Source organism: Notolepis coatsorum, assembly GCF_963971535.1.
Source record: "Notolepis coatsorum genome assembly, chromosome: 2".
Taxonomy (NCBI): Eukaryota; Metazoa; Chordata; class Actinopteri; order Aulopiformes; family Paralepididae; genus Notolepis; species Notolepis coatsorum.
The window spans coordinates 224040030-224109102 of record NC_140166.1 but is presented as its reverse complement, the minus strand read 5'-3'; the positions used below and the strand labels follow the sequence as shown (position 1 = coordinate 224109102).

Genomic DNA, 69073 nt, shown 5'->3' with positions numbered 1-69073 from the left:
TTACCACACGGACGGTTGGTGGTGAGAGCAGGCCCGCCATTTTGGATAAGTACAGCGGCGCTTCGAGTGCTGAAACTTTATCTGTAGACATTTCCACTGTGTGGCGCAGGCTCTAAGGGCGAAGATAAACGGTGCTTTGAACTAACGCTGGCAGCAGTGTCTAGGGGCGCCCCGACCATTTATTGTTTTGGGGAAAAGCCGGCTTTAGATAGGACTTTTATTTGCTAACGTGGGCCCACTGTCAATTTCTTTTGAGTGTAATAATAACGTGTGGTTCTTTATAAAAATTCCCATTGAACTCCTTTACTCCTTACCCTGTTCCCCACCTACAGCGAAGCGGAGCAGTAGATAACCCTTAAAGGGAAGAGGTTCTTACTGTGTCTGTAATATAGAGTGAGAGCACTAGGTGCCCAGTGTGGAAGTATCCTTGATAGGTATGCGATAACGTGTAACATGCATAAGCCTTCAGTAAAGGAGACGTAAATGGGAGCACTGTGTGTGTGTCTTTAATGTGCATTCTGTCTAACCCTTTTCTCTCCGTGTAATGCTCATTATTGTTTAACCCTTTCCCCTACCCCCTGCCTATAGTTCATAGTGAAAGGTCTCCACTCATCATTAAGGAAGGGTACTGCTTTGGGGAGCGAATATATCATCCATCTTACTGCCATCGGGTGTGGGAGGGCTCAGGAAGTATTGGGGGAAGTGTGGGTGTGTGGAGAGCTACTGCTGATCGCCCTGGAGGGCAAGAAGGACCAGCGTACCATTCCTAGGTCAGTGAATCCCATCCACTCCTGCGGCTCAACCTCCACTTCAACATTCCTGGCCTACAGTCGGGGACCCAGCTGGACTCAGCTCTGCTGCGTTCTCACTACCAGGTGGCCGTGTACAACCACTCCCATAAAGCAGGGATAATCCACCCTGCTACACATCCTTAAAGGCACTGCACACCTGACACCAATCAGGTGGCAATCAAGCCCACACACATGGCAATTAACTGGTGTCTGGTGATTGACAGTTCACCAGAGAAAACCCAAAATCCATCTCCAAACCCACATAGACTGTGATCCATCAATAAAGGATCATCTTTTTTTTTTGATCCACTTTTTCTCCCATTTTTCTATATTTTTCTCCCATCCCAATTTCGTATCATCCAATTCAACCCTCCCCTGTCACGAACGCTGTTTCTTGCCTCCCACAAGCCGGCTGCAATGTGGACTAAGTCATACATAGCACAAGTCCCCTCCGGTACTTGAGGTAACAGCAGTCGCATCTTTTCACCTGCGCAGCTCGATCTCTCAGTGGCGAGGAGTAACGCGTGGGAGGCTCACGCTGCCCCCGACACTTCCTGATTCTACTGCGCAGGTGCACCAACCGACCTGTAGGAGTCGCTGTCCACAACGCCCGATCCCCACCCATCAGTTTCCCACCCCCTAATACGGCCAATGTGTATTAGTACGGACGACCAGCTAAACTGAAAGCAAATGTGGAGCGCTGGGCTCGAACAGGCGAGCCCAGCGTCTCCAGATTTCGTGGCGAGCGCCTTGCCCATTACGCCACGTAGCCGCCCCAATAAAGGATCATCTTATCATCTTATCTTATCACATATATAGTGTCTAACTGTAGGAGGGAGAGAGATTCATTCAAATGTATCGTCATTCGTCATTATACAGCATATAATGGAATTCTTGGGGGTGACAGTGGCTCAGGAGGTAGAGCAGTCGTCTGGTAATCCGGAGGTTCCCGGTTCGATTCCCGCTCCTGCCGGGCAGCGTGTCGAAGTGTCCTTGAGCAAGACACTTAACCCCTAATTGCTCCCAATGTGCAGGTTGGCACCTTGCATGGTTGCCTCTGCCATCGGTGTGTGAATGTGTGAGTGAATGGGTAAAATGTGAGAAACAAATTGTAAAGCGCTTTGGATAAAAGTGCTATTATAAATGCAGCCATTTACCATTTACAGCACAAGTACAGTACAATGAAAAGCAGTTGACATCTAACCAGAGTGCAAATCTAACAGTAAAGTACAATAGTAATATACAATGTACAGGAGATTAAACTGGATATAAAACATATAAAGAGTACTACTGAGTAATATTGCTAATCAGATGTACAGTGTGTACAGAGTTGTAGTATTATTATGTACAGTGATAAAGGTATAAAGACATATGGTAGTAAGTCATACTGGCCAGTGATATGACTAGTACGAGTAGGTAAGGGTTATGTACAGATATATATATATAGTATCTACAGATATGTAAAAAGGATTATATGCAGGTATATACAGACCCGAACAACTGCCTCTTTGAACTGCTGCGGTCAGGCAAGCGATACCGGAGTCTTAAGGCGAGCACAGAAAGACTCAGAAGAAGCTTCTATCCCCAGGCCATCAGGCTGCTAAACGAACAATAAACACTATGCAACAACCATCAAATGCACACAGCACACACACCCACACGCACACACTCACTTAAACCACACAAACACACTTTATATTTATTGATAAAGGATTTGCACTACAACTCGTACACCTACTGTAAATTGTACCTAAATTGCACCTCATCCCATTTCTGCCTTGCACTATATAGTATTGTATATTAGTACACTGCATAGTATTGTATATTATATGGTAACTCAGTTACGTCTATTCTGCATCGAACATTGTACATATGTCTATACTGAACAGTGAACACTGTGACCTCATTTTTTTTTTACTTCTAATTTACATGCTATACTATGTTATTTTATTTCATACTTATATTGTCTTGCACAGTCTCTGGAGTGTAACAGTAAGAAGCATTTTGTATAAAAGTATTCTGTACTTCTGTATGACAACTATTAAAGAAACTTGAAACCAGATGTGGATAAATATATATATACAGTAAACATAAATAGATGTATACGGTATATACAGCATTATTGTGCATGCTATCATACAGAGTTATATGCAGGTGTATAGTTATATAGAAAGATTATATGCAGGTATATTCAGACAGAGTTGAAAATATATATTTATATATATATTATGATACATATATGTTAAGTTGTAGAGGAGAGGAAGAGAAAGGTTCACTAGTGGCTTATAATGTCGAGATGTAGGAGAGAGAGAGGATTTTACTAGTAGATCCCAAATCAACACGTGGTATTTCTGATGCCAGGCGGTAGGTGGCGCTGGCTCCCGTTGGGAGCCACACAACAAGTTGCCGAAGGAGGGAAAAAGGCGGAAAGAGTTCGAGGATGAAGCAAGGAAACTATAAAAGAAGGAATGGTCATCACGTCAGAATACAGCGTTGGCACACTTTAGTGCCTGTATTAAAATTCTATCTCTAAGACACTCTGACGTCACGAGACCGCCGCCATCGTGGTATTGGGGAAACAAACGGATTTCTAGGATCAAAATGTATGCGTTGAGCTCCGTTTTTATTACACATCTTATCACATTCGTGTTCATTTCATAACATTTTCATATAATTTGTTTTGAAAATATTGAGGCCAACATGGCATTTCACTATTTCGAAAGCCTTTCTGGTGATTCTAAGTGCATGGATGTTTCCCCCCCAAGCCATAGACATGATGCACTTAGACAGAAAGTTAAAAAGACAGGAAGTTGACTTCGAGACCGCGCCCACGCGCTCCACGCGGTGACGCGATGACCCTTCCTTCTCTCCGGTGTCCTCGGGGTGAAGTAGGAAGCAGCAGCACGCGGGTCCAACAGGCTGCAGCACATTGTCGAGTGAAGAAGAAGATGGCGGACACAGAAGGTAAGTCAGTGCGTCGCAACAACCCGGCCCTTCGTCTTTTCTATTTGCACACAAATTATCCAACGGACTATCTCGCTAATGCAAACGTACGTATTGTATTCCAAACTGCAGCGAATAATAACGACGTAGGGAAACTATTAAAGTTATTAGTAGTAGTTGCTGCTAATGTTCCTCCACGTCTGCTGCAAGGCCCCGCAGACACGAGCGGTTGGGATCTTTCTAATAACCCGGATAATAATAATAATAATCAGTTTTTAACATTCAATGTCCTCTGTGCTACTTTTTGTAACGTTTTCGAAATATTAACCCCAACCCCAAAAAAAAGTACGCTGTAAAGTCACATAGCTTCTAAAAAAACGTGGCCGTCTTGTCATGCACGCATGGCCTCCAGCTATTAATCTGTATTGACGTTAATAATATCACTCGTTTTGAAATGTGGATTGATTGCTAATAAACACCGGTTCACTCTTCTACATCATCACCTTGTTCAGGCTTCGTCCTCCTAATAATGTGACCGTTGAGCTAAATCAACGTTGCAGCCACGTGTGGCGCAGGAGGAGGAGACACGTGGTTTCTTTCCTCCATTTGGTTGAACCTTAGACGAGGTGACACTGTTCAGTGTTTCCCCTATATATGCATTCGCCGCCGCTGCTATGAACTAGACTATTTAAAAAAAAATGTATAAAATATATATATGTTATCATTTCATTTGGGCTGTGGGGGTGTGCTTAATGTAAAAGACTGGCCTGAGGAAAAGGCTGCAGGGAGAAAGCACTGCAGTCTAGTCGATTTTGTGTTTTGAGCACAAAGTTCATCATAGATCTAGATCAGTGATGGCTGTCATGTTTGTTTTAAATATTTAACACTTATTTAAACAAAATGTATACTTGCAGCACATTTTAACTTTATTTTATATGATTTAATAACTGTATATTAACTTATCGTTTTGATCTCCCTCCAGTATCGGCGAAGAAGCAGAAGAAGAGGGACAAGAATAGGGTCGCTGACGATGAAGTCGGGGTAAGTTGTCGGGACACAACGTTTTAACAATTGTCAAGTTTGTCCAGTCAAAGTCTGCTATTCTGTTATGATCAGAGATGTCCCCAAGCAGGCCTACATGGTTCAGCTTCCTAATGTCTAATGGAGATGACCTAATCTGTCTTTCATTCTAGTCAAGTCAAGAGTTTTATTTTTCACGGCATACAGTGAAATGCGGGTGGTCATGCCCGCAGCGATTGTGCAATAATACAAGTAATAAGAATAAAACATAACGGGTATAATGTAGTACATAAAGTTTAAAATGCATGGTAAAAGACATGTTAAGGTCCTGCGATAGTGCAATACAGTGATAAGTTCTAGTACTTATCCTGCATTATTTGGCTCATTAATAATAGCTGTGGTCATATTCAAACCTTTCCCCATAGAATCCACATTTTCTGAATACATTTTCTTGCCATTCGGCAGATTTATTGAGTGATTTTTAGGGGGCAAAATTATCTTTCTTTTACACTGCTACACCATAAGCCTATAGTGTTATTTTAACCATTGTCTATTTTTCGATGGACTTTGAGGCCTTTGGCTCCATTTTACGACGCTTACACAAAGTAACTTGGGGCCCCGTGGAAGCTGTCCTGGACGAGGCTCTAGATCCAGACGCTGTACCGTTCTGAAGGATAACATGTGATTTTGGTTTCCCGCTGTAGGACATTCAAGAGAGTGGGGATTTCCTCATCAAGCCGGAGTCCAGAGTGGCCAGTCTGGACACGTCTCAGTGGCCACTGCTGCTGAAGGTGAGGAGGAGCGACGAGCCCTTTATTAAAAACACGTTCATGTGAATTAATGAAGTCAATGAAGGATTTGTCTGGGTGACCATGTTGCAGATACATTCGACAAGTTATCAGTTACAACAGCCGTGCATGATGGTGGTACACTGGCAACTATGGCATGTTGTCATGGCGATTATTCTCCCATAACAAGTAATTGCAATTAACTATTAAAATGGTCTAATTCGGCTTAAATTTAAAGTGTTCCCAGAGCAGTGAAGTCACGTGTGTCTGCGACAGATCCACGTCGTTGCTGCACTGCAGTAATGTCGTCGAGGCAGCGAGGGAAACAAACTTAAGGGGTTTTTGCACAAACTGGACAGAAGAGACGTTTTGACAGATTTGCAACATATATATTTTTTTATTTGAGATGGGAAATGACAAAAAAACAGGGGTGGCAGTGGAAACCCAAACCTCGCTATGTCCTGTGATCTGAAGTAGTTCCAGATTAGCCTGTTTCTTAAAGACTAAACGTGAGCAGCGTGTGACGTGATGAACCTGTTTATCCATTCTCTGAGTGCCGGTGGGCCCTGGTCCTGCAGCCCCCCGTCTCCGTTCTGGTCCCGGGGGGTCCGGCGGGCCCCTCTTCCTGGCCGTCCCAGTGTTCTACTCGGGCGACCGGCGGGGGGGTGGTCTGCCGGGGCACGGGCCGAGGGCCCGGCCACAACAAGGACGATTTAAACATTCTGATCACATGCACACGGGTCGCTCTCTCCACTCTGTTCCAATGGAGACGTTTTGTTTTCCTGCGATTTCTACTCAAAGAAAATTATTAATCTAATCGTTAAAAACTAAACTAGTTGTAGTATCTTACCTCGTGCATTTTATATTTCATTGTTTTCCACAACGTAACATGTGGATGTCGGAACATGACAGCCTTTTATCAGTCCATCCAGTTTCATATTATTGCTGCTCAATTCATATTGGATATGAATATAACTGATCTATATGTTGGCTTCTGTTTTCCTCACAGAATTTTGACAAACTGAACATCAGGACGGCTCACTACACTCCACTGGCCAACGGCTCCAACCCGCTGAAGAGAACCATCCAGGACTATGTCAGGTAGGACTGAACAGAACCATCCAGATCATCTGAACTTGTGTGTCAGAACTGTCTGAGCCACATGATGAGTTAATTAGATCTCATTAGCACAACGTGCGAAGATGACCTCTCATCTATCACCCAAGTCTGATGGCTCAGTCGCTCACGTCGAGGAGATTAGCTGGACGTTTTCACTTTTTTTTAATTTTTTTTTAATTTTTATAAATAACGTTTTTCTTCTGTACTCCTCTCTGCCCTTCTATTTCACTCTACTCTTCTACACTCCACCGTTGCCTCTCGCTCGCAGGTGTGGCTTCATCAACCTGGACAAGCCGGCCAACCCGTCGTCTCACGAGGTGGTGGCCTGGATCAGACGCATCCTGCGCGTGGAGAAGACGGGCCACAGCGGCACTCTGGACCCCAAGGTATGACTTGTATCCCGTCGGTTATGGTACCTCGTGTATACGGTGTACTTTACTTACTCATGGTATATATTCAGATTCTAGTGTTTATTCTAACTATATTTATTGTAATGTATAATATAACTGATGAGGGCATACAGACCCTCATCTGCACCTTTGATCACTGCCTACTCGCTAGTCAGTTAATTATATTGTTTACACTGCCTATTTTTACTTTTCTACTGTACTATAATTTGTATTGCCTGTATTTATGCATTTTCTACTATTACCATGCCCATACCTGTACCCCCCCCCCACCCCATGATGCCATGTTGCCGATACAAACTGGGCAGAAGAGTTTTTTTTTGACAGATTTGCAACATAGAATATTTTTATTTGAAAGTTGAGATGGGGAAAGGACAAAAAAGGGAGGGAGGGGGGGTGGAAACCCAAACACCTCGCTATGTCCTGTGAACTGAAGTAGTTCCAGGTGTTTCTTAAGACTAAACGTGAGCAGCGTGTGACGTGATGAACCTGTTTATCCATTCTCTGAGTGCCGGTGGGCCCTGGTCCTGCAGCCCCCCGTCTCCGTTCTGGTCCCGGGGGGTCCGGCCGGCCCCTCCTCCTGGCCGTCCCAGTGTTCTACTCGGGCGACCGGCGGGGGGGTGGTCTGCCGGGGCACGGACCGAGGGCCCGGCCACAACAAGGACGATTTAAACATTCTGATCACATGCACACGGGTCGCTCTCTCCACTCTGTTCCAATGGAGACGTTTGTTTTCCTGCGAGTTCTACTCAAAGAAAATCCCAAGGCGTTCAATAAAGGAATCTCTCGTATCTCTTCAGGTGACGGGCTGTCTGATCGTCTGTGTGGACAGAGCCACGAGGCTGGTCAAGTCCCAGCAGAGCGCCGGTAGGTCACAGGGCTTTATTTTCTTCATTTTGCGTTAAGAGTTTGAGATGCATACGAGTCAGCACTAGTGGGAAAATCCCATTCCTCTACGGCCCCCCCCATGCCATGTGCGGGCGGATGATCTCCTTCTACGACATGTGTAGCAGAGATCGACTGTTCTCATGTGTATACTGCCACCTAGAGGCTCCTGATTTATTCTGTAAAGAGGTTGGATTTCAATCACTTCCCACAGCAGTAATGTGTAAAGGTGCTATAGATGACTGTTTTATGTAGAGTAATCGTTTATATCGACATGTAGCCCTGTATTTTCTGTAATGGGTAGCGGTGGGAACACTTTGGCTGTGTGGTGTTGATGGGAAGTTCTCACTCGATGCATCTATATCATGATGTGCTGGGATCAGTTCACTGTGTTGAGGATGTGAATAATATGAATGTAGTAATATAATAATGTTTCTCTGAATAGGTTTGATGTGACAAACTTTGTAATGTCATTGTCAAGTGTCTTAGGATTGATACATTGAACTGATCCCAGACCTGTTTGAACCCATGGTTAGCCCTCTCTGTCTCTCTTGACTGATGTCAAAACAGTAAACCAGACGGCCCATCCTTACTACTCTACTGCTGTGTGTTGCAGGCAAAGAGTATGTGGGAATAGTTCGGCTGCACAATGCTATAGAGAATGAACACACGCTCGTTAGGGTAAGTGACTGTGTGATTAGGATCTTTGCTTTTAATGTTTTAAATTAGATTTACCTGGAAATGAGCAGTCGTATATTTTGTGAAGTGTAATGCATTGTGTTCCGTGTTTTGAATTTCTTAAACCAATCATCTCTAGGGCGGGGCTTAACTTGGAACGGCAGGAGACGGTGCCGTCGGATAGTAGCAGGGTAAGGGGGAATTGGGCTTCTGAGTGGTAGTCTGCCAATGGAAATCCAACCCACTTGGTGACATCCTCTCGGTCAGACTAGTCTCTAGTAAATTAACCCACTTGGTGACATCCTCTCGGTCAGACGAGTCTCTAGTAAATTAACCCACTTGGTGACATCCTCTCGGTCAGACGAGTCTCTAGTAAATGAACCCACTTGGTGACATCCTCTCAGTCAGACTAGTCTCACTCTCTAGTAAATGAACCCTGGGGCTTTTCTAAAGGCGCCTCTGGTTTGTGTAAGATGATGAAAGTGTTTATCCATTCTCTGAGTTCTAGCCGAGGCCCCCCTCTCTCTGTGGCGCTCCTGGCTGTTCTAGCCCCGAGTGGCCGCTGTGCTCCCGCCTCTGCCCTGCCGCCCCAGTGTTCTGCTGGGAGGGTGTCGGGCTGGAGACGGGGGCAGGGCTGGGGGGCCTCGGCGGAGACGAAGAAGATTGACAATTCCTGATTACACAACGAGACCAGGGTAGCTTGGAGCAGTTTCTCCAGTTGTGGAATAGTGCAGTGGAAAATGGATGTCGTAGAACTTTGTATGGAACTGGAAAATATGAAGGTAATTTTGTCTGGTCATAAGAAATAAACCCCCTGGTCCTTATGACCTGTCAATTTCATTTCAATATGTCAAGCTTTGGGCATAAAACCACCACCCCACTCTCTGCAGATCCTCATTTAAACTGGTGCATCACTAGCCGCATGCTGTCCAGTAGGGGTATCAGCTGCCATTGGCCGACTATTTCAGTTGGAATTCTCCTCCCCTTCCGCTAGGTCTAGGCACCGCCCAGGATGATTGTGATTGGTTTAAAGAAATACAAACCAGCCAGGCCATTTTTATCTATACCGGAATGATGGGTTCCAGCCAGACCTCTCGCTAACATGGTGTGGAGAGAGGTCTGGCTATGCGATACTAGCTGTCCAGTAACCCCCAAGTACCCCCCCCCCCCCCCCCCCAACAGGCTATAGAGACTCTGACTGGAGCCTTGTTCCAGAGACCTCCCCTCATAGCAGCTGTGAAGCGACAGCTGAGAGTTCGTACCATCTACGAGAGCAAACTGATCGAATACGACCCAGAGAGGAGGCTGGGTAAGGAACACACCAGGGTTTTGGTTTTTATATTTGAATACGTTTTTTTATTTATTTTATGTATTTTTTATATACTCTGTCGTGATTAATCTACCGGTATACTGGTTAACTTGTAAACAAAGGTGCATTTCATCAAATGTTTACCCGAATCCTGTGGTTCTCATGCATTAAAGCATTCCGTCTCCAGACGGATTTCCGTCAATTTGATTGGGGAGATCCGTCCATTTGATTCGCAGTCTGACGGAAGTATTTGCATGATTTGTAGATGCATACAGATTGAAACAAAATTGAGCCAATCAGAGGCGCCAAATATGGAAAAGGGCTTTTTTTCCCTATCGCGCCAAGCAGTCATCATCACTCAGCGACTCGAGAGACAGGTCGCCTTTTTTGCAGCCTCACGCGTCAACTGCTTGTTTACCAACGTCACAGCCACCACGCTGCTTGCACTCGCTGCTATATACCGATTAGCTAACGTTAGCTTAATAGCGTCTGTTAAATGGAAGGAGTAAGCCGGCCACTAAAAAGAGAACCCACCGCGGGGTTCTCAGATGAAAAGGATCAGCGGGACCACCTAACAAAAAGTTTCGAGAGGAGAGGACGTTTGAAGAGACTGGCTAGGCAGCGCTACTGGGGGCTGTAGTGGTGAGTTAACTTGTTCCGTGTGCCGCAACGATGTCAAAAAGAAAAACGGAAACAACACGTTTGTCATTGTCGTGTTACTTCACAGTACAATATGTGAGTCCCCTGCTGTGGTTGTGAGTATACGTTTATTAGCTTAACTCCGTAGCAACATCACACAGGTGTATCTGTAGATAGTCTCCTCCCCACCGTATATATTCTCTCTGTCAGGATCTATGGGTAACATTACTGTATATTTGCATATCGTATATGTCACAAATGTAACAGTACTATATACCTGTAGTATGTCCCTATGCCATAAATGTCATGATGTCATGCATGTCATAAATGTCACTGAATTGAAAATGGGGGACCCTGATGATGTAAACAAGACAAACGTCTTTCTCTGGTCTGCATCCCCTTAACAATTGTGTGTATTGAGCCATACTGTATTGTACCCATTCTGCAATCGGTTAAATATTGATTGATTGTTATAACGGATTGCAGAATGGGTACAATACAGTACAGCTCAATACACACAATTGTCAAGGGGTTGCAGACCAGAGAAAGACTTTCCTCTTTACATCAGGGTCCCCCATTTTCAATTCATCATAACATATATGACATACATGACATACAGATAGATAATACTGCTACATCTATACATTTATGACGTACCAGATTTACACAGTATTGTTTGTGATACAATAAGAGTCTAAAAAAGAGAGCATATACATTTGACGAAGAAACTGTACATTGGAGGAGGTTGGGTGGAGGGGGGGGGGACTGTACATTGGAGGTGGTTGGGGAGGGAAGGGTTGGGTAGGCGGGGTGGGGGGGTAACTGTACATTGGATTATCGACGAAACCGAAACAAGTAGGCTCCCTTAAAACGCCAACGCTATTAAAAAGAAATACAGTGGAGGTTAAAATAAGAATATGACTTGGCCTGAACAAAATTTCAGTCAGGAGATTTTTTTTTGCTTTAATCCCTGGGTTCTGTTGCGAGGAGGACAGCACTCAGCCATGTTTGGATTCAGGTTAAAATCAAGCTGCGACGTGGCCCTTTAATCCCTCTATAACTGATGCTGAAGCCACATGATGACTCTATAGATGACAGTAGCACTACGTGTGATGATGACCTCCTATCTATCACCCCTGTCTGATGGCTTCCAGACCTCCTTATTCAGTATTGGCCAATGTATTCAGGAGTAGTAAATGTTCAATAGTCTGGGTTTTTTGGTGAAGAAAAATAGTTTATTCATTGGATGAATAACTTTAATAATTGTCTTAGCAGTTCTAAGATGAATCAATAACTTAATAATTGTCTTGGCAGTTCTAAGATGAATCAATAACTTAATAATTGTCTTAGCAGTTCTAAGATGAATCAATAACTTAATAATTGTCTTGGCAGTTCTAAGATGAATCAATAACTTAAATAATTGTCTTGGCAGTTCTAAGATGAATCAATAACTTTAATAATTGTCTTAGCAATTATAAGATGAATCAATAACTTAAATAGATATCCGCTCTAAGATGAATCAATAACTTGAATACTTGTTGATATCCGCTCTAAGATGAATCAATAACTTGAATACTTGTTGTTGGCTGCTCCAGTCGTGACCCAGACAGACTGATTAACCCTGATCTCATGTCTGTCCTCTGCAGGCATCTTCTGGGTGAGCTGTGAGGCGGGGACCTACATCAGGACGCTATGTGTCCACCTGGGTCTGCTGCTGGGTGTGGGGGGACAGATGCAGGAGCTGAGACGAGTCCGCTCGGGAGTCCTGGGGGAGAAGGTGAGGCACAACATGGATACACGGATGGTCATCGTTTGCTGATGCTGGATACTAGGGCTGCACGATTAATAATAATAATAATAATAATAAAAAATAAAAAAACTCGATTCATAGACCTATGCGATCTAATTTCTAAATGATTACTTTTACAAAAAAGCATATAATTTTTTACTTGACTTTTTAAAATGATGTCGATTCTGACTTGAGTTATTTTGTATGTAACAAGAGACTTAAGTTTAAGTCAAGCACTTTCATATATGTTATGTTTAAGTCGAGCACTTTGATATAATGTTAATAGTGCAATACATTATTTTATTGATAAAAATAAATCGTGTGAGAATCGCGATCTCAATTCTTGGAGAGAAAATCGTGCAGCCCTACTGGATACATTACCAACCCAGTCGTTCACCGACCAGTGTAGACTTGTTCTATTAGTTTGGATTATTAAATATAAACTCTTTGTTCACCGGCTCCAACCTAATGTCTCTAGAACACATGTCTCTTTCATACATTTATCATATTTTAGTTGGGTATTGTTTCCAAACTGTGTTGGTTGCATCCGTCATCCTGCCTGTAGTACCTAATGTTTGGGGAAATGGCTTCCAAAGTGTTGAGTTCAGTTCTGGGCTCCTCCCCAGTCCTGGTAATTAACCTTTGGCACAGAAACCTGCCTGGAGTGACTCGTCTTCCATGGTGTTCACTGATGGACACTTGGTATATCTCCAGGCAACATGCGTGTGTGTGAGGTGTACAATCTAACCTGATGTGATTTGGAATGATGAGAAATCGACATTCTAATAATGATTATAAACAATGGAATTCTGAGGACTGTTTTGATGCCTCCAAAAAGGGTTTGTTCGAAGGTGTTTCACAAAATGTTGAATAAAGCTTTTGTGGATAAGGGCATTACTTTAATACCTTTTTTGAAATGTAATTGAGTGTAGTAGTAATTTTGAAGTGCAGTAATTCTGAAGTGTAGTAGTAATTTTGAAGCGTAGTAGTTGACCCGTGTCGTTTCTCTCCCTCAGGACAACATGGTCACTATGCATGACGTGATGGACGCCCAGTGGCAGTTTGACCACAACAAGGACGAGGCGTACCTCCGTAGAGTCATCTACCCCCTGGAGAAGCTGCTCATCTCCTTCAAGAGGCTGGTCATGAAGGACAGCGCGGTGAGTGTCTCACCAGACGGATGGACGTGTGCTGTGGTTGCATGGGAGGTGACGTGTGTCTGGCTGGAAGAAGGGTGGTCTGTTTGTAGGAGAGGCCAAACGGCATACATTTTAAACATTAATAAAAAAAAAAATCTATTGATGAATATTTCTTTGGGGAAAAGCAATGCTTTTTATTCTGCACTTAAAAAAAAAGAGGCTATATTGATGTATTATCACTCTACATAAACATGTTATCTATAGCACCTTTAATCATTGGGCTTCTGAGTGGTAGTCTGCCAATGGAAATCCTACCCACTTGGTGACATCCTCTCGGTCAGACTAGTCTCTAGTAAATGAACCCACTTGGTGACATCCTCTCGGTCAGACTAGTCTCTAGTAAATGAACCCACTTGGCGACATCCTCTCGGTCAGACTAGTCTCTAGTAAAATAACCCAGTTGGCGACATCCTCTCGGTCAGACTAGTCTCTAGTAAAATAACCCACTTGGCGACATCCTCTCGTCAGACTAGTCTCTAGTAAATGAACCCACTTGGTGACATCCTCTCGGTCAGACTAGTCTCTAGTAAATGAACCCTGGGGCTTTTTTTCTAAAGGCGCCTCTGGTTTGTGTAAGATGATGAAAGTGTTTATCCATTCTCTGAGTTCTAGCCGAGGTCTTCCCCTCTCTGTGGCGCTCCTGGCTGTTCTAGCCCCGAGTGGCCGCTGTGCTCCCGCCTCTGCCCTGCCGCCCCAGTGTTCTGCTGGGGGGGTGTCGGGCTGGAGACGGGGGCAGGGCTGGGGGGCCTCGGCGGAGACGAAGAAGATTGACAATTCCTGATTACACAACGAGGCCAGAGTAGCTTGCTCAATATTTCAAGCATTGGGCTTAAAACCACCACCAATACTTGTCTTTAGTGTTCCTCATTTAAACTGGTGCATCACTAGCTGCATGCTGTCCAGTAGTCTGGATCACAGGACTGAGACTGTGGGTATCAGCTGCCATTTCAGTTGGAATTCTCCTCCCCTTCCGCTATGTGCAACACTATTTTGCAAGGACGCCATCGCTGCATATAGGTCTAAGCAGCGCCCAGGAGGATTGAGATTGGGAAGGTGTCCTTTGAATCTCTTTAGAATAGTGCTGGGCCGGCACTTTAAATGAAATAAAACAAAACGCTTGGCAGAGTGATTATCTTTGCCAGTATTTAATCCTTCCTATCCCCATATTCCAGTCAGTGGAGCCAAGATGATTAATCCTGGCCCTTGGATGAATCTTATAAGATGATATTGTTCTTGTTCTTCAGGTAAACGCCATCTGCTATGGAGCCAAGATCATGCTTCCTGGGGTCCTGAGGTACGAGGACGGGATTGAGATCAATCAGGATATCGTCGTCATAACGACCAAAGGAGAAGCCATATGTCTAGGTGAGTGGTGTGGTTCACTACACATCGGGCGCGGCACGTGTTCTAATGGTACTGGTGGAATGTTGAGTGCTCTAATGACGAGTAGCTGAACCAGGAAAATAAATGGGACTAAATAATCAATAATGGGGATGAAAGTGGCAGGAATCTCCCATTTAGAAATATATACAGGGAGTGTTTTAAAAGCTGAGCCACATGATGACCTAATAGATGGCAGCAGCATTCTGTGCAATGGTGACCTTTTATCTATCACCCCTGTCTGATGGCTTGTAGGGAAATCAAGAAGGTGCTGAATGAGCTCGGTGGCAATTTTCACGTCTGGTCAATGTTAGCATGGTGTTGTTCAGTCGGAAGATGGAAAAGAAATGTATAATTGATCTCCTTTTTGGTTCATTACAATAACATGGTCCATTTGCATGTTCTTGGTATCTAGGGACTTTGTAGAAGTGGAGCAATCTTCCATTTACTTAGCTATCTACTTTTAGGCGAATTTTCTGAAAATATGGCTCGGGCTTAAGGGGTTAATACTGATTTATCGAATGCAAATTAGCCGATAAAATAACTTTCAAGGGTTTTATAATGCAAAATTATGACTCTTTTCTATTGTTTGTTTTTCCTGCATTTTATTATGAACAGAACTAACTAATTGAGTTATAAGTTGGTGGAACAAACTAATTTAGCTAAACAAAGTTTTTTTTTGGGCAAATAAGCTGTATTTTAAAGCCTTGAGCTTTGCCTCTGACCCTCTGCCTTGCCTCCTCTTCCAGGGGTGGCGCTGATGACCACAGCGGTGATCTCCACATGCGACCACGGAGTGGTGGCCAAGATCAAGAGGGTCATCATGGAGCGGGACACGTACCCCCGCAAGTGGGGTCTGGGCCCCAAGGTAAGCGCTCGTGCTGCAGTTTCTTTTATTGGCTTCACCAGCAAAACCGCTTGTTAATTGAAAGACTAGGTTTATCTTGGATAATAATAAAAATGGGGATGAAAAGTGGCAGGAATCCAATTTAGAAATATATATACGGGGAGTGTTTTTTAAAGCTGAGCCACATGATGACCTAATAGATGGCAGCAGCATTCTGTGCAATGGTGACCTTTTATCTATCACCCCTGTCTGATGGCTTGTAGGGAAATCACCAGTTCCTCATTAGATTACCCCTTAAATCACACTTCCAACTTGGATAATTACAGGATCAACATTTTAATACAAAGTACTGCATCACCATTTAAGCCCGACGGGCCCGGTAGTGGGCCGAAATTAATATTGCGTTATAAATGGATCAATACAGACAGTCTATATTAATTGTTTCTTTTTCAAATGTAGCAAATAGTAAAGACCGTAACCCTAAAACAGCAGTCAAAGTGTATTCTCGACACTACATTTGTTTACCAATGATTTTAAGTGTGATTGAGTGGAATATGATTTCATAATTATCTCTGTGCATCCCGGCGGAAACCTGATGAATTGGACGCCGTCGTTCGTGTTTGTTGTCCTAAGGGAGAGGAGACCCAGGGCTTTCGATGGACTTTGAAATTTCAAAAAACTACACTACCCAGCTCATGCCAGCCTGTTGGAAGCTGTTAAAAATATAGGTGGCGCTCATGCAACAGTTTATTTTTATTAACTTCAGGCATAAAAGAAAATATTGTCGTTTCCTGTTGGTTGTCAGTTAAGGCCATGGGTAGGTAGGGAATTTATTTAAATTTTTAATTTGATTCTTTCCCACGGCGACTATGGATGGGGAATTTCTTTATTTAATTAAAATGTTCACAACAACATAGATGCATGTACTCTGCCAGCATGTTTAATATCCATAATACTAAAGGTTTGACTAAGATTTCGATGAAACTTTACTCATAAAATAAATTGGGTCGCACCTAAATCGGCAGGGTCGGTCGGCAACCGGAAACCAACTATTTTTTCTTTTAGGCCCCACCAGCAAAACCACTCGTTAATTCAAAGTCCAGGTTTATCTTGTCCCATTGGTTACAAGCCTCTGGTGGCACTCAAAGAGTGTTCTGCACACTTATTTTTTCGTTATTAAAAGCTGTTTTGAATGTCTTCAGACCGAAAGCTTGGCTGTTCAATAATTAAAGAAACTTGCATGGAATTATGTACAGAAACATGTACTTTTAATACTGTTTTTTATATATATGTCTATTCATTCTGTTTAAACCACTGGGGGTTTTCTTCACAGTTGCAGATAAAGATTAGGCTACACTAATATTATACTATTATAGTATATGACTCATAGACATTTAAATAAAACATTTATCATAAATGATGTATCCTATCTGCATCCGCTTGGCACTCTGCGCTCCATCAAGACGTCACCATCACTTTCGTGCCATTATTCGATTTATGTTGACGAAACAGTTATATTCATTAAAGAGAATTTATTTAATACAAAAAAGACTTTTAATCGGATGAATCACTTTATTCAAATTGAGGATTTAGTTTGAGGATGTTTATTAAAAAATAAAATATGACGACAGACATTCGAAGCTTCGTTCGAATACTTCAATAGAAGCTTCGAATGTTCAAAAATGACATTCGGTACAACCCTCGTTGTAACATGCTTAACCCTTTCACTACCACACTACAGAAGGTTAACCTTTCACTACCACAGTAGTTGTTGAGCTTCAGAACCATCTCTTTGCAGTCTTTGTTTTAGACCGTGCTGGATGCTCACTTATACCGTTAATTCACCAGGCCAGCCAGAAGAAGATGATGATCAAGACTGGTCTTCTGGACAAACATGGCAAAGCAAACGGCAGCACTCCTTCAGACTGGAAGGACGGCTATGTGGACTACAGGTAACCAGGATTATTAAAAGGACGGGACACCCAGGCCCTACTGAAACATCGCCTGTCATGATATTGACTGGTACAGACCATCGTTTAAATTTCATAGGCCTTGTGTTATCACAGTTGCCCGGTTAGCATGCATAACTGGCCTATGCAACTCCTAACATTTCTTACTATGTTCGGTTTGCAACCATTTCCTCAGTAGAACATATGCAGACTCATCTGATTATACTGTGAGCTACCTCTTTTGTAAAAGGACACGATCATGGTTTAAGGATGAAACACTTTCCCCATGGTGAGGGGCTACAGCACAGTGCAGAGACCTTCAATGCAAAAGAGATCAGTAAGCCAAGTATAGACTGTAAACACGGCAATAACCATAGACTGTATGAAATGTGTAGACTATTAGATGCTCATAAAAGTAATGCCTACTCTGAAGTAGCACGATCGTTCCACCTCTTGCCCATCACTGTGGAAAGTTCAGCTGATGAGTGAGCATGCTCTCAGCTGCCGCATTGACGTTTGTTTTAAAACATGGCAACTTAAATTGGCTAATTGTGACTTATGTGAACAGCAATTTCCCGTTGCAGTGTTTGCTAATATCACCAACTGGCAGGATATCAAATGTAGATTGCTAAAGGTTTATTATAATTTTGTTAAGATGAAACGGCTCTTTAAAACCTTTTTGTTTTTGTTTTCAAAGTGGCAAAAAGGTGAAGCCAGAACCCAACGCAGAGTCTTGTGAAGCAACGCCTGCTAAGGTAAGTCATGGATCAGAGAGGTGGATCATCGGCAAACTGTTTTATTTCCCTCCGTGTTGACCTTGATGCCTTCACCCCTGACAACGTCTCCCATCTTTCAGAGGAAGAGGGCGGCCAGTGACAGTGAGGAAGGAGCGACTCCCGCAGCCATGTCCGCGGAGGACGTAAAGAAGGAGAAGAAGGACAAGAAGAAGAAGAAGAAACAGAAGGTGGTGGAGGAGGCAGCGGCTGAGAACAATGGGGAGGCTGAGCCTGTGCCCGAGCCGGCAGCAACCGAGACTGATGGAGAGGTGCGTTTAAAATCATCCTGCTCATGTCGAGGAATAACTAACTAATTTCACAATGTCGAGGAATAACTAACTAATTTCACAATGTCGAGGAATAACTCACTCATTTCACAATGTCGAGGAATAACTACCGTACTTTTCGCACTATAAGCCGCACCTGACTATAAGCCGCAGCAGCTAAATTGAATGTACATATATAAGCCGCACTGGACTATAAGCCGCAGGTGTTTTAATGTTTAATTACCATATTATGTAATTAGCATTGGGACACAATACTGTCGGACAAATAACAAGAATTAACTCATTTACAAGTTGTATTAAGTTTAGCAAATAAGGGAACGGATAAATAACATTTCAATGCAGTCAAAAAAGCAATATTTTGATTTTTACATTTTCGGGTTTGGTCACGTCGAGTCACATAAGCCGCACCGTTATATAAGCCGCAGGGTCGAAAAATGGGGGAAAAAGCTGCTGCTTATAGTCCGAAAAGTACTGTAACTCATTTCATAATGCCGAGGAATAACTAATGGGTTGTCGTTTTAAGCGGGAAACATCTCTCTCGGATTTGATTTTGACCCTTAAAGCTTTTTGATCCCTAATGTTACTCTAACCCTTAAAGCCTTCCTTTGTTGCACTTAACATTACCCTAACCCTGGAGGTTCCTCTCTAGCACACGTAAGGTCGCTGACCCCTGCTCTAACACACGTAAGGTCTCTGACCCCTGCTCTTGCACACGTAAGGTCTCTGACCCCTGCTCTTGCACACGTAAGGTCGCTGACAAGGTCGCTGACTCCTGCTCTTGCACACGTAAGGTCGCTGACCCCTGCTCTTGCACACGTAAGGTCGCTGACCCCTGCTCTTGCACACGTAAGGTCGCTGACCCCTGCTCTAGCACACGTAAGGTCGCTGACCCCTGCTCTTGCACACGTAAGGTCGCTGACCCCTGCTCTAGCCTAACCTGTGGTTCCTCCTCCTTCCTCCAGGTGGGCGAGAGCGCCAAGAAGAAGAAGAAGAAAAAGAAGCAGAAGGAAGCGGAGGCGGGCTCAGACTGAGTGACCGCCGCCCATTAGTCGGACTAGTGGTAAACACGGACAATGAGGGGACCAATGGGAAACTGTTGGGTCAAAGAGGAAGTGCCTGCGACGGATGATCTTAACCCAACCGACGGACAGGCGTTGGAGGAAGAGGCCGGTGTGGCGGAAGAACCCGTCAATTTCACCGCCAGGAGAGACAGGACTTTGAAATCACTTTTCGAGAGGGACGGAGGCCTTGGACGGTGTTTGGGGAAGAAACATTTTATATAAAAAAAAGAAATGAATTAATTGCCGCATTATCGCGGTAATGGAGATGCCGGTGGCTGGGTATGAGGCCGCTATAATGTTTTTTTTTTTTTTTTTACCCTTTTTTTTTATTTTTTGCTCAAATACGTCAACATGGGCATGTAGCTCACCGTTTGTAATTTGAAAAATAAAAATCATGTTTTCATATCTTACCGTTTTTCTATTTAGTAATTTAGCTGACTCTTATCCAAAGCGACGGTTGGGTGCTGCAGTCTTGGTGCATAGTAGTAAAGACATTAGCACAGTAGGTAGTATAGGCAAGGAAGATTGCTTTGTAGCGAAGATGATTCTAAAAATTATGTACAAAGGTTGGTTTTCTTCTTTTTCAATTCAGATGGTGCAGATTTCATAAAGTTCTTGTCATCTGCCAGGTGATTCATCATGAAATCGCTTCATTTGACCACTATTCGAGTTCGATACATTTTTGATCAGTTAAGGCAAATGTGGCTGGGGGAACTGATTCACTCGGCATGAATGGACTATAGGTCAATAATAGGGGTGTAAATATTTGACCCCACTTCGATTCTTCAGGCAACTAGTTCAATATTAATTTGACCGCGATTCGACCTTAGGATCGATGCATTGTTACACTCCCCCTAGTACTAAACATGATGGTATTAAGCATGTTGAGTATCTTGTGTTGGCTTGTGTATCTACAGTATCCTGCAGCAACTGCTGCATCATTAATAAGCTATAGATTTATAGCCCCACTACAATGCCACTAGATTTCAGTGCCTTGTTAAATTTCACGTTAGCAGTCAAACAGAACGGCCCTAAGGATATAGTAGAACGCATAGCGGGGAGTAATAAAAGCAGCAGAGAAGCCGGTTATTGTTGAAGATGTTCCTGCTCTCGGAGGCAGCAGACAATGGAGACGCACAGGAAAGACTAAACGGGATGACATGCGACGTGACGTTACTCTGTGAACTGGATTCAACGCTGTGACTTATTCCTACACCACATTGAGAGTGCATTTTATTTATTGAGCCTTTATTCAACCAGGTATAATATCCCATTGAGATCCAACATGTCTTTTTTACACGAGGTCAAAGATGGTGTATCAGATTAAGTGTTAAAAGCATTTGGAAGGCTTTTATCCAGAGCAACTACAATAATGAGTACATGTGTCTTATAGTATGGTAAATGGCTGTAGTATGGCTCCAGTGGGAAGCAAACCCTGGCAGTGTCGTGCAGTACCCATTCAAATACAGAGGGGATGGAACCCCTAACCCCAACAGTATTACTGCCATGCAGTACCCCATTGGGCTACATGGGGAATAAAACGCCCAACCCTGGAAATGTTTTTGCCCCAACCCAAGTAATTTTTAGTCTACGGTCAATCCAAAGCAAATGGCAAATCCTAACTCCTCCAATTAACCATGGGAGCTTCCAGAACTACAGGCTGTCCATGTTGTTTGGGGAATCCTTTTGCCTGCGCACCAGGAACTGCAATCACAAATGGTGAGTATACACATAGATAATATATAAAGATGGTCGCAAGGCGGAGTCTCAAGTGGTTCACCGGTGGCCATCTTGCTACAGTTAACTACTAAGTGATTCTCGAAGACACTCTGATGTCACGAGACCGCCGCCATCTTGGTATAGGGGGACCATACGGATTTCTACCATCAAATGCATGCGTTGAGGTCCGTTTTTCATTTCATAACATTTTCGTACGATTTGTTTTGAAAATATTGAGGCCAACATGGCATTTCACTATTTCGAAAGCCTTTCTGGTGATTCTAAGGCGAGATATGAGTCAAAGATCTCCCCCTGATTGACTTGACATAATGTCCATACAAAACACCTGCAGACATGGCCATCTCTCGAATACCCAAATTGAAGCTGCTGTTACGTTTTGTACTAATAATCTTGTCTAATCTTACGTGGTGGTACCACGTGTGCCACTACCCGATCAAACATCCACGTAAGATTAGATAAGCTCCTATCGGTTCGATATTATGTAATTAACGTTAGCTTAGCATGTAGCTACCACGACCACAACACAGAGCGAGTTAGCCTAACGTTAGCCACCAGCCACTTTTCCCTCCGTGATGGTATAAAACTTGCGATTTGGATTTCTGTTTTTGTCATTAGTACAACGCGTAACACAGCAGCTCTTTGGCATTGTGAAGGACTGAAGAAAATTCCGCTTGATAGTCTTTAATTTGACGCTTTAACGATCCGTTTCTGCACTAAATGAAGCGTACACAATGTACCAGGCGGGGCAGTTTCCCCCCACGCTGCAGTTGCCTAGCAACAACAGACAGGAAGTTGACTTCGAGAATTGCACAAACAAATACTGTTAACTCGCTGAAATCTTGACTGATTTCCAAACGGTTTGGTTTATTACAAACGTTATTAATGTGGCTATGATTCTAGCTTGGAAGCATTTTTATAAACATTATGTTCATATGAAAGTCCATTATAAGTATGCAGTATGATAACTACATCTGACGTTTTTAACAAATCAAACGGTTGAAATTTGAGCAAGCTATGGTTATTTCAATATTACATGCACTATATACATGTTATGAGTGGGCGTGCTACCCTGTAGCAAGATGGCCGCCATGTGTCAACCTCGGTCTCCGTTGGTCAGCGTCTAGTCTTTATATATCTATGAGTATACAAACGCATTCTACATTCCATTTATCTCATGTAATGCACATCGAATCGCCATACAATACAAAAGATAAACAGAAATAACTATATTGTGTTATTTATCTGCATTGGTATTATTTAAAACTTTTGAGTACCGACATGTTAGCAGCTTATTGACCAACACCAAACAGTCGACAAGCAGCATGTCTGTCTGTGGCATCGCCACAGATCTACTAAAATCTTCTGTAACTTACAGAGCTATCATGGAATGGAACTCATTGCCAAGCTACTTAGCTGATATAGAATCCAAAACTACTTTAAAGAAAAGATTAAAATACCATCTACTAACAAGCATGCACTGAACCCTAAGGCTTATGGCATAGCGGTGAAAACCATTTGACTGCTTGTTAATTGTATTTATGTTTATGGCAGTGAGTGCTGCTCAGGAAGCACAATTTTTTTTTTTTTTATTTTTATACTGATAAGTATCTTGTACACAGTCATCCTTAACTGAGGACGAGATTGTTAATGATGTTGATAATGATGTCATGTCTTGAATATTGTTTTAAGTGTGGCACCCCAGGAAGAGTAGCTTTTGTCAAGTACAAAAGCTAATGGGGATCCTAAATAAACAATATTTGTACCTTTTACTCTCTGCAGGACGGTATTTTCTTATGACTCATGATTCTGCAGTTGTCTGGTCAGCAGGAGGAGGCGGTCAGCCAGCGGTCAGCCAGACAACTGCAGAGTCATGAGTTCTCCTCCTGCCTTGCATAAGCACAAGCACCTACACAACATGTACCCTAGCAGATAAACACATTACATTCAATATTGTATTACATGCAATGGAGTGTGATGTCCATTACACTCCTCCTCTATATCAAATAATATCAAATCAAGTGCTCTTTTCCACAGCTTCGTCGTCTGACCAATCACAGGTGTTTCCGTGTACTGTGAGCACTGCCTCTCGTTTTTACGCCGGAAAATAAATGAAAAGAACTCCTTAAAACGAAAACCTCTGACGTTACACGAAAGAAGAAGGCTCACAAGACGAGGTTATTGGTACTTTAAAAAAGTAACAATATACTCGTTATCACCATACATAACGCTTATATTGAAACACGTTGACATTAGGGCCGTTCTTTCAACGTAAAAGTGCACTTTCTTCAACCTCGAACCTAAATTCCTTAGCAACCCGTGTTACCAAGTAAACAAATCACAGAACGATAGCCAGTTAGCCAGCGCCAGCCAGGTACCAACGTTAGCTCACAGAACAATAGCCAGTTAGCCAGCGCCAGCCAGGTACCAACGTTAGCTCACAGAACGATAGCCAGTTAGCCAGCACCAGCCAGGTACCAACGCTGGGGTCATCCCTATGTTCCCCGGGTTCTATGTTCCCCAGGTCCTATGTTCCCCGATTGATTGATTGAAAATTTTATTAATTGTTATTATTTTATTAATTATTAATGTCCGCCTTGTTTCGAACTGGTTAAGCTTAGGCCCTCTTTCGAAGTTGGTTAAGGTTAGAGTTTGGAATCAGGGCTGGTGGTCTGACTATCGCTACCGGGGAACATAGACATGCTCCCCCAACGCTAGCTCACAGAACGATAGCCAGTTAGCCAGCACCAGCCTAGTACTAACGTTAGCTCACAGAACGATAGCCAGTTAGCCAGCACCAGCCTAGTACTAACGTTAGCTCACAGAACGATAGCCAGTTAGCCAGCACCAGCCTAGTACTAACGTTAGCTCACAGAACGATAGCCAGTTAGCCAGCACCAGCCTAGTACTAACGTTAGCTCACAGAATGATAGCCAGTTAGCCAGCACCAGCCAGGTACTAACGTTAGCTCACAGAACGATAGCCAGTTAGCCAGCACAAGCCTAGTACTAACGTTAGCTCACAGAACGATAGCCAGTTAGCCAGCACCAGCCTAGTACTAACGTTAGCTCACAGAACGATAGCCAGTTAGCCAGCACCAGCCAGGTACCAACACTAACTCACAGAACGATAAGCCAGTTAGCCAGCACCAGCCAGGTACCAACGCTAGCTCACAGAACGATAGCCAGTTAGCCAGCACCAGCCTAGTACTAACGTTAGCTCACAGAACGATAGCCAGTTAGCCAGCACCAGCCAGGTACCAACGCTAGCTCACAGAACGATAGCCAGTTAGCCAGCACCAGCCAGGTACCAACGCTAGCTCACAGAACGATAGCCAGTTAGCCAGCACCAGCCAGGTACCAACGCTAGCTCACAGAACGATAGCCACGTAACCCTCTGCTGGCGCGTGCTGTGCACTACAATCAACTCCGTGTCAGTGTAATAGCAGTCTGTGACGTCACGGTATTGAGAATGATACCGGCGGGATTTCGACATATCCTGGTATACCGTAATACAGTCATACTGCCCAAGCCTACTCGTCGGTCACTTCTCCTGCTTATCTCCCGCATTTAAGGTCATTCTCATCTCAGGGAAATTCAGGTAATTCTCATTGATTAAGTGTCTTTGCTTTCTCATGTTCCTTCGCACATTCCGCACATTAAAATGTATGTGAGGAGCGCTATGAGATTAAATAATATGTAGTGAACATTTGCAGGTAAATAACGGTCTAACTCTAATTATTTGGGCTAAGGACGAGCTGTGCCCAGTCCCTTTTAATGAACAGCCCTAGCGTGTGTGTGTGTGTGTGTACAACATGTGCATGTCGGGGAGGCTCTGGAAAATCTCCTTTTAAATGTTTTTTAATGTTGGCTGGCAGGTTTGTAATTCTATTAATTGTGATTAATGATCGTGAGCACAACATCAAACCAAATAATTGTAATGATTATTTATGTCATAATAATGCAGCCCTGCGTACAGGGACCGAAACTAAAGCGCGCCGCCCGCCAGGGGCGGGCAGTTTTTACCTTTGGCGCTTGACACTTAGAGGGCTGCCCGCCGTGTGGCGTGTAGACGTGTAGTTCATAACGATACTCTTATTTTGATTGTGAGAGTACAGATTATAGCCGCTCGTCTTTTTTTTCTCCGCCGCGAGATCGTTAAAAAACTACAAGTCCCACATTGCACTCAAGTCAACGGTCCAATCACAGTAGAGTGACGTGACTGGTTTCATGAGAAAGAAAGCAAATGACCAATCGGAAGCTCTCATTTGGCTTGTTTACTTCCTGAAACGCCACCATTGCGATATGCGGGCTGAGCTACCGTTACTGTTTAAACAATGACCCAGTCAACTATCCCCTTTAGTTTAATACATGACGAGGCATTGTCTAACGGTATCTAGCTGGCTAGCTACTGATAGCTGCTGATATCAACAAATGCTCCAGCAATAGTCGACTCGAGTGCATAATACCTCCGTTCCCTCGTTAGCTAGCTTAGCTAGCTCACGTTAGATCTTATCTGTCCCAGTAAACTAAATTGTCTTAACGTTATCTACCGGGCTAGCAGTAGCTACAGATAGCTCCTGATATCAATGTCTTATAACATTGATTGAATGCGTATTCTAGCTGAGGGCATGTTGAATGTGATTTGACAAAAGGACCGTAACGTTATAAATAGGGTCCAGCTGCATCGCCGGAGAATCCTTGCATGCTGAATGTAGGGTCTAGCTGAATATAGGGTCTAGCTGCAGGGCCGGAGAATCCTTGCTGGAGCTGGAGGCTACTCAAGTATACACACAGACAGTGGAGCTGTTTGCAGATAGCAAGCATTTTGACTTATTGCGTGGTGGCGATGTCTCGCAGATAATACAACTACAAGTATGATTATATAATATATATTTTATTTCAATTTTTTTTTTATATAAAATATATATATTTTTTTTTAATCAAAAAAATGTTGGCAGGTAAGAAATATGCTTGGCGGGTAGACTCTTCCCATCTACCCGCCACTGGCCGGTGAGTCAAAAAGTTAATTTCGCTCCCTGCCTGCGTACTAGGAGGAATGCAACAACACGTATGTGGATGGCATCGGGCTGAAAGCAAGAAGCAGTCTCTTTTTTTTTTTATCCACCTTTTCTCCCATTTTTCTATATTTTTTCTCCCATCCCAATTTCGTATCATCCAATTCAACCCTCCCCTGTCACGGACGCTGTTTCTTGCCTCCCACAAGCCGGCTGCAATGTGGACTAAGTCATACATAGCACAAGTCCCCTCCGGTACTTGAGGTAACAGCAGTCGCATCTTTTCACCTGCGCAGCTCGATCTCTCAGTGGCGAGGAGTAACGCGTGAGAGGCTCACGCTGCCCCCGACACTTCCTGATTCTACTGCGCAGGCGCACCAACCGACCTGTAGGAGTCGCTGTCCACAACGCCCGATCCCCACCCATCAGTTTCCCACCCCCTAATACGGCCAATGTGTATTAGTGCGGACGACCAGCTAAACTGAAAGCAAATGTGGAGCGCTGGGCTCGAACTGACGAGCCCAGCGTCTCCAGCATTTCATGGCGAGCGCCTTGCCCACTACGCCGCAAGAAGCAGTCTCTTAAAGAGGCCTGGAGCATCGATTCCCCCGCTCACAACTTTTCCCAAAAACAAGTCTTCTACTGTTGGCCAACGAGCGGCTCCACTGGGGGCAGGTGGGGATTAAGTGCCTTGCTCAAAGTGCGGACGTGTTCTAAAACGCAGTTGCAGGTGAGCAGGTCTCCTCTGCGGCGGCGGGGGGAGGTGACGACGTGGATCCTGCGGCCCGAGAGGCTCTGCAGCCGGCTGATCAGGTCCAGCAGGTGAGGACCGGGCTGGTAGGTGATCTGGTCCGGGGCCGCGCGATCGGGCCAGCAGTACGGGTCCAGAATCTCCAGGTGCACCAGGTGCTGCAGCCGGTGGAGGCCGAGGAAGTCACTGTCTGGCACTTTGCGATGTCTGGAGGAGGGGAGAGAAACGTTTAAAAGTCACTGTCTGGCACTTTGCGATGTCTGGAGGAGGGGAGAGAAACGTTTAAAAGTCACTGTCTGGCACTTTGTGATGTCTGGAGGAGGGGAGAGAAACGTTTAAAAGTCACTGTCTGGCACTTTGTGATGTCTGGAGGAGGGGAGAGAAACGTTTAAAAGTCACTGTCTGGCACTTTGTGATGTCTGGAGGAGGGGAGAGAAACGTTTAAAAGTCACTGTCTGGCACTTTGTGATGTCTGGAGGGGGGAAGGAAACGTTTAAAAGTCACTGTCTGTCTGGGGAGCTCCAGTAGCTCACCGCGTACCTCGAGCGCTATTTCGGCGCCGGGGACAACCGTGCTCGTCACGGATCTGGGGTAGCAAGTTCGATTCCCGGACAAAGCCGTAACTTTCTCAGAGTGTCTTCCCCCCATCTGTACCCCCATTCAACCTGTTTCTGTCTGTCATTCTTGACCAGAGAAAATGCGATAAACGCAAAAAGAGCCAGCGGAATGGCCAAAGTTAAAAAAACAAAAAAAAACGTCACTGTCTGGCACTTTGATGTCTGGAGGGGGGGAAGGAAACATTTAAAAGTTACTGTCTGGCACTTTGTGATGTCTGGAGGGGGGAAGGAAACATTTAAAAGTCACTGTCTGGCACTTTGTGATGTCTGGAGGAGGGGAGAGAAACGTTTAAAAGTCACTGTCTGGCACTTTGTGATGTCTGGAGGAGGGGAAGGAAACATTTAAAAGTTACTCTCTGGCACTTTGTGATGTCTGGAGGGGGGAAGGAAACATTTAAAAGTTTAAAAGTCGGGCGCCCCAGTGGCGAACCACATAGCCGCGACACGGCCGACCCGGGTTCGGCTCCCGAACCCGTCGTTATTTGCCGAATGTCTTCCCCCCACTCTGTCTCCTATTCCTCCTCTGTCTCTCTCTACTGGACTGCCCAGTAGAATAAATAAAGCGATAAAACAAAAACAAACAAGTTTAAAAGTCACTCTGGCACTTTGTGATGTCTGGAGGGGGGGGGGGGGGGCATTATAAGTCACTGTCTGGCGGTTAGGTGGCGTAGCGGAGATTGCGTTCGTCACCAACCCCGGAGACGCTAGGATTCGCCTGTTCGAATCCAGCTCACAGCTCCGGGGTTGTCACCAGCTTGGCTGGCCGTTCACACTAATACAATTGGCAGTATTAGAGGGTGGGAGAAGCTGGCGGGGTGGGTCCGGGTCGTTGTAAACAGCGACTCCTACAGTTCGGTCGGGGCGCCTGCTCAGCGCGGATGGGACCTGAGTGGGATAGTGTGATCCTTCCACACGCTACGCCCTCTCAGAGAATATCCGCGCTGCCAGGTGAAAAGAAGCGGTGATTGGCTGGACGTGTGTCGGAGGAAGCACGTGATAGCCTCCACTCTCCCAGACCGACTGTGGGGGCTAAGTGCGCAGCGACCAGGAAGGGGATTGGGAATTGGCATAACGACTAACATTGGGATGGGAGAAAATCGGAGGAAAATGGAGGGGGAAAAAGATCAATAAAACAAAAAAAAGTCACTGTCTGGCACTTTGTTTTCACAGACTACGTACCGTATGTTGAGGCTCCTGAGCCGGGGGAAGAGATGTGGGATCTGGCCGATGTCGCCCCCAGACACCCAGGGCTCCAGGTGCAGGTGCTGGAGGTCGGGGACCCGAGCCCCTAAAGTCACCAGGTCCTCCGCTTTCATGTCGACACACACGGTCAGACTGGTGACTGTGGCCGGCATGGAGTCCGCGTAGGCTCCTAGAGGGTGGCCCCCTGGTGGACAAGTCTAGGTTACAGCAGTACCACATGACAATAGTACCACATGACAAGTTACAATAGTACCACATGACAATAGTACCACATGACAAGTTACAATAGTACCACATGAGTTAATAGTACCACGTAACAAGTTACAATAGTTAGGTTAGGTTTACTTTATTTGATCAAGGGGGACAGCGTACATTAATAAAACATTTTACAGATGTAAATGCACCCAATTTTAGCCAAAAGGCTAATTTCCATTGGCAGTCCCCCTGCCAGAAGGTACAGGCTAAAATCCTGTGTGAAAAGCAATAAAAAACAGAATAAAATCAAGATAAATAACATTAGAATAAAAACACAACAAAAGCACATAGAACATACGATAGGGATACAGGTCACAATACAGTCATGGACACAAGGACAGAGCACATCATGACATATTGAAAGACCCAGACATAGACAAACGCACCACACACACACACACACACACACACACACACACACACACACACACACACACACACACACACACACACACACACACACACACACACACACACACACACACACACACACACACACACACACACACACACACACACACACACACACACACACACACACACACACCTCAGTGTTGACAATTCTGGTTATCAATGAGCCATTCCTTAACCCTGCACTTGAATGAGTGATATGATGTGGACACTAACAAGTTACAATAGTACCACATAACAAGTTACAATAGTACCACATAACAAGTTACAATAGTACCACATAACAAGTTACAATAGTACCACAACAATAGTACCTCTACGATGAGCTAGTCGAGATGAGAAGCACGTTCAGTCACTGACTCATACCCCCCCGACACTCGACTAACCGCCTCGGCCAGACCTTCATACCAGCGGCCATCAGGCTCCACAACAGTGGGCAGGGACCGCTGCCAGACATCCAACTACTAGGAACTTCTATCACTGAGTGTGTCTGACTCCCACCTAAACGGACAACGTATAACGTATGAAGTATATCACGCCATACGTACCTTATGCATACCGCACCTGTGTATACTGTATACTTACTTAATCATAGCATATATTTAGATTATAGTGTCTATTGTAACTATATATATATATATATATTTTTTTGTATCAACTTTTTCTCCCCATTTTCTATTTTTCTCCCATCCCAATTTCGTATTTCCAATTCTTCCCTCCCTTGTCTTGAACGTTGCTAGACTATGCCTCCCACTGGTCGGCTGTAGTGAGGATGGAAGCCTTGCATCACGTGTCCCCTCCGGTACACGAGGAGGCAGCCTGTCGCATCTTTTCACCGCAGCAGCTCGAACTGTGGCGAGGAGTAACGCATGGGAGGCTCACGTTGCCCCCGATACTTCCTGTTTCCGCCGCACCGGCGTCACCCAACCGACCTGTAGGAGTCGCTGTCCACAACGTCCAATCCCCACCCACCGGCTTTCCCACCCTCTAACACTTGCCAATTGTGTCAGTATGACGGCCGGCCAAGCCGGTAGCAACGCCGAGAGCTGGGCTCGATACCAGCATCTCCTGCGTTAGTGGCGAGCGCCTTGCCCACTGCGCCACTCAGCCGCCCTTTGTAACTATATTTATTGTAATGCAAATAGAAGTTGCAAGGCTAAGAGAATAACTAAAGACTCTAGTCACCCAAACAACTGCCTCTTTGAACTGCTGCGGTCAGGCAAGTACAGAGAGACTCAGAAGGAGCTTCTATCCCCAGGCCATCAGGATGCTCAATGACTCCATGTAACAACCCATCATCTACACACTCACTGCACACACATCCACACATGCGCACACACCCACTTTAAACAAACACTCACCTTAACACTCACTTTAGACACTTTAACACTACATTATATTTATCTATTTAGAGATTTGCACATTCATACCTCATTTGCATTTGCACCTTACCGTAAATTGTCATTCAATCATTGTCTGCATTTGTACCTCATTGTCTGTTTGTTTTACTCATTATTACTCATCATTGTACTTAGATTGTATATTGTAGATTGCATTGTATATTGTATAGTCAAGTGTATTCCTCTTTTACTTACTTTTTTTTTTACTGTATGAAGCACATCCTCAGGGGCTCATACAGAACAAGGCACTGTAAAGTATGTGTATTTTATTTGTGAGAAATAATAAACAATAAACTTGGAAACTTGGAACTAATAATAGGGCATACATACCCTCATCTGCAGCTTGATTTATTTACACAGCCTATTTGCTCATAATGCGCAGACTCCGAGTAAATGTTCCCCAGAAGCGACTGACCGTGGACGGTGAGCGCGGTGAGCCTCTGCAGGGCGGTCAGCCACGTCTTCAGGTGGCACCGCGGCCCGGGCACCGAGTAGAGATGGTAGACGGACAGACTGCGCAGGCCGGACAGGCCGCTCAGCGCATCCTCCTCCACCGCCGCGTCGTAGTTCAGAAGCTCCAGGCTGGACAAGGGAAGAACTCCAGACGGACCGTCTCCTGGCAGGGTCCGAGACAGAAGATAGAGGAACAGGAGGAAGTCGTTTACCCAGTGACACAGTGCACATTAAATCAAACATTTTTCAGTTTCCACATCAATGTGCCAGAGTCATTTCATCTGTAGTTCCTGACTAACATGCGTGTCTTTGTGGTGTGGGAGGAACCCAGAGGAAACAAGCGTACCCAGAGAACCCAGAGGAACCCACATAACACAGGAACCCAGAGTACCAGAGGAACCCAGAAAACCCAGAGTGCCCAGAGGGAACCCATGCAAAAACACGGGGAGAACATGTAAACTCGACACAGAAAGGAACATTTTAAACTTGATTAATTGCCAAACCCTACACTCAGTCAAAATAATCACAAATAGATATTCCTTTTGAAAATGGTTCATCCCTATAGCGAGCACACATTTCATCCGGGTTAGTCCTGGTAACATGGCAACCTGCCAGGCGGCTTCGTACTGCGACGACCAGGCAGCACCAGCCAGGGGTTAATGATTCACCATGCAGCGCTCCTTCTCCTTCTTGGCCCTTTACTTCAGTCTGAAAGGAAGAAAAATGATACATTTCCTGCCAGTGACCGACCCCCCCCCCCCCCTTTTGACCACGCCCCTAATCCGAGCCATCGGATAGTAGTTTATGTTTTTAGTTTTAACGAGGCAGCATGACTCAGAACTTCACAGGCCTCCTTGAAAACATATTTTCCGTCTGTAGTGTGGTAGTGAAAGGGTTAACCTTCTGTAGTGTGGTAGTGAAAGGGTTAACCTTCTGTAGTGTGGTAGTAAAAGGGTTAAGATAGTGTGCCCTGTACAAATGGAAGGAACTACTGAAAACCTTAAAGCTAGAACATTTCATTCTGTTAGAAGATGTTTACATTTTGAACTCTGATATTTAGATGTTGTTTGTACTATACTGTACATGTTTGTTGATGTTCAACTTAATCTTTGTCTGAACTGTACTTTTTTTTGTACTCGTTTGTACAATGTGTTTTATATGTCCATTGTACACAGGTTGCTCTTGAAAAAGATTTGTCTCATAGTGATTTACCTGTATAAATAAATAAGCTGCCCAGTACAACCACAGTCTGACACTGTTGGCCACTAGGAGCTGCCCAGTACAACCACAGTCTGACACTGTTGGCCACTAGGAGCTGCCCAGTACAACCACAGTCTGACACTGTTGGCCACTAGGAGCTGCCCAGTACAACCACAGTCTAACACTGTTGACCACTAGGAGCTGCCCAGTAAAACCACAGTCTGACACTGTTGACCACTAGGAGCTGCCCAGTAAAACCACAGTCTGACACTGTTGGCCACTAGGAGCTGCCCAGTACAACCACAGTCTGACACTGTTGGCCACTAGGAGCTGCCCAGTACAACCACAGTCTGACACTGTTGGCCACTAGGAGCTGCCCAGTACAACCACAGTCTGACACTGTTGACCACTAGGAGCTGCCCAGTACAACCACAGTCTGACACTGTTGACCACTAGGAGCTGCCCAGTACAACCACAGTCTGACACTGTTGACCACTAGGAGCTGCCCAGTACAACCACAGTCTGACACTGTTGACCACTAGGAGCTGCCCAGTACAACCACAGTCTGACACTGTTGACCACTAGGAGCTGCCCAGTACAACCAGTCTGACTTCCTCTGCCAGTCCTTCTTCAATTTGGTCCATGTTTAGTTATGTAGTTAATCAGACCCATTTACATTTAGTCATTTATAGCCGACGCTTTTATCCAAAGCGACTTACAAGTTCTGTACGACAAGTCATCAGGAAGAAGGGCACAACTCTATCAGCTGAGTAACAATGTTTCATCAAAGTGTTGAGTGCTACAGTGTAGGTTAGTTTATTAGGACAAGTGCATGACAGTAAGGTTAGTTAGGGTTAGATTAAAAAAGAAAAAAAAATGTATTTATTTTTTATTTCAGATAATGGTTGAAGAAGTGAGTCTTTAGTCGACGGCGAAAGATTGGATGGGTTTCGGCTGTCCTAACTGGGATGGGTAGTTCATTCCACCATTGTGGGGCAAGGAGTGAGAATAGGCTTGTGTGTGGAGTTTTTCACATTAGGCTCTAACATCCCAACAACAGGCCACCTTGTTTAAGGTTTGATTCAGTTTTAAATAGACAATAATCGAATGACAATACATTAGAAATGTAATCTAATCTAATAACGTCAACATGTAAACATAAACACCGCGCGTCGAGTGTCCTGACCTGCAGAGGCACGTGGTGTTGTTACACACAGCGGCTTGAAGAAGTCCTCCGGGAGGGTCTTGTAGGAGATCATCTCCCAGGACAGGTGGCTCAGTCTGGGCAGCCCGCTCAGGATGCCCTGGAGCGCCTTGACCGGGACCCGCTGGCTCCCGTTGTGGTGGAACACCAAGGACCTCACGTTGGTCATCTTGGACACCGTGCTGAGGAACTCGACCACGGGACCGCGGAGCTTGACGTTGCACACGTGCAGGTGCGTCACCTGCAGCAGGGGTGTAAAAAGTACCCAGAAATTATACTTAAGTGAAAGTATGGGTACCGTCTCAAAATCGTACTCAAGTAAAAAGTCACAGTATCTGGCTAAAAACACACTTGAGTAAAAGTAAAAAAGTTTCTACTTTTTATTGCAAGGGATAGACCAGGGGTCTCAAACTCATTCCATCGTGGGCCAAGTTTTCATTCGATATGAAATTATTCTTCTGATAGCAGGTGGTTAATCAAAGATCCCCGCTTTCTAGTCTTACACAAGGACCAATCAGCATGGGTATGGGCGGGTTAATTTTCCATTGATGGGGATTTGATTGGTTGTTTTTAAATGAAGTGCGGCCGCAGGAAGTAATAACGTTACCGTTAGTTTAACCAGAGAAACAAATATACTAATTAAAATGGTTGGACCTGCGAGATGTACTTTGTAGATCTGCATTTTAAATATAAGGAGTAAAAAGTATGTTTTTTCCCCTCCGAAATGTAATTGAGTAAAAGTACAAGTATACAATGAATGAATGAAAACTTTATTTAACAGATTGCAGAATGGGTACAATACAGTACGGCTCAATACATTTACATTTACATTTAGTCATTTAGCTGACGCTTTTATCCAAAGCGACTTACAAGTTCTGTACGACAAGCCATCAGGAAGAGCACAACTCTATCAGCTGAGTAACAATGTTCATCAAAGTGTTGAGTGCTACAGTGTAGGTTAGTTTATTAGGACAAGTGCATGACAGTATGGTTAGTTAGGGTTAGATTTTTTTTTTTTTTTTTTTTTTAATTCAGATAATGGTTGAAGAAGTGAGTCTTCAATACACACAATTGTTAAGGGGATGCAGACCAGAGAAAGACTTTCGTCTTGTTTACATCAGGGTCCCCCATTTTCAATTCATAGCCATTGATGACATACACACAACAATACAACATACATGACATCATGATTGACATTTATGGCATAGGGACATACATGACATGATACAGGTATATAGTACCTATGAACCTATAGTATAATAATACTAGAGTAAAGTGCAAATCCCCCAAAACAGTAGTTAAGTATTGTAACAAAGTACAATTACTCAAGTACTTTACACCCCTGGCCACTCACCTGCGTGCTCAGGGGCACAAGGGCCCGGGAGATGTCCACGCCGATCGAGTTGTTGTTGTTGATGATCGCCAGGCGCGTCAGGTTGGGGAACAACGCCTTGAGGTCCTCCACGTTCTCCTCGGTCCAGTTCTCCACGGTCAGCGAGGTGAGGGAGGGCAGCGAGACGGCGAGGTGCCTCAGGTTCTCCCTCTTGCCCCCTCGCACCACCACACGGCGGGTGTTCCTCCGGCTCAGGGTGCTCCAGAACGGCCGGTTGTAGGCGGATAACTCGCTGAGCACCACGGAGAAGTGTCTCCAGAGGGACGCGTACGACTTATCCACCAGTTCCCTGAAATACCGGCAGCTCCGACGGACGCGGTGCTTCTCTTCTGTGGTCAAGAAGGAGAACACTTGGATCCATACTTCTTCTGGAAGTGTCCGCTCTATCCGCGTCATGGCGGCTGGGGAAAAAAGTATGCCCAATATATTGTCGTTTATTTTGTTTATTCTTTCATCATATCAGTTTAGTTCTAGTTAGGTGTGTGAAGTTGAAGTGTGAGAGGAAACAACTCCCCCCTCCGTGCGTCATTACTCCATTACTCGGTCACTACAGAGCTCTGACGTCTCCATGCAGAGCGGACTTGTGTTTTATTTCTAAGCCCACAAATGGTCCACACAGGTTATACTGCCATCGCCGCGCCTCCAGGAAGTTCACATTGGGTTTTTTTTTGGTCAGAGAACTCTGTCCAAAGTCTGGTAGTGTTTCTATTCCTGGGGGGTGGGGAGTAGATTGTTTTAACACCTCTCCTCGCCCGACGCATCTGGTTGCTACCATAGATATATATAGAACACTAGATAGCTTGCCCGCGCTGCCGGCCAATGGAGAGCGACGTCACTGAACCGCCGCCATCTTGCTCCAGTTAGCCTTGAGTGAGAGTGAGTGAGCTGCACAGACAAAAATACTCATAACTCGCTGAAATATTGACGGATTTACAAACGGTTTGTTTTATTACAAGCATTATTAACGTGGCTATGATTCAAGCGGTTTGTAAAAAAAAAAACATCTTTAAAATTTTTCTTTTTTATAAGTATGCAGTATCATAACTACATCTTTGATGTTTATAGCAAACCAACCCGTTTGTAAATCCGTCAATATTTCAGCGAGTTATGAGTATTTTTGTCTGTGCAGCTCACTCACTCTCACTCAAGGCTAACTGGAGCAAGATGGCGGCGGTTCAGTGACGCTGGTGACTCCGCCTTAAGCTATCTAGTGTTCTATAGATATCTATGGTTGCTACAATCTGCATACTTTGATGGCGCCTCCTCTCGTCACTTCACCTGGACTCTCTCTCTCTAAGCCAGTGTTTCTCAAAGTGGGGGGCGCGCCCCCCAGGGGGGGAGCAGAGGCATGACAGGGGGGCCTTGAGATAAAAAAAAAAAAAAAACGTTTTTTTTTCTTTTTTTATTACAGAAAATTATCACTAAAGTGCTATCTGTTGTAGCTGCACTGTTCTCCATGAAAATACCATATTTGGATAAGTTTGACCATTTCTCAAAATCTGAAAATCATCAATTATATTAGATTGTGAAAAAAACTAGTTCCGTACACAGCCGTTCGGTATACGGTACACACTGAAACGGTTCGGTATGGATACCTTTACACCCCTAATCATTATCATTCGGTTTAATGGCTACCATGGTAATCAATGTCTAAACGACTAATGCTTTGTCTATATTTTTACCCCTCCAAAAATGAGTGCAAGAAATATCTTTCAGAAAATGTATCTACCCCCAGCTCTCATTTACCCACCACATTGAAACGAGATTATTCCATAATTACCCCTGAAGTAAACTAAAGGCAATCATGACAGCCTTAAATAATAATAAGTTATTATTATTAATAAATTAGGGATGTCCGATATTATCGGCCGATATTGGCATTAAAATGTGATATCGGAAATTATCGGTATCGGTTTTCAAAAAACAAAAATGTACATTTATTTAACCTTTATTTACCCAGGCAAGCAAGTAAGAACAAATGCAGTATTTTGTCTCATGTGTTCCTTCCTGTATCTCATGCAAAAGGTTTTTACAGGTGCACTACGTAGTTTTGAGAGTCAGAGAAGTGATAAAGAACTATATGGTATATTTTGACACGTGAATAAACAAACTTTGCTCAGAGGAATATTTGTTGCCTGGGACACTTTTCAGGAAGGGAGATGGAGGAGGTGAAAACAAGAGGGGTGTTTTAACCTGACTGTTCCTGTGTAATAGGGGTGTAACAGTACAGAAGGCGATTCCCACTGCATGTTAATACTTTGGGCCACCAAATAAAAAATTGGTAAGATGTGTGTATGAAAGAAGACCACAAAAAACAGCAGTGACTGCTCTCAGCTGTTTAACACTTAAAGACCTAGACACCATCACCAGTTGTAGGTTGTCTGAAGTGCAGTGTGTTACTATGAAAATTCACTAGAATGCAGGATTTGAAAAAAGGACTTGATACCTCGCTGCTCCGTGGAAATCATCCTCACCTACTGCATCGACGTGTGGTTCCTCAGCTGCACAGCCGCAGAGAGGAAGGCGCTCCAGAGGGTCGTCAACTCGGCCCAGAAAATCATCGGATGTCCTCTCCCCTCACTGGAAGAACTATACAACTCCTGCTGTCTTAAGAAGGCAGTCAAAATACTGAAGGACCCACACCACCCTGGCAACAAACACCTCGTAAGGCTGCGCTCGGGCAGGAGTTTCAGTGTCATGCCCACCCGGACTAACAGACTCAAGTTCAGTTTTTATCCCAGGGCCATAAGTGCACTAAACTCAGCTCAAATTTAAAGCAAACAATCTCCCCTGCACCCCCCAACGCACACACAACACCAAGGGAATAGTGCAATTTTCTTTTTTTACCCCCCCCCCCCCCCCTGTTATGTCTATTATGTCTCACTCTTGTCTTTATTATTTTAAGAGTTGTTATTATCTCTAGGACTGTGTGACTGTCAGCACCTAGGGCTGCATTTCTTGTGACAATGACAATAAAGACCATTCATTCATTCATCTGTACTATTGATACATTTATGGCGTGACACTTGACACTTGAAAAAGGCCACAGGCCGAAACGTTGTGTTAAATTATATTAAACTTGGGAACACGGCAGACGGTGTGCTGACTTTTTTTCCACAACTTTACATATCTATTTGAGTCAAGCATCAGATATTAAACTGATAAGAACAGATTATTTTTTTTGGATGGAAAGTTTTAATATAAAGTTGGGAAACAGATGAAGTTCATGTATAAAAATACAGACATTATTTACATTAACAGAACATAAATCAGACGCTGGGTGTAGGGGGCGCTCACACAGCAGGCCCTGGGGCCTTACAGAGCCAGACATCAAGAGTCTGTCCAGGCTGGGACTATGGACACCATGTTGCCATCTCCTCTCTAGAACTAGCAAATATTCACACCCTCTTTAAAGCTGCAACCGTTGAAAAGCTTTCTGCTTTCCACCTCTCCACTGCCTCCGCTATGGCTTTTGCCTCATACTCCTGTTCGAGAGGAACCAACGCCCCGTCATCTTCGTCTCGGTAGCCATAATACTCTGCATCGATGTCCTTCATCAACTCAGCTTGAGTCTTCCTAGGAGGAGGTATTGGCTCCCTCTCAAACAGCTCTCTGACTCCAGGCAGGTCTCTGGCCGCTCCAAAATATTTATAACCTCTGTTACCAGGAACCTCTTTACCCTCATGGTCCAACGTCTTAGGACCAACACGTCCATAGTCGGGTCCTCCCAGTTCTTTGATTCTGACCTCCCAGTGACCCTTCTCTCTCAGCAGCTTGTTTATCTCATCGTTCAGGTCCCGGATCTTAAACTCCCCCAGACCAGCGTTCTGGATCTGAGCCACTTTCTTGGAGATCTCACTGATGATCTGTCTCCTCCACTTCTCAGCTTTGGGAAGCTCACTGCACTCTGAGGCCAGACACGGCCTGCGCTCCTTGACCTTGCCCTCCTCCTGCTGAGCCTGTCTGAAGCGGGCTAGAGCCGTCATGGCTTTCTCTGCATTGCGAGCCATGTTTGTGTTGAAGAAGAAGTTGTATTTTCAGATTAAAGTCGCCTGGAGGGAAGGTTTCTGCGTAACAATAACGAAATAGAAACGCTGCGCGCAAGCACCACATGCTCCGATACTCAAACAGGAAGTGTTTCACCGGCCTACACTTGATCTTAGCCAAAGGCCGATAAGATAACTGTGCGGGCCGGGGCTCCACTTCACTGGTCAAATTACTTACTCGTGAGTAGTACTTACATCCTTACATCCATCTCGAAAGTCATGGAAAAAATAGTATACGAACAGATCGAAAAGTACCTTGCGGAAAAAAATCTAATCTACGAATTCCAATCTGGCTTCAGAACATCCCACTCCACTGACACATGCCTTCTCTACTTGAACGACCACATCAAACAAGAGGTGGACGCGGGCAAATACTGCGGCATGGTCATGCTGGACCTACAAAAGGCCTTCGACACTGTCAATCACACCATTCTGATTGACAAGCTAAAAGCAATTGGTTTTGATAGTTTATCAGTGAGCTGGATACAATCCTACCTGGAGGGGAGGGAACAGATGGTGGAAGTAAACGGTACCCTATCCCCCCCCCTCACAGTGAGCTGTGGTGTTCCACAAGGAAGCATACTAGGACCGCTACTATTCCTAATTTATGCAAATGACATGTCGTCAGCTTGTGACTGCAACTTGTTCCTGTTTGCGGACGACTCAGCCCTGCTGGTCTCTGACAAGAACAAGTCACAGGTTGAAAAAGCCCTCAGCTCGGAACTCGGCAAAATCTGCATATGGCTCGCCGACAACAAACTATCATTACACATGGGCAAAACAGAGTCCATTCTCTTCGGTTCAAATAACAAACTCAGCAAGACCGACGGCTTCTCGGTTACAGTGGGTGACAATATTATCACAAGGAAAGATGAAATTACCTACCTGGGTTCCATCCTAGAGGCTAATCTTTCCTGTGACAAAATGGCATCCAATGTAATAAAAAAAAGTCAACCAACGAACGCGATTCTTGTACCGGATCTCCTCTCTGGTAAACAAGAATACCCTGAAGACTCTAGCAGGAGCACTCATTCAAGGGTACTACGACTATGCTTGCACCTCATGGTACCAAAGCACCTCAAAGGCACTAAAAAACAAATTACAAACATCTCAAAACAAGCTAGTCAGACTACTACTTGACCTGACTCCTAGAACCCACCTCACCCCTGCCCACTTTGACAACCTAGGATGGCTTAGAGTAGACGAGAGTACAGCAACTTGCAAAGGGCCTGGTCTACAAGATACACTACGCGACCAAGGTACCCATGTACATGTCAAAATACTTCCCAAAGGTCAGTGAATACCACGATCACAACCAGGGGTGCAGTCGTAATATGGGCGGAGGCCAAACGGTATCCTATTATTATGCAAAGTCTAGGCACTTATCACCTAGACTTTGCATAATAATAGGATGCGCGCACTTCGAAGCCCAAACGCCGTTTGACCGCGGTTGCCCAGCACTGCACCACTGATCACAACACCAGAGGGAGCTCCACAAATCATGTAAAACCCAGATTCGGCTCAAACAAGGGACTAAACACGTTTCGCAATTATGCCACATCAATGTGGAACGCCCTGCCTAAAGCTGTAAAGGAATGTGAATCACTACCCACTTTCAAAAACACTCTCAAAAAACACCTACGTGAGACTGCAATTCGAAACTGGCCCCTACAAATGTCCTAACCTAGTTGTACAGTAAATGACCAAGTAAGGCTTTGTCAGTATTCCAATGTACAGTGTAAAATGTGTGTGTGTCCCCTACCCAACCCCCCCCCCCCCCCCCACCTCCAATGTACAGGCCTCACCCAACCCACCCAACCCCACCCCACCCATCCAACCTCCTCCAATGTACAGTTTCTACGCCAAATGTATATACACTCCTTTTCTGGACACTTTTGTATCACAAACAGTACTGTATTTGCAAATCTGATATGTCATAAATGTATAGATGTAGCAGTACTGTATCTGTATGTCATGAATGTCATATATGTTATGATGAATTGAAAATGGGGGACCCTGATGTAAACAAGACGAAAGTCTTTCTCTGGTCTGCATCCCCTTAACAATTGTATGTATTGAGCTGTACTGTACTGTACCCATTCTGCAATCTGTTAATAAACTTTTCAATCAATCAATCAATCAATCAAAGTACGTCTGTTGATAAAGAAAAGCAAGGTCCACAGGGTAAAGTAAAGATAGCCAAATGGTTTATTTGCGAAGTCTCTCTTTACAGAAGTGGTCCTAAATCTACTTTCCTGAATATTCCTGTCAATACTACTACAAGGTATGAAAACTGTATTTTCCCAGTCTCCAAAGTCACCGCCGACTCCACACAGGAAAGTTCCTTAGTAGGGCGCCAGCCGTAAATCTACTTGCTGGTTTCTGACTTCAGGTCCTTGTTGAGTCCATCCTTTCGGGTCCATCCAGTCCGGTCGAAAATGTAACTGCCACAGAGAGAGAATCGTGGCTATATATAGAGACCCAAACGTTCTAGAATGTTCGGTTATGACATCATACAGCTACATCACGAATGTTCCAGAACGTTCTATCATGATGTCACGCTAGGGTTCCAGAATGTTCTATGTTCTAGAAAGTACTATGACATCGCCACAAACGTTCCAGAAGGTTCTATGTTCTAGAAAGATCTATTATGACATCACCACAACGCTCTAGAAGGTTCTAGGTTCCAGAAGGCCCTATTATGACAAATACGACGGTTCAATGACTTTATCTAAATCCAATCAATATTAAACCTTCACGTAATACAATAACCGAAATAAATATAGCTTATATATTATATAGACCACCGCAACACTTCCGGGATTCTGAAATCGGGGAGGAGATTGGGGGGGGGTCAAATGAATGAATGTGGATGAGAGCCTTGACATTAAGTGATTGCAGCTACGGCTGTGGGGGTGCTAGAGACATGATCGAATAGACTTGTATGCGCCTGAGTCTCCTGAACACGGCGCGAGACATTGCTAATCGATCAGAACTAAATTGGCAGCGAAAAAGACCGTTTTTTTAAGCATCGATTCCCCATGCACATGCGCAGATTGGCCACAGAGTGTGACGCAACGCACATCCACTGGAATGTTCCATTAGAGGGGCATTAGAGGGGGTGTTGTGTTGTGAGAATGATAAGATAGAATTAAATATACAGTAAAAGGAATACAGTACAAATATACAGAAGTCTACAGTAAGTGTAATATTGCACAGTGTTGTGCATGTATAATCAGTAGCTTAGGCTACATAGTAGGCTAATGACAGCTCTCACTGCCCAGGTGAGTCCAATTGGGCAAACGAGCCTCCCACTCCACCATGTTCCCTGAGAGACAGCAGACTCACCCATTAACAGGCAGAGTGGGGGGTCGCCACACCCTCCCCCTAAAGAAAGGGGTTCCACCCTATACCTAAACATGTTATTTACAAACTAAATCAATCCATTTAACAAAGTAGCAATAATATTTGTCCCCTAAATTTAAATACTAAAGATATATCATACTTTATGTATTCAATACTAAATATATATCATACTTTATATATTCAATACTAAACATATCATACATTGATATATCTTTAGTATTGAATATATATACTTTATGTATTCAATACTAAATATATATCACTTTATATATTCAATACTAAATATATCATACTTTATATATTCAATACTAAATATATATCACTTTATATATTCAATACTAAATATATCATACTTTATATATTCAATACTAAATATATCATACTTTATATATTCAATACTAAATATATCATACTTTATATATTCAATCCTAAATATATATCATACTTTATTTCGATTTTTCAGAAGTTAGTTTCCCTCCAAAAAGACGATCTGGTGCAGCTTTCATTTTGGGGTAAAGTTGTCTTAAAGTGTCCTGTGTCCCGTCTCCAGCAGCAGCCCCTCCAGCAGCAGTCTGACGTCCTGGTCTATGTGGGGCTGGTACAGCCAGCAGGACAGGTACACCATGGAGAGGTCAGAGGAGCTGGTGTGGGCTAGTTCCTGGACAATTGTCCGTTTCAGCTTCAGTTCCTGCCTGTAGGTTTCATGCAGCTTACTGGACACCTCCGCTGCGAGGGGAACCAGAGGAGAGTCCCAGTCACAAGGTGAGACGCACACAAACCCTTTATCCACCACCCCAACAACAGCCTGTTCAAGCTGCTGCGGTCAGGCAAGCGCCTACGTACACGTGCTACGAGAACAGAGAGACTCTGGCTCAGCTTCTTCCCCCAGGCCATCAGAACACTGAACTCTCCACTTTAAATAATGGAAAAGTCACTTTAAAGGAAGGAGGTATTGTATAGTATAGTTTAGATACATTAAGTATAAAAATGACGGAGTTAAAATTGTAAATTGTATAGTAGTGTACATAGGAACCAGTTTCTCAGGAACTTAGCATGTCTTTTTTTATCATGCACATCTTGTGTCTTACCTATATATATATATTTTTTTTTTAATGTCTATTTTATTATTGTATTATTGCACAATCGATGCAGGCATGACCACCCGCATTTCACTGTATGCCCTGGTATGTATTGATTATGATTATGATATGATTCTTGATGTTGTTTCATCAGCATTGGAATGTCTTTCACAACAATGAATTATCATGGTGGATTCCTCCGCGTCAACTTCCTAACTGAAGCCCTACGATGGTGGAACAAACTTCCCATCAGTCAGGACAGCTGACACCCATCGACTAATAACACACTCCTATCAATATCTGAATTTATAAAAAACATTTACAAAAGAAACGTTCTTACCGTCTTCTACTATTATGTACTATGCTACTATGTCTATACTACTATGTACTATACCTATATTACTACGCTAATATGTCTATACTGCTATCTACTATACCTATACTACTACCTACTATGCTAGTATGCCTATACTACTATGTACTATATACTATACCTATACTACTACCTACTACGCTAGTATGTCTATACTACTATGTACTATATACTATACCTATACTACTACGCTAGTATGTCCATACTACTATGTACTATATCTATACTACTACGCTAGTATGTCTATACTACTATGTACTATATACTATACCTATACTACTACGCTAGTATGTCTATACTACTATGTACTATATACTATACCTATACTACTACGCTAGTATGTCTATACTACTATGCACTCAAGTTCAACACTGCTAGATGAACAACACCACTTACCCTGAGCTGCCAGAGTTGTACCTTCCTGCTGACTTGTTGTACACAATTTGTAAGTCGCTTTGGATGAAAGTGTCGGCTAAATGACTAGATTTAAATGAAGAGTGGCAATGTCACCATTTTACTGGCATTAGAGTGTCATTATGTATAAACTCACAGAGATAGGAATGATGATTTCAGTAAGTGCTAGGGCTGTACCGAATGTAATTTTTTAACATTCGAAGGTTCTATTGAAGTATTCAAACAAAGCTTCGAATGTCTGTCATATTTTATGACGTAATCCAATATTTTTTTCTTTTTCTATAAATATCCTCAAACTAAATCCTCAATTTGAATAAAGTGATTAATCTGATTAAATGAGTATTTTTTAATTAAATCAACTTTCTTTAATGAATATAACTCATCGTCAACATAAATAATCCAATAAGGGCACGGTTGGTAGGAAAGTGATGGTGATGTCTTGATGGAGCGCTGAGCGGATGCAGACAGGCTACATCATTTATGATAAATGTTTTATAAAAATTTGTATGACGAGTCATATACTATAATAGTATAATACTATAATATTAGTGTAGCCTAATCTTTATCTGCAACTGTGAAGAAAAACCCCATTGGTTTAAACAGAATGAATATAGACACATACAGAAAAAATATATAAAGAAAACATATAAAATAATTCTAACGTTGATTTAGAATTCGAATGTCAACATTATGAACGAAGCTTCGAACTATTCGGTACAGCCCTAAAAAGCGCTACATCTAAATAGTGGAGATTCCAAACGTATGGGATCAAGTCTGTTCTCCACAGCAGCACATTAATGTGTCGTCGTCGTCGGTCAGCGGGGGAGACGTCTCACCGAAGCGCGTCGTCGGCCAGGTGTGGAAGAGAGGCGTCCGTCTGCCCGCTGTCCCCACCTGGAACGCCTCCAGCTCCACGATACCCCTCTCTGACAACACCACCTTCTCCATCTTAGACACTAGACGAGACTGGGGGGAGGGGAGAGAGAGAGATACTTACACTTCCTAAGTAACACAATGTGAAAATTACAGAAATATTAGGGAGGAGTTCTTTCCAATTTTTTTTTATAATTTCCCCAGAATTCCAAAGTATGACAGAAGTGCAGAAATTGCCATTCCTCCTGGGGGAACAGAAAGAATGTGCAGTCAAAATATGTCAATTCATGTCACAAGAAAAGGGACAACCAGTAGGACACATATACTCAGGGCTCCAGGGTGCGCCCGTTTTGGTCGCATTTTGCAACCAAAACTCAGAGCTGTGCGACTGGATGTTTTCCCTTGTCGCACTGGTGCTCCCAGCTCCCAGCAGGTCTGTCTGTCTGTGTGTATGTGTGTGTGTTTAGCGTCTTTTTCCCCGTGGCCATGTGCGTTCTAAAAAAAAATTATAATCTCTGCCTTTGATTGGCTATAACACGTGCATTATGCAAAGACCAGCCCAGATCTGCCTCTGATCATCACCCTGCCATTATTATTCGCTGAATGACGGGATAAATAAAATAGCCATGTGAGCATTGAAACGATAAAAAAAAGCACAGCGTCTCATACTGGTTTCATAATACAACGTTTCCGAATGGACGCACGTTTGGATTAAACAAAGTGTATGCAGTGATGCTTTCCCAGCGGAACACAAGCTGCTTAACGTTACACAGGTATGTTATACACGTTAATTAAGCTATGTAGCGTTAGGGCGCAGCCCTTTAGCTTTAGCTAACGTTAAGATAGCAGGAGCCGTCGGCCAACAAAGCTGTTTCAACAAATGTATTCACAAAATGGATTATCATTCAAACGTTATTCAAGCCTCCTGTGACCAGTAAGTAGTTACTACTACTCAGTACTCAACCACAGAAATGTTCGCTATGTGCCTAAACTTTGCTAGTCAAGACTCGACAGTACGCTGGGTTGAGGCGCGGGCGGAAGTGGCCATTTTTCAAAATAAAATACCAGAAAGACTATTAGTATAGGGACGTGTAGTGGTTACTTCCTGGTCTATAGGGAGGTGTAGTGGTTACTTCCTGGTCTATAGGGAGGTGTAGTGGTTACTTCCTGGTCTATAGGGAGGTGTAGTGGTTACTTCCTGGTCTATAGGGAGGTGTAGTGGTTACTTCCTGGTCTATAGGGAGGTGTAGTGGTTACTTCCTGGTCTATAGGGAGGTGTAGTGGTTACTTCCTGGTCTATAGGGAGGTGTAGTGGTTACTTCCTGGTCTATAGGGAGGTGTAGTGGTTACATGATTGCTGTTTCCGGCCGGTCCACCATCTTGAAAACACAATGTATTTGCCCATTGCCCATTTCTAAATCGTCTCGTTTAAAACAAATAAAGCATCAACATTTGCATGGTGTACCTTTCTGTGCGTATGCATCCACAATCTATAGCTCAACATGAAAATATTCGCAATTAAATTGTAAAAAAATTAATTAAAAATCTCTGAATTTTATTTCAACCAAAAACAAATAATGTTAGTGGTAGAAGGGAACTCATTTTGTGCTAAAATGGAAAGCTTTCCAAATGTTCATGAGGTAGAATTGTTACAATAGCCGATAATCCATTTTCCCAAAGATAAATCCCTATACGGGTGGACCTCGCAGGCGGTGCAAAGTGACGTCAGACTACACCTCCCTATTTAGGAGCCAATTGTTTGCATGATTAAAAACGATGGTTCGAACATCCGTTCGAAAAACCCTGGCGAATGTTCGAATCCCAAAAACAGGCTTGGGACAGCTCTAACTGGAGCTGAGCTGAATGTGTTAAAATAGACATAAAAAGGTGAAGGATTGGACTTTGCGAGCTAACTGTAATACAATGTTATTTTTTACAATAATTTACATAACATCTTAAGAAATTACTAATGTGTATGGAAACTGACAAAAAAGGTAATGGTAAAGGTAACGCTTAAAATGTATTATTGCAGCGGCAAAAGGCGCAGTGGAAAATTTTGGGTGCACCTAAATTATGTGTTGGTGCACCTAAATGAAAAAGTTAGGCGCACTGGTGCAACCAATGTAAAAAGTTAGTCTGGAGCCCTGTATACTGTATATACATGTACCATGTTTTACTCACCGCACCATCTTCTTTATTTACTTTAATTTCTTTGATCTTATATTGTTATGTTGTTTATGTCATAATTGTGCTTTGGCAACATTTGTGAAATTTCATGCCAATAAAGCCTTTTGAATTGTGAATTTAATTGAATTGAAAGAGACTGTCAAAGACTGTCTGACGGACTATTTGAGATTGTTTGAATTCAGATCACTCTCATTTACACACCTAAACAGGGTTCTTAAAAAAAGATTTTTGGCATGGTTGTCTTTTAAATTAGAATTGTACACAGTCTTTCAATTGAAAGGGAAAGTCCACCCTAAAACAGAATGTATATTGTGATTCTAAAGATCTTCAGACGGTTAAGTCAATATCTATAAACGTGTGTCTCCCTGAGCTGGAAATCCGAGCATCAAAACATGAATCTGTGACGTCATCAAGTGGCGTTGGAAACTCTTTGTGGAGTTGGTCCGTCGACAGACAGTCTCGCCAGGCCTCTCTCCACACTACGTTAGCGCTGTGCCAGTCTCGCCAGGCCTCCCTCCACACTACGTTAGCGCTGTGCCAGTCTCGCCAGGCCTCTCTCCACACTACGTTAGCGCTGTGCCAGGGAGAAGGGTCTGGCTGAACCTATTATCGTTCCACTATAGGGGAAAAACGTTCTCGCTTGTTTCAGAAGATAGTAAAAAGGGGTGGGACTTACACATAGGGGGCGGGGCAAACCTAGACCAATGGAAGCGGATCTCTCCGCTGAGTCCAATGTCCTCTCCTGTGATTCTCTAAGTCAAATGGTTAAAAATATACAAAAAGGAGTATTTTGCCGAGTCCAAAGACCCTTCTCGCAAGTCTCTATGGCAAACGACAAATGTGTATGCGTCCCCAATGATACACAAACACATTTGTTTATTTATACATCCATGATAATAAAGCGGAAGAAGAAGAATAAATAATATAGATTACAATAGTCAGTGTGGTGTGACTGGCTCTGCCAGGTCACCCACAGTAATTATAACCGATAGGGCAGACAGACAGACCCTCATCTGCACCTTTGTTTACACAGTTTCTTTTTCTCATTTTGTTATATATACAATTTGATTGCCTATATGTCTTTCTAATGAATTTCAACATGAGTGGGAAAAAAAGGCAGTGAGGAAATGGACCCACCATCTTGTCCACGACGTCCAGCAGCTTACAACATTCCTCCTCCAGCTCCCTGCTGTGTTCTCCTCCGAGCCTGTCGGCGCCGGGGGTAGAGGAGGCATGATCCTCCATCACCATCTCCTCCTTCTGGGAACTAGGGATGGCGGGACATTACGAGAGGCGACAATAAAGCTGACTTTGACTATAGTGGAGCTGGGTGATGTGAAAACAGCATGATACACAGAAAACATAGTCTGGACAGAGGCATGGCTATGCAAGACTACAGACTTGAGTAACCTTGCACGGCAACTGGCTCCGTGAGATCAGAGATCACTCAATAATCCATCTTGTCAGGCTTGTGCCCGAACCACTGTGGTTTGGACCAATCGGCGTCCTTTGGAGGAACTACAGGCAGCTGTGGGTGTGGTTTAGATCCAATTATCTGTCACGTCTTTTATTTTTTTGTCCAAAGAGTTTCCAAGGACGACTTCCCAGATGGTTCTGTGTAACGGACTGGTCGGGTCAGGTTACGGACTGGTCGGGTCAGGTTACAGACTGGTCAGGTTACAGACTGGTCAGGTCAGGTTACAGACTGGTCAGGTCAGGTTACAGACTGGTCAGGTTACAGACTGGTCAGGTCAGGTTACAGACTGGTCAGGTTACAGACTGGTCAGGTTACAGACTGGTCAGGTTACAGACTGGTCAGGTTACAGACTGGTCAGGTTACAGACTGGTCAGGTCACAGACTGAGCTCATGGTTGATCAAACACAGATTAGTTCCTCACGCTTTACTGAGTCCCAGGTTCACTATCCTGTTGGCGACACCAGAGCCCTCGTCGTTGAGCTTCTCCCACTTCAGGATGAGGTTGTGCCAGTCGGCCGCGTTGTCCTTGATCTTCCTGGCGCTTCCTGTCACGGCGGCGGACTTCCTGCCTCCTGGCGTCGTCACGGCACCGTCGCTGGGCTGGGCTGAGGGAGAGAGAGATGAGGGAGGGAGAGCGAGGGAGGAGAGGGGGGGAGGGGGGGGGGGTCATTAGCAATAGAAGGGAGATAATTTTCCATTAGGCACTGACTGGGGTGGGGGGATACAGAGAGAGGGAGAGAGAGAGAGAGAGAGGGGGAAGGGTTTACATCTGTCCCTGCCAGAATGATTGTTAGGATTGGATAAGAACTGACAGACAAAAACACAAAGGTTGGAATACTGTTAAGTCAGAGACCAAATATAAAAAATATATATTATTAAGACATGCAGTTCCAGGCTATTGATTGATTGAACATTTTATTAACAGATTGCAGAATGGGTACAGTACGGCTCAATACACACAATTGTTAAGGGGATGCAGACCAGAGAAAGACTTTCATCTCGTTTACATCAGTGGCGTTGTTAGCCCTGGGCTTCCGGGGCTTTAGCCCCGGATGTTTTTCTCCTAGCCCCGGAGCTTTAAAAAAATAAATGTTTAAATTTTTTATTTTTTTTGTGGCAGCATCCTCATTGTCTGTGCTGAATGTTTGTTAGTGTTTGGTATTTTTTGTTGGTTTTTAGTACTTTTAAACATCCATTTTAGTAAGTAGTAGTTTTCATTTGATCCTATAATTTTTTCATTCACCGATTTGTGGACTTTTCTTTTTAGTGTCCTGAAAGGCGCCTTATAAATAAAATGCATTTATTATTATTATTATTATCATCCAGGATGGAAAAGAAACTTTGGATAGTAGGGACTGCATCTCTGCCTGTCCTGGCCAGGAAACACTTTGCAACTGTGATCTCCTCTGGCAGTAGTTGGATATTGTAATGTGTGGCGAGGGGTTGCAGCAATTCCACTGAGAGAAACTGGTCTGAGGCTGGATGACATGACTGTATGCCTCTCATAAGTTGTTCTCCAACTCATGAGAACCTGCTCTCAAGCTCTTGCAGCATTCTGTCGAGGACTGGATAGAACAGTCTCTGTCTCAGCTGATCTCCTGAGCTGAGGCCTGAGCTTGTGCCACAAGATGACTCAACTACATACTCATCCATCCTTTTCTGCTTCCTCCTTTGGCTGGTAGTATGTTCCTCAATCCCAAGGCCATTACATAGGGCCTTTGTCCTGTCATACATGTCCACTGCCATCTCTGAAGTGCGATAACCTTTGAATGTGTCCTGCACTGTGCTTTTAAATAGTACAGATAGGTATTGAAGATGTGCACTTTAACGCAGCAGCACCTGGAGCCATCCATACCCATGTCCAGTGTCCACTGACAAAGACATGCTCATGATACTGTGATAAACTATAATAAGCTTTAATCGAACCCTATTTCCTCGGATAGTCCGGTTGGTTTGGGGTGGTGTGAAAGCTCATTCACTCTTGCAAGTGAACCCTGCTGCGGTTCATTTGAGATGTGAATGCAAAGCGGACCAAAAGCAGGAAAATACCCAAAAATCTAATCTTTTTTTTACAAGAAGACTGAAACATATGTATATAATGAAACACACAATACTGTTTTTTTTCCGATTGCTTAAGCACGATTTTGAAAACAGGGCCCAGTGTTTCAAAACACTACACACAATTAGCACAACCACACATAATTTGCTAAATTAAACACTCTTGTCAAAACTATACACTAATTTATAAAAACTACATTTTGTTACCATATGAAACACGTTTCATATGACTTAATTCTGTTTGAACCAGTTACACACTGCTGTGCTTAACCTAAAACACATTTAGCAATTCTACTTCTCAGTCTCAGTGATTAGAGTATACTGTAAGTAAAGTACACAGAAAATGTGCCAATATACAATACATTCACCAAACACTACACGACCAATGATGTAGACTGATGAAAATATAATTTATTTATCTCCATATACCCAAATCAATGATGCAGACTGATTAAAAAAAACATTTTCTCTCCATATACCCAAATCAATGATGCAGACTGATACAAATTAAAATGTTCTCTCCATATAACCAAATCAGTCAACATTTCAACATGGAGAATCACAACAAAACATGTCCCAGTTTTCATACTACTACAGTGTGCATAACACTGTAAGCTCAGCAAATATCAGACAAACATAAAATACTGTATCCAGTACAGGTTAAAATTACAGTAAAACAAAAACTTAAATAGAGTACAGAAAATACTAGATATTATCTCTTTGCCTGGATCTGGCAAGAAAATGTTTGTTGTGATTCTCCATGTTGACTGATTTGGGTATATGGAGAGAAAATGTATATTTTCATCAGTCTGCATCATTGGTTGTCTTGTGTAGTGTTTGGTGAATTGTATATTTTCACGTTCTCTGTGTACAGTACTTCACTCTCCTTCCATTTTGGGTGAAGACAGGTGAACTCACCTGCTGCATTTTTATAGTGCTTAAACCTGATTGGTGTATCTACAATTAAGCAATGGTGTGTTTGTGCATCTGATGGCTGTGTTTAACCAATTGGCTCATATGTGTGGTAATTTGACATTCTGTGTCTAATGTAATGCAAGTGTGTTTAGTGTTTTGAAAATCACTGTGTATTGTTTTGCAAAAAGTGTGAGGCTGACATTGTGCTTATAGGGGTGCAAATCTGGGCCTATGTTTTGCTCCTTGAGTGTAAGGTTTTGATAATTGTGTAATACTTTTGATTTGAGTGTTTATGCAATCGAAGAAAACTGTAAAGACTAGAGACTTTATTTATTTTATACATAGGCTGTGCATATGTTTGTTTGTTTATTTGCTTATGTGTATGATTCTTAAACTGTGATTTTGTTATTGGTATATGTGTGTACGTATGTATATGTATATGTATATATGTATATATATATATATATATATATATATATATATATATATATATATATATATATATATATATATATATATATATATTTGTACTCCTGTTGGGGCCTCTTGGACCAGATCAATGTTTTATCTGGCTAAAAAAAGGTTAAATATAGGGATGCACCGAATGGGAAATTCTTGGCCGAAACCGATACCGAAAATAGAAAACAGTTGGCCGAAAACCGAAAGGCCGAAAATGATTCATAGAATAGAATTTTTTTTTACCAATGTTGTGGAACATTATGATTATGGAAAAATATATGATTATGGCAAAACTTAACTTAAATAATAAATAATCACTATTATGGTTTATGGGTCCATAAACATTTATTCAGCACTACTGAATGCATACAGACGTACATGTCGAAATACTTCCCAAAGGTCAGTGAATACCACGACCACAACACCAGAGGGAGTTCCACAAATCATGTGCAACCCAGATTCGGCACAAACAAGGGACTAAACACATTTATGCCACATCAATGTGGAACGCCCTACCCACAACCGTAAAAAGATGCGAATCCCTACCCACATTCAAACCCGCTTAATTAAAGAGCACCTACGGGAGGCTGCAATTCGAAACTGGCCAACGTAAAGGTCCAAACCACCCCACCCCCTGTACAGCCTCCTCCCCATCATATGTATATTCTCTGTTAGGATCTATGGGTAACAACAGTACTCTATTATTTGCATATCGTATATGTCACAAATGTAACAGTATACCTGTATGCCATAAATGTCATGTATGTGTGTGTCATAAACTATGAATAGAAAATGGGGGACCCTGATGTAAACAAGACAAACGTCTTTCTCTGGTCTGCATCCCCTTAACAATTGTGTGTATTGAGCCGTACTGTATTGTACCCATTCTGCAATCTGTTAAATAAAGTTCATTCATTCACCCATTCTGCAATCTGTTAAATAAAGTTCATTCATTCACCCATTCTGCAATCTGTTAATAACATTTTCAATGAATCAATCCCATCATCACATCACTACCTCGTCATTACAGCGCCTTAACTTGCCTTCCATTTCTATAACAGATCCACGACCGGCTTCGTAGGGGCGTTCAAATTAAATTAATGTCATTCTATTCAAACTAAAAGTTATATTATTCAAACACGTTTCTCTCGTCCTAATGAACACTTCCGCGTTCTCCTTCTTCTGTGCCTTGATTTGATCGACTGTTGACGTCTGCATGCGCAATGCCGCCTACTAACGGCCATTATCGGAATCGCAACATCTTATCTTGAATGAAACGATTCTATGAACCACCAGGATGGATGGATAGATAGATAGAATAAAACTAGTATGAACGTACAGAATATATTCTGTTCATGTAAATGTAATCTTACAGATTAAGATTAAGATTGGGGGAGAAATTATAAAAAGAAAAAAAAATGTATTACATTTGTATTGTTTTTATTCTTGTTACTATTACAGACATGGATTGCCGTAGTAGCCTGTTGACCTCATGGGTTAACTATAAAAAAGAGAAGAAAATGTCAAAGACGTTGGTAACGTCCAGATCTCTTGTCATTGTATTGACTATAGAGCTTAAACCACTACACCTTGTATTCAAGATCCTTATATTTAATGGTTATCGTGATCGTGTGCAGTATCACAATTAATACAACAATAACACACCATTTGCCAGGCCAATATACAGATTACAGAACATACATTAAAAACTAAAAATCTATAGAAAATCTATTACATTTACAAACCAATGAGCTTCTATATAGACAGTAGAAAATATATGCAGCCAGTATGAGCTTCTAGATACAGTAGAAAAGATATGCAGCCAGTATGAGCTTCTAGATACAGTAGAAAAGATATGCAGCCAGTATGAGCTTCTAGATAAGACAGTAGAACAGATATGCAGCCAGTATGAGCTTCTAGATAAGACAGTAGAACAGATATGCAGCCAGTATGAGATTGTTGCATATACTCATGTTGGCATTAGTGCAGAATTTGACTAGAACCGTCTCATAGGGACGAATGCTGGAATGGCATTTTGAATGGCAGGCTATAGTTAGACATAAGAAAGCTCTCATCGACAGACAGATTGCTAGTTATTCATAATGGCATTGATGTCCAAATTACCTGAGTTCTGACAACGGTTTACCCCATTATGCGTCTGTCTTCTTTCCATTGACTCCATAGGTAATTCTACCCTTGCTCAGCAGACACACGACAGAGTAGAGCAGTCGTCTGGTAATCCAGAGGTTCACGGTTCGATTCCTGCTCCTCCCGGGCAACGTGTCGAAGTGTCCTTGAGCAAGACACTTAACCCCTAATTGCTCCCGATGAGCAGGTTGGCACCTTGCGTGGTCGCCTCCACCGTCGGTGTGTGAATGTGTGAGTGAATGGGTATAATGTGAGGAACAAATTGTAAAGCGCTTTGGATAAAAGTGCTAGTATATAAATGCAGCCATTTACCATTTACCATTTACATGCAGCTCTATGATGGGATCCCGAGGTTGAAGAGGTGGGTTAAAATGTTAACCCTGGTGACGGCCTTTCCAAATCTGCAGTGAACCATAATGTAACATGTTTCTGTAAATGTTACTACAGGAAGTGATTAAGCAATAGAACACAAGAGTAAATAACATCACATCTAAAGTATTTCCATCATCTCAGCCGCGACTCTATTTACTAGATTTACTACAACGCACAGCCTTTAGTGTTCTGTTGCTTTTATACAACAGATTTTATGCAATATCTGATTTCCCATTGTGAATAAAACACTTAGCTATAACGTTTTGATGAAGAGTTAATTCAGCTCAGTATACAATATACACTAAACTACTCCTAGCAGTGTTGCTATAGCAAACAACATACAGTGACATGTTATATCATTTCAATTTCAAAGTGCAGCCATAATCAGCCTTTGTGTCTGTTTGAATAATCTATAGATAATATACAAAATATTGTTTTGTTGTCCAACTGTAACAGTCCTATTTATTATGGATTATTAATTTCATATGTGGAACAAGATATGGTCCAAGGACAAAGCTGGAAGATTTTGCACAACCTTTGACCTTCACAACATGTTGTTATTTTGTCAGCAAAGATACAATATCTTCAGTGAACTGAAATAGAGTGCGGGTGTGTTGCATAACTTGTCTCTCATCATCACCACTGTACAAATGTTTATGTAAAGTCCTGTTGGACACTTAAATCAATATATATTTTGAATAAACTATGAACTTGTGAAAGTGTTGTTATTTTTATATATGTTTTTACACACTATACATTGCCCTTTATATTTTATGGGTAATTATTTTATACTAAATGTTTATATGAAGACAATTGTACAGTCACCTTATACAGTTATTATACAAAGGGAAAAGTGATCATATCCAAATGTGTGCATTTTTTAATTGGCTAGATTGAATATGTTAAAGGTAATTGATCCAAACATACATGAATGTGTAGCTCCACCACCAGACATAAGAATGGAGCCCTGTTTTCATAGCCTGCTGACTGACACTAGACAACGCTGCTTGTATTTGTTCTGTGGCTGAAACACTTTGGGTATGTTGGCAATGTTTGCAAACATTGTAGTAAAACTGATCTATATTACATTTTACAATAGGTTCAGAAAGTTCCAAATAGCTTATATTCCATGTACAGATCAAGGTAGACTTAGTATGGAGTACTATATATACACAGGATATACTTATATTTATAATTATAGTTACAGTATATATATTGTACCGGGAGTAGACATAACATAGTTAGTTATTATTTGTACCAGGGGTAGACTTAGCATAGTTATTTGTATATTTATAACAGGTTGGGCTGTACATGTACACACATATTTGTATTATTGATACTGTAGAGTATAGACTTATGTTTCTATGAACTCTAACTCGTTTCATTTGAACAGTATTGAATTTCAATGGTAATGTTAGATTTCGACTGAATTTCTCATGTAGCACATCATGGAAATAGTGAGTTCAAGTGAATTCCTTCACGTTGTGTTCAAAGTTCTATATTGAGGTTCAGTCGGTGAAACGGCAAGTTTCAAGCAAATATCCACTCGGGTCCTTCTGGGTTTAGATATGTCCACGTTTATTTAGTAAGAATACAAGAACAAAAGACAAAATGCACAATATTCAATAAATGGTCATTCTTCCTAAACCAGCTCCTATCTAGGTCTGTCTCCCTCAAAGTCGGCCACCAGAAGAACATCTCTCTCTCTCTCCCTCTCTCGATAACGCAGATGGGTCTGTTCTAAAACAAAATCGTTGCATTTACGACTGACCCATGCCCCACACATCCTGGCTGTGGGTTCAACAGAAGGCCTTGAAGATAGAGTGTCCCGTATGAAGTGTCCCGGCTGCCCAGAGACAAGAGGTGAGGGAGAAGGTTATAGGCTGAATCAACCTCCCCATGGAGGTCCGGCCCCCACATTGTTACCAACCTCCCCCCCCCCCCCCTTGGAACAGAGAGAGAAGAGACAGACCCCAAATCCCACAGTATTTCAAAATGACCAAAGGTGATCAACCACAAATACAATGGTTGCATATTGTTGTCCTGTCCAACCTACCCAGAGTATGAAAATACAGATTTCGACTCCCCTGCATGCAAAGGGACAGAGGTATTGAAGATGGGAATCAAATATGTGAATATGTAAATATCCAATCAAACAAACTTTAGCCGGGTAGGCTAGAAACTAGAAACAAAGCTAAACATAGTGTGTGTGTCCGTCCCTCAGAACAGTGATAAGAGTGACTGTCAGTGAATGTAACGCCTAATTACCTCATCTTTCACAACTCAGCTTCTTCAAGATCAATTTAAATCCAAAACCCTGCGTAGAGGAGCTGTGAATGTCACTGATCTCTACTTCAGCTCACAGAACTCAGCCTTCGCAGGGTATGAGTGAAGCCAAAGTCCAGGATAGAGAGGCTGAGTGAATGTGGTGTTGACTCTGTGCAGGAGGGTCATGGTGTTAGAGACGCTGTAGAAGCACAGAGTCCCTGCCCTGTGATCCAGGTACACTCCTATTCTGGAGGACCGGGGACCCCATATTCTTATTCTCTCGTTATCGTGGCAGAAGAAGTAATGACTTGGTGTGCACTCTAAAGCCCAGGATTTGGAATTGTATCCAAATCCACAGTTCTCCACCCCGGTGCCTGTTCTACTAATGTCTTTGTAGGAGGCTGCTACAGAAACCACTCCAGGTCCACTCCGCTCCACCTCCCAGTAACAGCGTCCAGTCAGACCTTCTCTACCCAGAACCTGCCACCTTTCAATAAATCGTTCTGGGTGATTAGGATATGACTGCTCTTGATGCTGCATCAGTGTTGCTTTGTTGTTCCCCTCAGACAAAGACAGACGTGTGTGTGTTGTGTTTGGGTCCAGTGTGATCTGAGAGGAATATTGTAAGAAGTCAGCTCTGGTCTTGGGCTCTGGTGGTGGCAGTAAAACATTAACTGCATTCACTGTTGTTGAGATTCTGGGCCACTGCTCTTTCAGAACGTCCTCTAGTTTCACTCTCAGCTCAGACACGACCTCAGTCACATCTGCAAAGTACAGGAGAGGAAGGACACTGATGCTGGGTAAGTCTGTAGACTCACTGGGACTGGAGAGGGGGGGGTAACTCTGTAGAAAGTGGATGTGGTCCTCTGTGTGTGAGAGCTGCTCCAGCTCAGTGTCTCTCCTCCTCAGGTCCGCTATCTCCTGCTCCAGTCTCTTCTGCACTTCTTCAGCCTGAGTCACTGTGGTCCTCTGTTGGGCTCTGATGACCTTCTTCAGCTCAGAGCGCCTCGTCTCCAAGCAGCGTATCAGCTCAGTAAAGATTCTCTCACCGTCCTCCACTGCTTTATCAGCAGAGCGATTGAGAGAATCAACAGCCTGTTGGGCCTCTTTGAGTCGCTTCTCTCTCTCCTGGACTCTCTGGTGGACTTTCTGCTGACTCATGCCAAGCTCTTTCTGTCTCTCCGTCCTTTCTGCTGCAGCTGAGACTGTATCATGGCCTTTATGTTCATCCATGGAACACAAATAACAGATACACTGCTGATCAGTACGACAGAAAACATCCAGAATCCTGTCGTGACGAGTGCAGGTGTTCTCCTGAAGCCGTGTGGAGGCTATGACCAGCTTATGCTTCTTAAAGGTATCAGATTGATAGTGAGGCTGGAGGTGAGTTTCACAGTAAGAAGCCAGACATACCAGGCAGGACTTGAGGGCTTTCTGCTTTCTCCCAGTGCAGAAATCACAGGCCACGTCTCCAGGTCCAGCATAACAGTGATCAGGAGGAGCAGCTTGGAGTCCTGTCTTCATTAGTTGTTCCATCACTTCAGAAATTATATTGTTTTTCTTCAGAGTAGGCCTCGGAGTAATAGTCTCCCTGCACTGGGGACATGTGTAGATCCCCCTCTGATCATCTCGATCCCAGCAGTCTTTAATACAGCCCATACAGTAGCTGTGTCCACAGGGAATAGTGACCGGATCCTTCAGTAGATCCAGACAGATAGAACAGCAGAACTGGTCCTGGTACAGATCAACTCCTTGCTGCGCCATTTCAAGTTTTGTTTTCTCAGGAAAAGTGAAATCTGATCACGCGGGTGGCGTGCTTCACTGCTTCCTGGTTGTAGAGTAAACTCTGATTGTGTGTGACGCGTTTTGGTGGGAGGTGCTTCCTGGTTATAGTTGTACAGGGGAGGAGTCACTTTAAAGAGACAGTGTCTATTTTACTGTGATTCATAGATAGATGTTTTTACATAGTTCAGACTTTCTCTCGCCATCAACTACCTCTAATGTGTTTACTTTGTCAAGGAAACCCCACTAAAACTCATAAGCACAAAGAGAGAAAGAGGTATACATACTCAATACAATTGATTGATTGAAACGTTTATTAACAGATTGCAGAATGGGTACAGTATAGTACAGCTCAATACATACAATTGTTAAGAGGATGCAGACCTGAGAAAGACTTTCGTCTTGTTTCCATCAGGGTCCTCCATTTTCAATTCATCATATGACACACACGACATACAGATAGACAGTACTGCTACATTTATGACATTTATGACATACCAGATTTTCAAATACAGTACTGTTTGTGATACTAAAAAAATCCAGAAAAAGAGTGTATATACATTTGACATAGAAACTGTGCATTGGGGGAGGTTGGGTAGGTGGGGTGGGGCTGTACATTGGAGGTGTGGGGGGGGGGGGGGGGGGTTGGGTAGGGGGGGGGACACTGTACATTGGAATACTGACCTACATTTGACATAGAAACTGTACATTGGAGGAGGTTGGGTGGGGCTGTACATTGGAGGTGGGGGGGGGGGGGTACAATACAAAATCTCTTTCCATTTCTCTCTCTCTCTATCTCTCATACACACTCTCACACATCATTTACTGTCTTACTGTCACTCTCTCCTCTCTTGCTTTCTTTTTCTCTCACACTTTCTCCTCTCTCTCTCACACACACACACACACACACACACACTTTCTCCCTCTCTCTCTCTCGCATTTACTCTCATTCTCTCCTCTCTTGCTTTCTCTTTCTCTCACACTCACTATTCTCTCTTGCTCTCTCTCTCTGTCTCTCGCTCTATCACTGATTTGATTTACTGATTTGTTTGGAGGCTGGTTTCTTACCAGTTTCCTTTATGTCTCAGAAAGAACCCGACTTCATTGCATTGGTGTCAAAGTAAATCTGCAGTAGTTCTCATTTCATGAGCAAAGTTATGTATATATATAATTATGAGACCCATGATTACAGTTGTTAAAAGCATATCTAGAGAATAACTTGATGTTACCAAATATGCACTAGTAGGTACAGTAACTGTATGTAGCACACTCTCAGGGGCTCATACAGAAACAAACATTTCATTATAAAGTATTCTGTATTTTGTTGTGACAAATAAACAAACTTGAACTTGAAAGAAAGTAGAGAACCCAGGGGAGGAAAGAAAGTACTTTTACTCTTGTATTTAAATACAGTTTTTAGGATACTTTACTTGAGTATTTCCAGTTTAGGGATCTCATATCAGATTACTTTATTCGCCATTTATGTAAACACAATGGAACGTGCTACGACAGTACAGTGCATAATCTTTTTTAACAAATAAGAATAATAATCACAACAATACATTTTACATGTACACTTCAAAGGAAGTTTCCTAATTTATTTTCCTCGACCACATTTATACAAACCCTGCCAGTTACTGTACTTTCTTTTAATCCAAAATATGTGATCAGATGGAAAACATAACATTTAATGTTTAAGTCTGTCGATGTCAAAAGGAAGGAATCACAACCAGCATAACTGGATGAACAACCAGTTTGACGTCACACAGAGGTTGATGTATTGAGAATTTAGGAGCTCCCAAGCATTATAATCCTGTAGTACACCATACAGAATGTGTATTTACTTTAGTCACTTACATTCAATATTTACTTTTATGCTATTACTTTAGTAGAATTTTTAATAGAGTCCTTTTACGTTTATCAGAGTACTATTCTATCAAATGGGGTAAAGTTGGTTTTGATATTGGATATTCACATAATCCATTTCGCTCTTCAGCACCTGTCCCTTTGCCTGTGGGGAAGTCCACATCTTTATTTTCATACTCAACAATCAACAACCTTTTTTCATATGTATTCACCTTTTTAATTACTATTGAAATTCAATAGCGTTAGAATCAAACAAGTTAGAGTTCCAAAAGAATGCTGCTTTTAGTCTAGATATATATTACCATTGAAATGAAATAGCGTTACATTTAAATGACTTAAGTGTTTGAAATCCAATGCTGGTTTAAGTCTAGATATCCTCCCTCAAATAATTACTTTCTAAATTGATACCATTGAAATTCAATACCGTTACCTATGCTGTTTACTTACTGTTTACTATTCCAATATCAATGCTGGTTTAAGTCTAGATATCATCCCTCCAATTAGCAGCAATTAGCTTGTCAAATATCTGTTCCAAATCTTTAAGGAAGAATATGAAACGGTCATGAATTACCATTGAAATTCAATAGCGTTAAATGAAAATGACGAGTTCCAAAAACAATGCTTAAGTCTGCAGGTGGGAGGAGCTCCTTAAGTCTGCAGGTGGGATGACGATGAGCTCCGAGACTCAGTTCTGAGTCCATTTATGAACCACATGAGAGAAAAGCTAGAGGTCACACAGGCTTTTAGACAGCTGCCTGGTGTTTATTCTTTTGCTGGTTTCTTTCTTTTCTTCTTGATGTTTTTATTAAAAGAAGACTTGCAGAATCTATAATAAATGGTTTATAAAAAAAAACATTTGAAACAATAACTTCTATGAGCAAGGCTCAAATTATCATTTAATTGAGCTGTGATTAACACAACACAATTATTCAGTGTCCCCGACGACATTACTGGTTGCCATATTCAAACTAATTTACTCTCAATAGCTGTCAAACTAAATTAATATTTGCAAAACTTTGCACACGTTTTTGGATGTGTGTGAGGTTATTTGTAAAATAAATTGCCCCTGTTTTTTGGTGAAGTGCCCCTTCAGGAGACTCGGGTCCTTCAACGTGAGCAATAGACTGCTGCAGTCATTCTATCAGTCTGTAGTGTCCAGCGTCCTCTTCTATGCTGTGGCATGCTGGGGAGGCTACATCAACTCAAGGGACACCAACAAGCTCAAGAAAGCTCCGTGGTGGGAGTCGAGCTACCTAGACTAGAGGTGATGGCAGAGAGGGGGATGAGAAGGAAGCTGGCTGCCATCCTGGAGAACCCCTCCCACCCTCTCTACGACGAGCTAGTCAAGATGAGAAGCACGTTCAGCCACAGACTCATACCCCCCCGACACTCAACTAACCGCCTCGGACAGTGCTTGTATACCAGCGGCCATCAGGCTCCACAACAGTGGGCAGCGACTAGCGGCCTCCAGGCTCCACAACAGTGGGCAGCGACTGCTGCCAGACATTGACCTAGAACTAATAGGAACCCAAGGAGGACAATAACACTACCTTAGGCATACTGCACCTTATGTGCATACTGTGATACTGTGTGAATAATGTATATTTCAGTTAGTTAGATAGTAAATTATAACACTACCTTATGCATACTGCACCTTATGTGACACTGTGAATACTGTGAATATATATTTCAGTTAGTTAGATAGTAAATTATATTGACCTATTTGTTTACACTGCTTGTGTTGTTTTTACTACCTGTACCCCCCCCCCCCTCCCCCATGCTGCTATGATGCCTGAATTTCCCCAAGGGGATCAATAAAGGAATATCTTATCTTAACCTAATCAGATGGCAGCATTCCAGCTAATTTTGCAATGTAAAATACCTGCATCTTGTCATTGTGTCTTTACCAGCACAGCACCAGGTGTACTGGGACCACATTGGAAAGGTGCAAATGAAGGCAAGCTAGAGTCTAATGATTGTATGGTGAATAGCGCCATCTTGTGTCCATGATAATCTGCCACCAGTTTATACTGTAAATCAGTGAGAGTTGCCAAGTGTTACAAAGGCCCGTCCAGATATCTTGTCATTGTATTGACTATAGAGCTAAAACCTCTACACCTTGTATTCAAGATCATTATATTTAATGGTTATCGTGTGCAGTATCACAATTAATACAACAATAACACACCATTTGCCAGGCCAATATACAGATTACAGAACATACATTAAAAACTAAAAATCTATAGAAAATCTATTACATTTACAAATCAATGAGCTTCTATAGACAGTAGAACAGATATGCAGCCAGTATGAGCTTCTAGATACAGTAGAAAATATATGCAGCCAGTATGAGCTTCTAGATACAGTAGAAAAGATATGCAGCCTGAGCCAGTATGAGATTGTTGTTAGCATTAGTGCAGAATTTGACTAGAACTGTCTCATAGGGACGAATGCTGGAATGGCATTTTGAATGGCAGGCATAGTTAGACATAAGAAAGCTCTCATCGACAGACAGATTGCTAGTTATTCATAATGAAATTGAAAGACTGTCCAAATTACCGTCTGTGTGTGAATGTGTGAGTGAATGGGTATAATGTGAGGAACAAATTGTAAAGCGCTTTGGATAAAAGTGCTAGTATATAAATGCAGCCATTTACCATTTACCATTTACATGCAGCTCTATGATGGGATCGCGAGGTTGAAGAGGTGGGTTAAAAATGTTAACCCTGGTGACGGCCTTTCCAAAATCTGCAGTGAACCATAATGTAACATGTTTCTGTAAATGTTACTACAGGAAGTGATTAAGCAATAGAACACAAGAGTAAATAACATCACATCTAAAGTATTTCCATCATCTCAGCCGCGACTCTATTTACTACAACGCACAGCCTTTAGTGTTCTGTTGCTTTTATACAACAGATTTTATGCAATATCTGATTTCCCATTGTGAATAAAACACTTAGCTATAACGTTTTGATGAAGAGTTAATTCAGCGCAGTATACAATATACACTAAACTACTCCTAGCAGTGTATGGGAACAGCACGGCACAGGACAAGAAGGCCCTACAGAGAGTGGTGCGCTCAGCCGAGCGTACCACGGGTATTGCGCTACCTCCCCTGCAGGCTCTATACGACAAGAGGTGCAGATCCAGAGCCTGCAGGATAATGAAAGACCCCCACCACCCCAATAACAGCCTGTTCCAGCTGCTGAGGTCAGGCAGACGCCTGCGAATTCTAGAGACTAAGACGGAGAGGCTTAGGCTAAGCTTCTTCCCCCAGGCCATCAGAGCCTTGAACAATGAACATTGAGAGACACAGAAACTGAACTATCCACACACAAGTACATACACGACACGCACGCTGAGCACGCTCACACACTAGCAGCCACTTTAACACTCATGCCGCACACACGCACACTTATGGCCAGAGGAAAGGCCACTTAAAGTAGTATAACATCAGGAACAGTGTATTGCACTACCAAAGCTAACTAGCATGTCCTATATGCTCTGTAAATACTAATGTACAGATACCGAGATGGCACACCATGTGCCTGTTTATTGCACTGTTTTATTGGATTCTATTAATATGTTGTACCACTGTATTTTTATTGGATTCTATTATATGTTGTACCACTGTATTGCACATCGTCGCGGGCAAGACCAGCCGCATTTCATTGTATACCTGACTGTATGCCGTGACAATTAAAACTCTTGAATCTTGAATCTTGAATCTTGTTGCTATAGCAAATAACATACATTTTACATTTTACATACATGACATGTTATATCATTTCAATTTCAAAGTGCAGCCATAATCAGCCTTTGTGTCTGTTTGAAGATTAGTTCTATAGATAATATACAAAATATTGTAATAACTGTAACAGTCTTATTTATTATGGATTATTAATTTCATATGTGGAACAAGATATGGTCCAAGGACAAAGCTGGAAGATTTTGCACAACCTTTGACCTTCACAACATGCTGTTATTTTGTCAGCAAAGATACGATATCTTCAGTGAACTGAAATAGAGTGCGGGTGTTGCATAACTCGTCTCTCATCATCACCACTGTACAAATGTTTATGTAAAGTCCTGTTGGATCAATATATCTTTTGAATAAACTATGAACTTGTGAAAGTGTTGTTATTTTTATATATGTTTTTACACACTATACATTGCCCTTTATATTTTATGGGTAATTATTTTATACTAAATGTTTTTATGAAGACAATTGTACAGTCACCTTATACAGTTATTATACAAAGGGAAAAGTGATCATATCCAAATGTGTGCATTTTTAATTGGCTAGATTGAATATGTTAAAGGTAATTGATCCAAACATACATGAATGTGTAGCTCCACCACCAGACATAAGAATGGAGCCCTGTTTTCATAGCCTGCTGACTGACACCAGACAACGCTGCTTGTATTTGTTCTGTGGCTGAAACTCTTTGGGTATGTTGGCAATGTTTGCAAACATTGTAGTAAAACTGATCTATATTACATTTTACAATAGGTTCAGAAAGTTCCAAATATCTTATATTCCATGTACAGATCAAGGTAGACTTAGTATGGAGCACTATATATATTGCACAGGATATACTTATATTTATAATTATAGTTACAGTATATATATTGTACCGGGAGTAGACATAAGATAGAGTTAGCTATATGTGTACCAGGGGTAGACTTAGCATAGTTATTTGTATATTTATAACAGGTTGGGCTGTACATGTACACACATATTTGTATTATTGATACTGTAGAGTATAGACTTATGTTTCTTCTATGAACTCTAACTCGTTTCATTTGAACAGTATTGAATTTCAATGGTAATGTTAGATTTAGACTGAATTTCTCATGTAGCACATCATGGAAATAGTGAGTTCAAGTGAATTCCTTCGCGTTGTGTTCAAAGTTCTATATTGAGGTTCAGTCGGTGAAATGGCAAGTTTCAAGCAAATATCCACACCGGTCCTTCTGGGTTTAGATGTCCACGTTTATTTAGTAAGAATACAAGAACAAAAGACAAAATGCACAATATTCAATAAATGGTCATTCTTCCTAAACCAGCTCCTCTCTATGTCAAGTCAAGTCAAGTCAAGAGTTTTAATTGTCACGGCATACAGGTATACAATGAAATGTCTGTCTCCCTCAAAGTCGGCCACCAGAAGAACATCTCTCTCTCTCTCTCCCTCTCTCGATAACGCAGATGGGTCTGTTCTGAAACAAAACAGTTGCATTTACGACTGACCCATGCCCCACACATCCTGGCTGTGGGTTCAACAGAAGGCCTTGAAAATAGAGTGTCCCGTATGAAGTGTCCCGGCTGCCCAGAGACAAGAGGTGAGGGAGAAGGTTATAGGCTGAATCAACCCCCCCATGGAGGTCTGGCCCCCAAATTGTTACCAACCAACCCCCCCCCCCCCCCCCCCCCCCCTTGGAACAGAGAGAGGAGAGACGGACCCAAATCCCACAGTAATTCAAAATGACCAAAGGTGATCAAATACAAATACAACGGTTGCATATTGTTGTCCAGCCTACCCTGAGTATGAAAATAAAGATTTTGACTTCCCCACATGCAAAGGAACAGAGGTATTGAAGATGGGAATCAAATATGTGAATGTGCAAATATCCAATCAAACAAACTTTACCCCGGTAGGCTAGAAACTAGAAACAAAGCTAAACATAGTGTGTGTGTGTGTGTGTCCTTCAGAACAATGATAGAGTGACTGAGTGAATGTAACGCCTAATTACCTAATCTTTCACAACTCAGCTTCTTCAAGATCAATTTAAATCCAAAACCCTGCGTAGAGGAGCTGTGAATGTCACTGATCTCTACTTCAGCTCACAGAACTCAGCCTCCGCAGGGTAATATTGAAACCTAAGTCCAGGATAGAGAGGCTGAGTGAATGTGGTGTTGACTATGTGCAGGAGGGTCATGGTGTTAGAGACGCTGTAGAAGGACAGAGTCCCTGCCCTGTGATCCAGGTACACTCCTATTCTGAAGGACATGGGGCCCTGTATTCTTATTTTCTTGTTCTTGTGTCTGAAGAGGTAATCACTTGGTCTGCACTCTAAAGCCCAGGATTTGGAATTTAATCCAAATACAGAGTTATCCACCCCGGTGCCTGTTCTTCTACGAATGTCTTTGTAGGAGGCTGCTACAGAAACCCCTCCACTCCACTCCACCTCCCAGTAACAGCGTCCAGTCAGAACTTCTCTACCCAGAACCTGCCACAATCCAATAAATCGTTCTGGGTGATTAGGATATGACTGCTCTTGCTGCATCAGTGTTGCTTTTCTGTTCCCCTCAGACAAAGACAGACATGTGTGTGTTGTGTTTGGGTTCAGTGTGATCTGAGAGGAATATTGTAAGAAGTCAGCTCTGGTCTTGGGCTCTGGTGGTGGCAGTAAAACATTAACTGCATTCACTGTTGTTGAGATTCTGGGCGAGGTCTTGGGCTCTGGTGGTGGCAGTAAAACATTAACTGCATTCACTGTTGTTGAGATTCTGGGCCACTGCTCTTTCAGAACGTCCTCTAGTTTGTCTCTCAGCTTAGACACAACCTTAGTCACGTCTGCAAAGTACAGGAGAGGAAGGACACTGATGCTGGGTAAGTCTGTAGACTCACTGGGACCGGAGAGGGGGGGGTAACTCTGTAGAAAGTGGATGTGGTCCTCTGTGTGTGAGAGCTGCTCCAGCTCAGTGGCTCTCCTCCTCAGGTCCGCTATCTCCTGCTCCAGTCTCTTCTGCACTTCTTCAGCCTGAGTCACTGTGGTCCTCTGTTGGGCTCTGATGACCTTCTTCAGCTCAGAGCGTCTCGTCTCCAAGGAGCGTATCAGCTCAGTAAAGATTCTCTCACCGTCCTCCACTGCTTTATCAGCAGAGCGATTGAGAGAATAAACAGCCTGTTGGGCCTCTTTGAGTCGCTTCTCTCTCTCCCAGACTCTCTGGTGGACTTTCTGCCGACTCATGCCAAGCTCTTTCTGTCTCTCTGTCCTTTCTGCTGCAGCTGAGACTGTATCATGGCCATTATGTTCATCCATGGAACACAAATAACAGATACACTGCTGATCAGTACGACAGAAAACATCCAGAATCCTGCCATGACGAGTGCAGGTGTTCTCCTGAAGCCGTGTGGAGGCTATGACCAGCTTATGCTTCTTAAAGGTATCAGATTGATAGTGAGGCTGGAGGTGAGTTTCACAGTAAGAAGCCAGACATACCAGGCAGGACTTGAGGGCTTTCTGCTTTCTCCCAGTGCAGACATCACAGGCCACGTCTCCAGGTCCAGCATAACAGTGATCAGGAGGAGCAGCTTGGAGTCCTGTCTTCATTAGTTGTTCCATCACTTCAGAAATTATATTGTTTTTCTTCAGAGCAGGCCTCGGAGTAATAGTCTCCCTGCACTGGGGACATGTGTAGATCCCCCTCTGATCATCTCGATCCCACCAGTCTTTAATACAGCCCATACAGTAGCTGTGTCCACAGGGAATAGTTACCGGATCCTTCAGTAGATCCAGACAGATAGAACAGCTAAACTGGTCCTGGTACAGATCAACTCCTTGCTGCGCCATTTCAAGTTTTGTTTTCTCAGGAAGAGTGAAATCTGATAGTGTGGGTGGAAGGTGCTTCCTGGTTGTAGAGTAAACTCTGATTGTGTGTTTGGTGGGAGGTGCTTCCTGGTTATAGTTGTCCAGGGGAGGAGTCACTTTAAAGAGACAGTGTCTATTTGACTGTGATTCATAGATAGATGTTTTTACATAGTTCAGACTTTCTCTCGCCATCAACTACCTCTAATGTGTTTACTTTGTCAAGGAAAACCCACTAAAACTCATAAGCACAAAGAGAGAAAGAGGTATACATACTGAATACAAC

General features: G+C 42.9%; 5 protein-coding genes across 5 annotated transcripts; 1 reads left to right on the top strand and 4 right to left on the bottom strand.

Moving 5' to 3' along the window:
• Positions 1-3673: 3673 nt before the first annotated feature.
• On the top strand, positions 3674-20202 carry dkc1 (dyskeratosis congenita 1, dyskerin). The gene is made up of 16 exons (XM_084308721.1): positions 3674-3755; positions 4717-4775; positions 5459-5545; positions 6552-6643; positions 6930-7047; positions 7869-7935; positions 8570-8634; positions 9814-9940; positions 12226-12356; positions 13385-13528; positions 14812-14932; positions 15697-15815; positions 17643-17746; positions 18441-18498; positions 18600-18788; positions 19769-20202. The coding sequence occupies exons 1-16, from the start codon at positions 3740-3742 to the stop codon at positions 19835-19837; spliced, it is 1566 nt and encodes a 521-aa protein (XP_084164847.1). The 5' UTR covers positions 3674-3739; the 3' UTR covers positions 19838-20202.
• Positions 20203-26993: 6791 nt separating this feature from the next.
• On the bottom strand, positions 26994-36106 carry LOC311223946 (uncharacterized protein). Its single transcript, XM_084308722.1, has 5 exons — positions 35470-36106; positions 34098-34356; positions 31674-31874; positions 29169-29376; positions 26994-27579 (listed from the first exon to the last, which is right to left on the bottom strand). Exons 1-5 carry the CDS (start codon positions 35902-35904, stop codon positions 27261-27263), a joined length of 1422 nt encoding a protein of 473 aa, XP_084164848.1. The 5' UTR covers positions 35905-36106; the 3' UTR covers positions 26994-27260.
• A 2595-nt stretch (positions 36107-38701) lies between these two features.
• Positions 38702-39596, bottom strand: LOC311223950 (pre-mRNA-splicing factor ISY1 homolog). Its single transcript, XM_084308726.1, has one exon. It carries the CDS (start codon positions 39516-39518, stop codon positions 38907-38909), a length of 612 nt encoding a protein of 203 aa, XP_084164852.1. The 5' UTR covers positions 39519-39596; the 3' UTR covers positions 38702-38906.
• A 3727-nt stretch (positions 39597-43323) lies between these two features.
• On the bottom strand, positions 43324-53935 carry LOC311223949 (cyclin-dependent kinase 2-interacting protein-like). The gene is made up of 5 exons (XM_084308725.1): positions 53799-53935; positions 49745-49928; positions 48984-49113; positions 45623-45752; positions 43324-43646 (listed from the first exon to the last, which is right to left on the bottom strand). Exons 1-5 carry the CDS (start codon positions 53803-53805, stop codon positions 43444-43446), a joined length of 654 nt encoding a protein of 217 aa, XP_084164851.1. The 5' UTR covers positions 53806-53935; the 3' UTR covers positions 43324-43443.
• Positions 53936-57221: 3286 nt separating this feature from the next.
• Positions 57222-68772, bottom strand: LOC311223815 (uncharacterized protein; the record flags this gene model as incomplete). Its single annotated transcript, XM_084308580.1, has 3 exons — positions 57222-59339; positions 67044-67590; positions 67729-68772. 3 exons carry the CDS (start codon positions 68770-68772, stop codon positions 57625-57627), a joined length of 3306 nt encoding a protein of 1101 aa, XP_084164706.1. The 3' UTR covers positions 57222-57624.
• Positions 68773-69073: the final 301 nt, after the last annotated feature.

Bases quoted from the DNA above. Each gene is read 5' to 3' on its own strand.
- dkc1 (XM_084308721.1), top strand. The intron at 4,776-5,458 runs GTAAGTTGTCGG...TTCCCGCTGTAG, and splicing joins TCGCTGACGATGAAGTCGGG to GACATTCAAGAGAGTGGGGA. The intron at 8,635-9,813 runs GTAAGTGACTGT...CCCCCCCAACAG, and splicing joins ATGAACACACGCTCGTTAGG to GCTATAGAGACTCTGACTGG.
- LOC311223946 (XM_084308722.1), bottom strand. From the start codon at position 35,904: ATGACGCGGATAGAGCGGACACTTCCAGAAGAAGTATGGATCCAAGTG. The intron at 34,357-35,469 runs GTGAGTGGCCAG...CCCCTGCTGCAG, and splicing joins TTGTGCCCCTGAGCACGCAG to GTGACGCACCTGCACGTGTG. The intron at 31,875-34,097 runs GTCAGGACACTC...GGACCCTGCCAG, and splicing joins AACACCACGTGCCTCTGCAG to GAGACGGTCCGTCTGGAGTT.
- LOC311223950 (XM_084308726.1), bottom strand. From the start codon at position 39,518: ATGGCTCGCAATGCAGAGAAAGCCATGACGGCTCTAGCCCGCTTCAGA.
- LOC311223949 (XM_084308725.1), bottom strand. The intron at 49,114-49,744 runs GTGAGGAACTAA...CGCCATCCCTAG, and splicing joins AACCTGGGACTCAGTAAAGC to TTCCCAGAAGGAGGAGATGG. The intron at 43,647-45,622 runs GTGAGACGTCTC...TTCCCCTCGCAG, and splicing joins CTGGCCGACGACGCGCTTCG to CGGAGGTGTCCAGTAAGCTG.